The sequence below is a fragment of the Pan troglodytes genome, chromosome 18 (assembly GCF_028858775.2).
Source record: "Pan troglodytes isolate AG18354 chromosome 18, NHGRI_mPanTro3-v2.0_pri, whole genome shotgun sequence".
In the NCBI taxonomy this organism is placed as follows: Eukaryota; Metazoa; Chordata; class Mammalia; order Primates; family Hominidae; genus Pan; species Pan troglodytes.
In genome coordinates this window covers 73808064-73880152 of record NC_072416.2, presented here as the reverse complement: position 1 = coordinate 73880152, position 72089 = coordinate 73808064, and the positions used below count along the sequence as shown (strand labels likewise).

Here is a 72089-nt window from a genome sequence, read left to right as displayed (position 1 = left end):
TCATACACTGCTGGTGGGAATGTAAATTAATTCAGCCATTGTGCAAAGCAATGTGGTGATTCCCCAAGGAATTTAAAACAGAATTATCAATTGACCCAACAACCCCATTATTGAGTACATACCCAAAGAAATAGAAATCATTCTACCATAAAGACACATGCACACGTATGTTTATTGCAACACTATTCGCAATAGCAAAGACATGGAATGAAACTAAATGCCAATCAACAGTACACTGGATAAAGAAAATGTGGTACATATACACCATGGGATACTACACAGCCATAAAAAAGAACAAGATCACATCCTTTGCAGCAACAAGGATGGAGCTGGAGGCCATTATCCTAAACAAACTAATACAGGAACAGAAAACCAAATGCCACATGTTCTCACTTACAAGTGAGAATTAACCAAGGAGAACACGTGGGCACAAAGTGGGGAACAACAGTCACACGGGCCTACTTGAAGGTGGAGGGTGGAAGGAAGGAGAGGATCAAAACACTACCCATCGGATATTATGCTTATTACTTGGGTGATGAAATAATCTGTACCCCAAACCCCCATGACACGCAGTTTACCTATATAACAAGCCTGCACATGTGCCCCGAGCCTAAAGTAAAAGTTTTTTTAAGTCAAAACCATCTTCATTCTTTGTCTTCTTTACAAAAAATATATCTGAAAAAATACATCCTGTGAAGTAGTGCTCTAAAGTTGTCGGAGATATTGATTTATTACTTCCATTACTAAAATAATACCTTATATTTACTTAATTAAAATATACAAAACCTCCATAACTGGCATTTATGTTCAGAGAAATCGCTCTAAATAAAACATCTGCCAGGAACTAAAAGCATTTTAAAGTGGCTTGGCACTAAGACTGTCATTATCATCACTATTACAAGGGATAGTGTCAGATTACATATATGGCCACGAGGAGGTGCTAATACCCTGTGGCTTCATCACCAAAAAGAAAGTCATCAGAGCTGCAAAACCTGGGCCTGTTATTGCAGAGTCTGGTAAAAACAAAAACCCCACAGAGAGCAGAGTAACCTGCTGGCCTCTCACAGGGGACCGAGTGAAGGATGCTCTACAATCCAGGGAAAGGGGTGATAAGCCAGGGGAAAGTTGGCCTGCCTACCTGTTCTTCTCACAGAGGTGCCTCTTTAAAAATACATCTGATGAAATACTGTAATTTCTAAATGTTTGGACATTGTTATAATTATCAAATTAATCATTGATACAGTAGTCATTCCAATTTAGCTTGTTGTCCATCACTACAATTCTGAAGAATAAAATGTGTGCCCAGAAATAAGAATGTGGAGTCAGAAGAGGCTTTATTACTAGAAATATGAAATCAAAATGAAATTGCAGAGCTGTTCCAAAACAAAAATGTAAAGGCACTTTCACTTACTGGCCCTTTCTATTGAAAACAAGAAGGAATTTAAGAGTAGTGTTATTGTTGTTAACGTTTTCACTGTGAGACAATTTGAGGGATTTACTTTGTTATCATACATTTGACATCGTCTCAACTCCTGTTCCAATCACAGAAATGCCTCCAAATAAAATACCTGCCAGTAATTAAAAACACATTATTATATAACTATCATTATTCCTTCAAAGGGGGTGGGAGGAGTTATTAGTGCAGTCCTTGTGATTTTTCTCTAAGTTTGAAACTATTTCAAAATAAACTTTTTTTAAATTGCATATCCCTTTCTTGAAATACAGTTAAATGAAAAGCCTACCAATAGTTAAACCTTTAATGTTATAAGGGATAATATTATCATTACTAGTAAATAGGGTTAACCCCAACCAATGGAAACTGGCTTGTTTCTAGGCAGAATGCTGGATCCCAGCAACCAGGGAGGAAACAGGTCATTTGTCTGCAGTCGCCATTCTGTAAAATCCACTCAGAAGCAACAGTCAATGGATCTCCCAGTGGAATTGCTTATCACCTAGCAATGTATTGGTTGTAAATAATCCAGTCACAAATTTATTCGCTTCAATTTACATATACTTGTGGCTCTAACAAAGAGAAGTCATCATTCTCTAGTGTGCAAATGAACACAGCAAGAAGCACGATTGGATGAGTTTGTTTTACTTTCTAAGCTGGGGCATGTGAATCCACACATTATCACATGAAACAGTGATATGCATTAAACAGAAATTTAAAAACACATTTATATGTTTATTCTTCCCGGGTTCTCCATGAAATAAGCAGTAATTGAATCCTGATATCTGCTTTTCATATATGTTTTTAAAGTGATAATTCAGATTTAATAGCACCAATAACAAAACAGTGCTATGTTCCAGTTTTATGCTAGAGGGATCATCTACCAGCATTTATTAATTACTAATGTCTTTTCTTGACATTCTTCTCTTTAAGTAAAATTACAGAACTAGAGAAGAAAACCTGAGAATTGGAGCAAGTGTTCTCCTGGAGAACAAAGCCCTCACATCCTACAAAATTAGTTTTATGAAGATATACAGTAACTGTCTTGGTCTTTTTTTTTTCTGTTGTTTATAAGAGAATTCCTGAAACTGGGTAATTTATGAAGAGAAGAAACTTATTTCTTACAGTTGTGGAGCTGAGGAATCCAAGGTCAAGGGGCCACATCTGGTGAGATCCTTCCTGCAGGTGAGGACTGTCTGAAAAGTCCTGAGGCAAGGCAGGGCCTCACCTGGCGAGGCAGTCGTCTGTGCTAGCGCAGGTGTCTCTTGCCCTTTTTTTAATTTTTATTTTTATTTTTGTTTTTTTTTTTTTTTGAGACGGAGTCTCGCTCTGTCGCCCAGGCTGGAGTGCAGTGGCGCGATCCCGGCTCTCTGCAAGCTCCGCCTCCCGGGTTCACGCCATTCTCCTGCCTCAGCCTCCCGAGTAGCTGGGACTACAGGTGCCCGCCACCACACCCGGCTAATTTTTTGTATTTTTAGTTCAGGCAGGGTTTCGCCATGTTAGCCAGGATGGTCTCGATCTCCTGACGTCGTGATCCGCCCGCCTCGGCCTCCCAAAGTGCTGGGATTACAGGCGTGAGCCACCGCGCCCAGCCGTCTCTTGCCCTTCTTATAAGCCACCTGTCCCACTTCCATGATAGCCTATTCATCTGTTAATCCATGAATGGATAATTCATTCAAGAGGGCAGACCCCTCATGATCCAATCACTTCTTAAAGGGCCCACTTCTCAATACTGCCACATTGGGGATTTAGTTTCAACATCAGTTTTGGAAGGCACATCCAAAACACAGCAGTAACCAATGAGAAAATTTGCTGCTAGGAGAGGCAGCCCCCGTGTACTGGGGAGAGTGACTCACTTATTCAACCTGCATGTCAAATGTATGTGATCGCAAACATTCACACACACACACACACACACACACACACACACGCACGAACATACAGTCCCATTGGATCCAATAGTACACTGTCATCTTACCGTTTCATCATGAATGGTTTAAACATTTATTTTCAGGGTAAAAGTTAAAATTGTCTCAAATCATCTACTTTTTTAGTACTGTGAACGTTTCATGCAAATTGTTTTTATGACAGAAATCTCTGTTTTACATCAGTTTCATTTCCTGTTTGGTATGTTCTCAAATGTGCCATAGCACATGAATGTGGGGTCACTGCTCAGCCTTTCCTACCTACTCACCCTCGCCAAGGTGGCATCTGGTAGTGAGGGAGGCTCAGCACTTTCCAGTCTCAAACCCTGAGACTCAAGCAGTTTCTGGGAATGATACGATGTATTCCTTTCTTAAGGCGGCTGCAACAAAGCACCCTAAACTGGGTGGCTTAAAACAACAGGAATTTATTCTCTCAGAGTGGTAGAGGCTGGAAGTCTGAATCAAGATGCCAGCAGGGCCAGGCTCCCTCTTCGCTTGCTGTCAGCAGCAGCCCTTGGTGTTCTTGGCTTGCAGCTGCATAACTCCTGTCTTTACCTCCATCATCACATGGTGTTTTCCCCTCCTGTGTCTCCGCCACATCATTTACCTGCTTCTTGTAAGAACACCAGTTCCATCGGATGAGGACCCATCTTAATGACCTAACAATGTTGTCACAAATTTTAAAAGTTGAAAAGTCCCAGGCAGTGACTAATGGGCAAACAGCCAAAGCTGAAGAATTTAGAGAGGAGAAAACAGTAGGAGGAATAATATATGATAGAGTGTTAACTGGATTGCTTCTGGCCAAAAGTAGAGATAAAGGGTCAGGCATGGTGATTTGCACCTCTAGTCCAAGCACTTTAGGAGGCTGAGGTGAGAGGATTGCTTGAGCCCAAGAATTCGAGACCAGCCTGGGCAACATGGCTAAACCCTGTCTCTACTAAAAATACAAAACATTAGCCCGATGCGGTGGCACATTCCTGTAGTTCCAGCTTCTCGGGAGGCTGAGGTGGGAGAATTGCTTGAGCCTGGGAAATTGAGGCTGCAGAGAGCTGTGATCGTGCCACAGCACTGCATTCTGGGTGACGGGAGGGAGATCCTGCCAAAAAAAAAAAGATAAGGCATTATTTTCTGAGATCAGCAAAGATAGTTTCTTCTACATTTATGCCCGTCCTAGGAAGGACATAGGATGAGTACAGAGTTCACAGGATTTCACAGATAATAAGGAAAAAGATATGACCTTGGAGTGGCAGTAACAAACAATGAGTTTTATTCGGACAGTGCTTTAGCAGGATCATAGGTGAGGAGAAGTCCCTCACAGCATGAGACCTTCCAGAGTTGAGGGCACAGAGCCAGAAAAGAAAGAGGACAAGAGTACTCTGGCAGAGAGCAGGCAGACAGGAAGGGAGGAAAGAGGGAGGGAGGGAGGGTAGGAACGAAAGAAGGAAGGAAGGAACAAAGGAGGGAAGGAAGGAATGAAGGAAGGAAGGAAGGGAGGGAGGGAGGGAGGGAGGGAGGGAGGAGGTAGGGGAGAGAGGGAATGAGAGGAAAAATGGAAGGAAAGGAAGAGAGGAAGGAGGGAGGGAGGGAAGAAAAGAAGGAAGGAAGGAGGGAGGGAGGGATGGAAGGAGGAAGGGAAAAGAAAGGAAGAATGGAAGGAAAGAGGGAAAGAAAGAAGAGAGGGAAGGGAAAGAAAGGGAAGGGAAGGGAAGGCAAGGGAGGGGAAGGGAAGGCAATGCAACAGCTCCAGTGGAAAATTCAAGTCCTCCTTCAACTGCATCCAAAAATAATAATTTTTACTAGATACCTGATGTAGAGAAAGCATACCCTACCCAGATACAGGAGAATCTCCCAAAAGTGGATGACAAGATCAGCCATGACTGTGAAGAGATGGACACCTACAAAATACAAACCAAAATGCTTTCAGAAAAATTTGAAAGAATCACAGGTTATTATCAAAGCAGCTTATTTCCCATGACAGAAAATCCCATGACAATGAGTTGAGAGCTCTGTTGGCTAAGACACATCTTTGTATCTTAAGAAAAGGAAATGCAGGCCAGACACTGTGGCTCACGCCTGTAATCCCAGCACTTTGGGAGGCCGAGGTGGGTGGATCACAAGGTCAGGAGTTCAAGACCAGCCTGGCCTGCATGGTGAAACCCCATCTCTACTAAAAATACAAAAATAAAAATAAAAAACTAGCCAGGCATGGTGGCACACGCCTGTAGTTCCAGCTTCTTGGGAGGCTGAGGCAGGAGAATTGTTTGAACCTGGCAGGCAGAGGTTGTAGTGAGCCGAGATTGTGCCACTGCACTCCAGCCTGGGTGACAGAGCGAGACTCCATCTCAAAAAAAAAAAAGAAAAGAAAAAGAAAAGGAAAGGAAATGCAACTTGTTGACTAGGTAGTGTGAAGATAAAATAAAAAAGAAAACGCATATCTGACACCAAAAAAAATGAAGAAAATGTAAGGTTTTCAAAAATATACTTATGTCCCTGGTGTTGCAAATGGGGTATTTGGTAGAAGGACCACCAGGGCATCCTCTGGATGTCCACATCCCCAAAGAAAGAGGAGCACTTTCTACCATAAAAAAGAATAAGATCCCATCACTTGCAACAATATGGATGGAACCGGAGGTCATCATGTTAAGTGAAATAAGCCAGGCACAGAAAGACAAACATTGCATGTTCTAACTTAATGTGGAATCTAAAAATCAAAATAATTGGACTCATGGACATAGAAAGTAGAAAGATGGTTTCCAGAAGCTGGGAAGCTAGTGGGGAGTTGAGGGGAGGTGGCGAAGGTTAATGGTTACAAAAAAAATAGAATTAATAAGGCTTACTTTTGATTGGGTGACTATACTCAATAACAACTTAATTGTACATTTTAAAGTAAAGAGTGCAATTATATTGTTTATAACTCAAAAGATAACTGCTTGAGGGGATGGATACCCCATTCTCCGTGATGTGCTTATTTCACATTGCATGTTTGTATCAAAACATCTCATGTATCCCATAAATTTATACAACTACTATGTATTCACAAAAAAAGTATAAAATAAATTAAAAATTAAAAAATATTTTAAAAAGGAACACCAAGCTGTGACTGATGGGAGACCCAGCATTCCTACCAAGGTCAGGATCCCAGGAGAAAGAGGCCTCCCTCAGGTCAACTCCACCCTGACTCAACAGATCCTTCACAAGGTCCACAAAGAGCATGACCTGATGCTCCTGGTGCTGGCTGCCACAGCTCAGGACCTTCCTTCTATTCAACATGACCACTAGACCACAGTTCCACTGGTCCAGGCCCTGGTCCTCCACCTCATCCCCTTGTCAGACCTCAGATGTTTAGAGAGTCTTAAAGGGACAGGTCCTAAGAAAAGAAACCTCTGCTCTTCCCCTGTTCCAGAAATCCAGGACACAATTGCCTAGGAATCCTTTTCACCAGGGAGCTTCCCTGGCTGGACACATCCTCCCCATTCTCCTCTGGCCACAAGAAATGTTGGACACCAAGCACTGTCCACTCAGCCTGAAAACGAAAGTGAGTCACCCCTGGATAGATCCCACCTCCCACTGAGCATGCTACTACACAACCACAGCCACAAGAGCCCTTTTCCTCTGTTCTACAATAATTTTCATTTTTTCTATTTTAGTTTTATTGCCAGTGAGTGATTATATCATGTATAAGATGAAAAAAGACAGGATTCTGCTTCATAATGTGCTCTGCCTGTAGATTATTTCAATAACAACACTAATAAATTAATTACTTCCATTTTATTCTATTTGTAAGCAGCATAATTACAGTTTTATGTTGTTTTTAGCAAAGCCTCTAAAATAATCCAGGAAAACAGCAACTATTTTATTCCAACTTACTTTTTAAATAATTTTATTTGTTTCTCTATTGGTTTTATTGCCATAATTTAATGTATTAATAATTACACATCTCGAAAGAAGACCTGATAAGATTACAATGTTTAGGATTGCAGTTTTAAAATGTGCATGATGTAAATGCAAATTGTATTTAACCCTGAGAGCACAAGCTTCCTTCTCACCCCAAACTCCCTCGGGGTGTCCACTGGGAAGCCACCTTAACCTTGACTCTGAAGGGTGTCTCAAGTGGGTTTACAGGTCAAAGCCAACACTCTTCAGTGAGGACCAGCCCCAGACAAAATTATGTGAACACTTTTCGAGGACCCCTGATTCTCTTCCCTGTTCTGTGTCCTCTCTGCCCCATCACAAGCCTGGACTGAGAGTTGGAAGGACCACAAAGGCTAAGCAATCAACCCTTTCCCTATCTCCTCCCTGAACTGTCTCACCTTTACGACTGTGAGGCCAATGTCAGCATTTAAAAACCATAAATAAGACCATGGGCCATGCTGCTCAAAGCCCTCCAGTGCCTACAACTTACACTGAGACTCAAATCTATGCTCTCCTGGCCCATGAGGTTGTCCATGCCCTGGTCCTTGCAGGTGTATACCTACCCAAGCACCTCCTGTGACTCCACTGACCACGATTTTGTCCAGTTAGCATGGCAGGCTCACTAAGTCTCAGAGTTTTGCACTGGGCATTTCCTCTGCCTAGAATACCTTTACCCCACATATGTGGTGGCTGCCTCCTTCATTTAGATACCAACTCTAATCACGTCTTCTTAAAGTGCCCTTTCCTGACCACTGTAGCTTAGTGATGGTGCTTCCTCATCCCTCTCTGATATGGTTAGGCTCTGTGATCCCACCCAAATCTCATCTTGAATCCCCCTTGTAATCCCCATAACCCCATGTGTTAAGAGAGAGACCAGGTGGAGGTCATTAAATCATGGGTGCAGTTTCCCCCATACTGTTCTCATGATAGTAAGTGAATTCTCACGAGATCCGATGGTTTTATAAGTGGTAGTTCTTCCTGTATTCACTATCCCTCCTGCCACCTTGTGAAGAAGGTGCCTTGCTTCCCGTTCACCTTCCACCGTGATTGTAAGCTTCCTGAGGCCTCCCCAGCCATGCAGAACTCAGAGTCAATTAAACCTCTTTCTTTTATAAATTACTCAGTCTTGAGCAGTTCTTTATAGCAGTGTGAGAACGAACTAACACATTCTCTATTCCTTTGGTCCGATTTATTACCTCATAGCACTCATCCTTTCTGAATCATCTTATTTCTGTGTTTATTCCTTGTGTATTTTCTGCATCATCCTCTGCACCATATGGGCTGGTGTGGCAGAGAGATTATCTTACTCCCTCTGGGTAGCACAAGACAGCCACTCATTAATGCAGTTTATATAGAAGGCAGGGGAAGCTCAAGTTTGTGGGAAAAGAGGAAAGAGGTGTTAAGGAAAAAGACATGGTAGGATAGCCACTGGCCTCCTGCACCACAGTGTTGAGCAGGGAAGAGCTTTGGTGCTTTTGTGTTAATGGAAAAGCTACTGGTCCTCAGAGGCTGAGATTATTTCACTGACTTGGATTGTCCTTAACAATACAAAGGACCTGCAAGTGCTTAACAATCAGCTCTTCCCTGGGTGTCATCGATAATATTCCTTAGGCCCACAACTCACAAAACACAGGATTCCTCTCCCCATCCCATTTATAAAACTGGACTAGGGGTTGGAAAGGACCTCAGACACCAAGCTGCCAGCCTTCCTGCGTTGCCCCCTCTGATATGGTTTGGCTCTGTGTCCCCACCCAGATCTCATCTCAAATTGTAATCCCCATGTGTTGAGGGAGGTAAGTGATTGGATTATAGGGGCAGTTTTCCCCATGCTGTTCTTGTGATAGTGAATGGATTCTCACTAGAGCTAATGGTTTTATAAATGGTAGTTTTTCCTACACTCATACATAATCTCTCTCGCCTGCTACCATGTAAGACGTGCCTGCTTCCCCTTCCACCATGATTGTAAGTTTCCTGAGACCTTCCCAGACCCAGACATGCAGAACTGTAAGTCAATTAAACCTCTTTCCTTTATGAATTACCCAGTCTCAGGTATGTCTTTATAGCAGCATAAGAACAGACTAATATACCCTTCTTCCTTCTGGATGACACCACCCAGTCAATCCACTAACAGATGGGTCTGATGACCATGGACTGACTAGAACTCTGGCTTCCTTCAGGGCAGGACCAAGATAGTTGGCCCAGAGGCACAGACCAGAGTTTAGGCCCAATTTCCCATGACTGACCCTATGAAACTGAGTTATGTTACCACTGCTGCATAGCAGGGCTGCCGTGAGACTTAAACACAGTATTGGGTTTTCCATGTGCCTTCAATTCAGATTCTGCAGCTGTAAGCGAGGCAGATTTCAAGAATCTGAGAGTTTTCAAGCAGAGACTCTCGCTCCTTCCTGTTCCCTCTCCTCATCAAGTGACACACTTGTCCCACTAGTATCAGTCAGGGTTTATTTTTCCCCATCCCGAACTGTCTCCCCGCCCCATCTCACCTACATAACCATGCATCCAGCATAATTTTTCAATACAATACATGAGATCATGAGACCATGGTTCTCAAAGCCCTCCCGTGCCTCCAACTTGACTGAAACTCAAATCTGTGCTCCTAACTCTCCTCAACAATACCTTACATGCCCTAGTTCTTGAGTGTGTCTACCCAAGCCCATCCTATCTGACCACTGACCTTACCTCTGTTTCCCTAACATACCAAACTCCCTTTCATCTAAGGACCCTGCACTCACTATTTCCTCTGCCAATAACACCTTTCCCAGATAGGCGAGTGGCTGCCTCTTTCATTTAGACACGAGCTCTGCTCCTATTTTCTGAAGTGCCCTTTCCTGGCCACCACAGACTAGTGATGTGCTTACTGTATCCCTCTTTACCTTCACCCTATTTATGGCCTCATAGTGCTCATCCTCTCTAAAATCATTTTGTTTCCATGGTTTTCCCTCATGTATCGTCTGCATTGCCCGCTCAACTGTAAAGGTTGTTAAGGCAGAAGGTTTATCTCAGTCACCACTGAGTCCTCTCTCCTGCCTTGCACATGGGAGGCACTCATTAAGGCTTTGGGAAAGTGAGCAAGAAATAGACAAGTGAATCCACTGAGAAGACCTCTGAGATCTCAGACCTGCCCACACATCAGAGTAAGGCTGTTCTGGGCCTCCCAGGGCAGGACCCATACACCTGGGGGTACCTCCTTGGCACCTACCTAGGCTCCCAATTGCCTGAACATTCCCTGAGACACCCTGGCTTTTCCCTAGAGTCTGTACCACCCTCGTATGTGGGTTTCTCACTGGCTGCTTTGTGTCCAGCCCCTGCCAGTGAGTCTTAAGATTCTATGTCAGTGGGGATCATGGGGATGAATGGTAAGGCCAGTTGCAGGTAAAAGAGGAAGAAGATGCTTAAAAAAAGATAGATGGTTGGGTAGCAAATTGCTTGCTGAACCACAGTTGAGCAGCAAAGAGCTTAAGGGTTTTTGTGTTTAAGAAAAGGCCTCTGAACCCCAGGGATCCAGGCCATTTGACTGGCTTGGGTAATTCCTAGTGACGAGGCCGCCATGCAGAGGCATTTATCAGCTCTTGCCTGATTGTGTTTGCAAATATTTGTGAGGCACCGAATGCCTGAAGCACAGAGTGTCATATAAACTTACGCAATGTTCTGTTTATCCCAGTTAACTTCCCATATGGTTAATCTCTACTACAGGAATTATATTCAAACATGAGGAAGCTGGCTTTCAAACAAGCTCCGAATCACACAACTTGGAGAAGTGGTTGACAGCTCAGGTGCGGAGCCAGATGCCTGGGAACTAGTCTCATTCTGCACCTTGCCTGCTGTGTACCTTGGGCCTGTTACCTAATTAACATTTGGGTTCCTTGACTTTCTCATCTCTAAAATAAATGAAAGTCGTACAGGCTAAATGAAATGAATTCATTTTAAACTCTTAGCACATGTTAAACCCTGTGTGATTTGCTGTTTTTAGCATCATATTCTTTTTTATTGATTGATTGACATGGAGTTTCGCTCTTGTTGCCCAGGTGAGAGTGCAATGCCGCAATCTCAGCTCACTGCAACCTTTGGCTCACTGCAACCTCCGCCTCCTGGGTTCAAGTGATTCTCCTGCCTCAGCCTCCCAAGTAGCTGGAATTACAGGCATGCACCACCACACCTGGCTAATTTTGTATTTTTTAGTGGAGACGGGGTTTCTCCAGGTTGGTCAGGCTGGTCTTGAACTCCCGACCTCAGGTGATCCTTCCACCTCGGCCTCCCAAAGTGCTGGGATTACAGGCATGAGCCACCGCGCCCAGCCAGCATCATATTCTAAGGTGATGATAAACTTGGCATTGAATCCAGGACCTCTGCTCCCACATCTTTTTCACTTTCCATGATCTGAAAAATTGCTGTTCTTTAAGCTATGTTCACCTGGTACACTGTTTGGAAACATGGAGCGTATGAGGGCCTTTCATGGTGAGAAATTGTAAATATCATTCGCTTGAAGAAGGGTCCCTAGTGATTGTGAGTATGCATCTGCTTTGACCAGTTGTGTGCAGGTTGGAAGCATGGACCATGCCTTTCAAGGGGCAGATCCAAGCCCCAGTGGGCACAGGGGAAGGGAAGGGCTCAGCAGGAAGTCTTGAATACCAGATGGCAAAAACACCCCCAGGGCTCTGGAAAATTAAGGGTAAAATTAAGGGTAAAGGGGCATTTCAGGCTCACTGTGAGTGATAAAGAAATGCAGGCAAAGTCACTAATTCATGCAACCCCAATTAGAACGCCAAGGGCATACTTTCTGGGTATTGGCAAAACGTGGAGCTCACTGTCAGAATAAATGGGAGGGTATAATTAAGGGAATATTGGAAATAAAGAAACATTCAGGGCTTCTCTGGAATAACAGCTGAAACCCAGTGAGTGCTCAAATCCAGTAACTCATGTCACCACCGTCTGAGTATCATATAATGCCATCATTTGACTCTGAGCCTCTTTTAGTGTTCAGAATGCAGTGATTTTTTCTGCCTCACAACTGGCCATTGGAATGCTGCAGAACTTTACAGAGATGACTCACTGCTCAGTGTGGGAACTTGATAGGATTATAATTTTCAGATGATGCTCTGTAACTGTAGATTTTTTCGATGTGACTTATTTGTGCTTCCATATTATTACATTCGTAGAGAGTAGCAGAGTGACAGTATTTTGTGGTTGCTAAGAAGTCCATGAAAAGAGTCCAGAAACAGAATTTTATTTTGTCTTTCTTCAAAAATGATTTAGACTTTCTTCCCTCTTCTGCTATGTATCATGGCTAGTATTTCAGTAGGGACAGGATTTTGGTTGACTCCCTTTAACAAGGCCCTATAACAAGAACCTTAGAAAGAATTTTACATGAGTAGTTTCACAACTAGAAAGATTTGGAATGCATGGCTCTGTTCATTCATTGCGATTCACCTTAGGATTGAGGTGAAATTAGCACCTAGATTACAGTGGGATTGGAAGTCAAGAAAGGAAGCTTGTTCAGTGAAAACTACATACTATTGTAGCCATTCCTGGTGCATTTGGCTCCAATTCGAGGCTACGAAGCTGCAGCCTAGAGGTCACCTTGAACTTGCGCATAGCAGTGCTGAATCTGCAACTGCCCCAGTGTGTCCCGCATGCATACACACGGTGCTCCTATGGACCTTACTCAGCAGTGGCTCTTGATCAGCACATTATGGATCCATGCCCCACACACCATGAACACACCCCACAGTGCCAAGTTTCCCATCTGGTTGGGCCTGAGGAGGGCTGCAGCCCCTGTTGTAGTTTGGAGAGGATCTTCCTTCTTGATGGCCCGCTAGTCGGTGTTTAAGTCCTCCAAGCTGCAGCTCCTAAGGGACAACAGTGTAGATGAGCCATGTAGACACCTCTGAATGTTGAAACTTGGTGTATTAGTCAGGGTTCTTCAGAGAGACTGAACCAGTAGGGTGGATGGATGGATGGATGGATGGATTGAGGAGAGAGAGGATATTTGTTAGGGCAATTGGGTAATATGATTATGGAGGCTGAGAAATCCCATGACAGGTCGTCTGTAAGCTAGGGACCCTGGAATACTCCAGGAAGCTCAGTCCAAGCCCAAAGGCCTCAGAACCAGGGAAGCCAATGGTGTAGCTCTCAGTCCAAAGCCAAAGACCTGAGAACCCATGGCGTCACTGGCATAAGGCCTGGAGTTCAAAGGCTGGGGAGCCTGGAGTTCAGATATCTGAGGCAGGAAAGGAAATAAAATAAGTGGAGAGAGAGATCAACTCTTCTTTTCTCTGTTTTTGGTCTACTGGGGTCCCCATCCTATTAGATGGTGCCTGCCTACACTGAGGGCAAGTCTTCCCCTACTTAATTCACTCAGACACATATGCTAATCTCTTCTGGAAACACCCTCACTTTAGGTATTCCTTCATCCAGTCAAGTTGACACCTAAAATTAACCATCACACACTAGGGATGGAGGACATGGCTTTGCAGCCTCACAACCTTTTTTCTAAGGACGCCTGGTCCCTTATATTGGGAAATGAACTTTAGAAACCAAGAAGCAAGTACCAGCTGTGCTCATTACTACTGAGGTGTCATTGTTTCCAGAACTTTTTAATAGACAAAGCTATTAAATAAACACACACACACACACATATACACACATTATGAATTCGTACTAATAACCCTAATTCCAGTCAATACCCTGGGACTGGTCCTCTCTTCCCTCTTTCATATCTGTATCTTCTTTTTCCAATAAAGGGGCCCTATGTCCCAACAACTGGAATATATTTAATCATGCACTAACTTATATAATACATATAAAAGACATTTCAGTGGCTCACATCTGTAATACCAGCACTTTGGGAGGCCAAGGTGGGCAGATCACAACGTCAGGAGTTTGAGACCAGCCTGGCCAACATTGTGAAACCCCGTCTCTACTAAAAATACAAAAATTAGCCAGGCATGGTGGCGGGCACCTGTAATCCCACCTATTTGGGAGGCTGATGCAGGAGAATCGCTTGAACCCACGAGGTAGAGGTTGCAGTGAGCCGAGATCATGCCATTGTACTCCAGCCTGAGCGACAAAAGTAAGACTTCAACTCAAAAAACAAAAACAAAACAAAAAAAAACACTTCAGAATTGCTACACTCATACCCCTTCAAAAAACACACCTATCAAGTGTCCTTAAGAATTCTTGAGGTTTTTTTTTTTTTTCATTCAAGAAACATTAACGATTTACCAAGAACCAGGCACTGTAAGAGGTGTCTGCACCTGTTTTATCTCATGACACTCAGGTAAACACTGAAGTCATTATTTTTATTGCACAGATAGGAAAGCAGGCTGGGAGAGGTGAAATTAAGTCCTGTGGCCCTCAGTAGGCAGTAACAGCATTCATAGTGTCAGACTCAGATCTCATAACTGTAAATAGCATCCTCACCACTCTTCCCCGGCTGCCCTCTCTGTTAGCTTCCCAGCAGGGGCTTCAGAAAGCTGAAGGAAAGCAGCCTCAAATTGGACTTCATAAAAGGCTGCATTGTGATGGTTTTCTAAGAAGCCAGGGATTGGCTTTACAGTGTTAGAAATTCAATATCTGACCATTCCACTTGTCCAGGGTGACCAAATGCTAGAAACAGTCATTCTTCCTCTGTTGTAGCCAGGTGCACGCCTATCAAAGATTAGGCACCAGAAAATGAACATTAATTACCAAAGTGTGGCTTGCAGGGCACAAGACCCAAACAAAAAAAGGTTGGTTGCTCTTGAGGAATGTGGGATCTGGACTATTCTGGAGCCTGTTGGTTGATTCCTGTTGCCCAAGAAAAACCCTCTCCAATAACTTTTCAATAACTAGACACTTAAAATGGTCAGGTTTCATCTCTGCCTGCCTGAGACAGCTCCAAAGGACACACCACACCAAATTCTGTTCTTTCTCTACTCCTCCTTTTATTACCAGGGCAGCCCTGGAGATATAGCTGAGAAAGCTTATTATTTTCTTAAACAATAGATGGCTAAGAAAGCTCATTATTTTTTCTTAAACATGTTTTTTTTTCTATTCTCTTTATTTATAGGTGTGTTTGCTTAAAAGAACTCCAGATGCCCCAGGGGGCTGCAGGAGCTTCAGGACCCTTCCCCAGTTACCAAAGGACAATAAATCAGCTCAAGGCTGGGGCAAACTGGAACCAGCAACTGCTTGTTACCTTTAGATCATTAACATGTCCTCATAATACTAAACTCCCCACCCATAGGAGAAAATCACCACCATTTTCTGAATGTACCTGGTATGAAAAGGCATGTTTATGAGATGCACCTTCATGTCTGGGGTTCCTCTCTTCACATGATTACATACCTCCCCACCCCACATCTAACTCCTCACAATTCCCCAGCTTCCCATCTCTAGTGGAGAAGCTGTTTTTACTTTATTGATTGATTGATTGATTGATTGAGACAGAGTCCCACTCTGTCACCCAGACTGGAGTATAGTGGCACACCTCAGCTCACTGCAACCTCCACCTCCCGGGTTCAAGTGACTCTCATGCCTCAGCCTCCTGAGTAGCTGGGATTACAGGCACCCACCACCACACATGGCTTGTTTTTTTTTTTTTTTTTTGGCAGAGACGGGGTTTCCCCATGTCGGCCAGGCTGGTCTCGAACTCCTGACCTCAGGTGATCCGCTCGCCTCGGCCTCCCAAAGTGCTTGGATTACAAGTGTGAGCCACTGCACCCAGCCGGAGAAGCTGTCTTTAGAGCAAAAGCTCTCTCCTTCTCCATTCTCCAATAGGAATAAAATCTACTTGCCTTTACCCAACCTCTCCCGCAATTGAATGTTCTTTCTTTGCAACAGATACTGAGTAGGGAAAGAACTCAGTTTATCAATGACATTTTCCCTTCCTCTTTCTCCTTTTTGGCCATCCTTCCTCCTTCCCTTTCCTTTTTTTCCTCTTCCTCATTCTTTTTAGATTCCATGGTGGCTATGTCACTTCTGTTTGTATTTGTCCCTTCCGGATTTTTTAAAACATATTTTTTCCTAATCTTAAATTCTGGAGAGGCTCATTAATACACACTGACTTGTGACACCTGAGAAACATTCTAATTTATGTTAGCTGTGAGCAGGGATTTCAAGGGAAGAAAGCATAACTGCCCAATGGGTTCACCTTGCCTGCTGCCTAGACAGAGCTAATTTATCAAGACGGGGGAATTGCAACAGAGAAAGAGTAATTCACGCACAGCCGGCTGTATGGGAGACCATAGTTTTATTATTACTCAAATCTGTCTCCCTGAGCTTTGGAGATCAAAATTTTTAAGGATAATTTGGTAGCGGGGCAGGGCGCCAGTGAGCTAGGAGTGCTGATTGGTCAGGTCAGAGATGGAATCATAGGGAGTCAAAGCTGTCTTACACTGAGTCAGTTCCTGGGTGGTGGCCACAAAATCATAAGAGCCTGTTTATCGATCTGGGTGATGCCACCTGATCCATCAAGTACAGGGTCTGCAAAATATCTCAAGTGCTTTTCTTGACTGTACAATACTGATGTTATTCCCAAAAGCAACTTGGGAAGGGTCAGAATCTTATAGCCTCCAGCTGCATGACTCCTAAACGATAATTTCTAATATTGTGGCTAATTCATTAGTCCTACAAAGGCAATCTAGTCCTCAGGCAAGACAGAGGTTTGTTTTGAGAAAGAGCTGTTATCTTCTTTGTTTTAAACTGAGTTTCTCCCAATGTTAGTTTGGCCTATGCCCAGGAATGAACAAGCACAGCGTGGAGGTTACAAGCAAGATGGAGTTGGTTAGGTCACATCTCTCTTGCTGTCTTAGTTATAATTTTGCAATGGCTGTGTCAAGAGTAGTGTCTCTTGATTGGGTGTCCTCTACTTTTTCTGATCCATATTTCTTATCTTCAGTTAAATGATATCTTTTGTTATTCTTGAAGGATATATAATAATTTCTCAGGGAATTCAGGTAGGAAGGGTGAAATTGGTCACTTGTAATTAGAAGTAGTAGTGGGAGAAAGAAGATTGACAGTGGAAGAGGCATGGTACAAATATCTCCTAAATTAGCTCTTGTGAATGGAGAAGGGAATATTTATAATTTCTAGTAAGAGTGTAGCTGAACCCAGATTTGGCTACCCACTGCTGGAAAATTCAGATAACAAGCACCAGGGTGGTAAAAAGAATGTGACTTTTATTTCAAAACCTAGCTGAACGGAAGCAGTACAGACTCCTGCCTTAAAGGAACTGCTTCAGCTTTCTGGACAGAAAGCAGGGGCTTTAAAGGGGGATTTGGTGTGAATGGCATGCAGGGTAGGGGACAAGGAGATGCGGGGTCTACATGACTTGCTTTAATGTCTTATCTATCAGATGGTCTGGCTGATACCATCGTGGGCAGAGCTAGGTTGTAAATTGACCATTGTCTCGAGGCAATCTGCTGGGGGCAGGGGAGAGTCACAGAGAGTGTCTGGTTTGGTTCAACATTTGGTCCTCAGAATTTCTAAGCAAACATATAATTAGATAAACATGCCATGCAGGGAGTGCCTGGTAGAGAGAAGGTTAAGGTTATAATTGCATCCCTAAAGAACTAACAAGTGAACACACAGGGAAAAAGAGAAAACATAAAAATAATTTTTGGGAAAATGGAGGCTGGTCACAGTGGCTCACGCCTGTAATCCCAGGACTTTGGGAGGCTGAGGTGAGGAAATCACCTGAGGTCAGGAGTTCGAAACCAGCCTAGCTAACATGACAAAACCCTGTCTCTACTAAAATACAAAAATTAGCTGGGCATGGTGGTGGGTGCCTGTAATCCCAGCTACTTGAGAGGCTGAGGCAGGAGAATCCCTTGAACCTGGGAGGCAGAGGTTGCAGTGAGCCGAGATCACAGCATTCCACTCCAGCCTGGGTAACAGAGTGAGACTCTGTCTTAAAAAAAAAAAAAGAAAAGAAAGAAAAGAAAAAAAAAACAGAAAAAGAAAAAGAAAAATGGGGTACTCAGTTACAACTCCTTACTGTCAAATTCCATTCAATTCCTATGGGATTTGGGTGTCATATTCATTTTGGCTACTTTCTGCTGAAAGGGGGTATAGCTATAGGGCATCGAAATGGAATCTGCTTACCTGGAGTTGGAAATATTCTCAAGTTTACAGCAGAATCTTGCTGAAGCATTATGGTGAGGGGACCCAAGGGTTTCTATGGACATTTGTCTTGCATCCCCATACAGAGTGTATAACAGCAATAAAAGCCACAGAAGCTGGACAGGTCACTGTGCAGAATATAAATTATATAATAGATATAAGTCTTCCTTGCACTAGGAAGCCGACTACATCATAGGGTCCTGATAGGGGGCATCTGTAACAGAAATATAGAAATCTATTGCATGCATAGCTTGAGTTATAATGTGAGAATAATATGGTATTATATATACTACTCAGCCTTAATTAATGCACAAGTACTGCCCTGGGCGGCAGTCAGGCTATCTAAAGCCCTATGACTTAACAACATTATGGGATTAGACATGGCATTAGTTTGCTTGTGCATGTCTTGTAGGACTGAGGATATGTTTCTGGAGTCATCTGGGAAGTACACACAGCATTTAGTCTTAATTATAGTGCACGGTCCCAACTGTAAATTGTACCCTGAGTTCCTGGGAGGATATGACAACAGGTTGATTAAATATACATATTTAACAAGTTATAGGAGAAGTTATAAATATTCATGAAGGTGGTCCTGACACATGTGTATTGAACAAATATAATATATGACTCACGTTTATTTTGGGATTGAGACTTACCATTTAAACGTATTTCTATTAGGCCTTTTATGTCAAAAAGGCTTTTCAGGACATAAAGGCATGCAGGTGTGACTTTTCTGTAAACTAGACAGAACTGGTCCGTGGTCGGTGGTCTTTTATCAGGAGAAAGTTACTGACATTAGTTCCTTGTCTAATTAAAGCCGTACTTATGGCTGGAGGAACAGGGGCTGAGAATTAGTTAGTCATCTTATTTTGAAGCCAGTACTTATTTGACTGCTAGAGAAGAGAAAGTTTGTGGCAACTGTAAACATAGTTTACTTTTTTAAGGGTAGGAGTGTGTGACTTCCCCTTGCCTAGCATGGTCTTAGGTCTTGTTTATAATGTCGTATTTTATTGTTCTAAAGAGTCTGTTTTGCAGCCTTGTAGTTTTTATTTCAATATTAATGCTAATCAGCTGTGCCTGAATTCAAAAAAGTGAGGGAAGGTTTAGCAAGGAATGTCTGACCATCCCCCACACCACCATCACTTCTCATCATGGCCTGAACTAGTTTTTCAAGTTTTTTAGGTGGGGAGGGTCCCCTTTGGCCAAGAAGGAGTTAAGGCAAACTAAAAATGGCCTGAGAAGAACTCCATACTTCTATATTTGAGTCCTTGTGAAGGAACTGTAACCTAACTTAATAGTTAGACAAGATTGAAAACCTAACTTAGGAGTATGCATCTGTAACAGTAGATGAGTCTTGGCCAATCCCAGCAGCCATACTTCAACCACTCATACGCTGCTGAGTGTTCAAACTGTGTTCAAATAGTTCAAATGCCAACCTGTAACCAATCCAGCTGTTTCTGTATCTCACTTCCAATTTCTGTGTGTCACTTCCCTTTTTTTGTCTGTAAATTTCTTCTGACCATAAGGCATCCCTGGAGTCTCTCAGAATTTGCTATAATTGTAGGGCTGCCTGATTCACAAATCATTCATTGCTCAATTAAACTCCTTTAAATTTAAATCACCTGAAGTTTTTCTTTCAACAAGGGAAAGCCCATTCAGTCAGGGGGGTTTCAGATTTTCGTTTTGTTTTGTTTTGTTTTGTTTTGTTTTGTTTTGTTTCGAGAGAGGGTACCACTCTGTCATCCAAGCTGGAGTGTAGTGACATGATCATGGCTCACTGCAGTCTTGACCTCCTCAGCTCAAGCAATCCTCACATCTCGGTCTCCTGAGTAGCTGGGACCACAGGTGCATACCACTATGGCCAGCTCTTTTTTTTGGGGGGGTGGGGGGGCAGAGATAGAATCTCACTATGTTGCCCAGGCCGGTCTTGAACTCCTGGTTCAAGTGATCCTCCTGCCTCAGCCTCCCAAAGTGCTGTGATTACAAGCATGAGCCACCAAACCCAGCCCAGCCTGAATTTTTTTTTCAGTTTCTATTCCCCTCTTTTGTCAAGATATGCCAGAGGCAGTACCAATGGCCAAGCTTTTATTTTGTCTTCTATTGATGCTGCAGTGGTGTGCTACCTTCCCTGTGTAGCATATCATGTCCCTCAGCGGGACCCCTGTGGCCAAGAGACTTAAGAGTCAAGAGACTTATCACCAATTAAATGTTCTAGGCCAGTTGGAAATGGAGGTGGGAAGGCACTCATTACCCTTAAAACCCCTTTTATGCAATGTAAGAGCCAAAAACTAAAAGCAAAAAGGCCAGGTTATAAAATTGACTTATCTATAAATTTTATGCATTGAACTATTGTAATGTTGGCTTGTAACAAGTAGCTGTACAAAACATAAGCATTTTTGCTTAGCTATTTAGGTACCTGTGTGCCCATTCTTGATTTGGAGGGTCTGAATTAATTTTTTCCCTCAAGATCAGCCCTTAAAATCTCACACATCCACCTTTTCCACAATCCTCCCTGGGCTTGGAAGGATTGAATAGTTTCACATTTTGGAGGTAAGATAAAACCTTTTAAAAATTACCAACATTTTAAACAAAAAGGTCATAAATCTTGCCTAGTTCCAAGAATGACAGGAAAGGAAGCCCACAGGTAGCTAAATATTTAAATTATATTATTTCACATACAGGCAAAATTATTAAGCAAATCTTAATTTTTTGGATACAGATCTTTCCCTATGTCCCATGAAAGCAGTTTACTTTGTCACCTTTGCCCAGGTTTAAAGATGAGGCTTCAGTTGACTTGAGTTTGGTGTCAGATACTGGCAGGAGTTGGTGCCTTCTTTAGAAATGATACGTGTATCCAGAAGTCAAAGCTCTTTAAATTAACAGCACAAGGATTAGCTGATAGCACCTTGATGAGGACTTTTTCAAGGGGTTGGAGGTGGTGATACTGGAGTTCACGACCTGACTGGAAGCTGTAAAAATATTTTATAACCTTGCAGTGATTCATTGGTAAAACTTTGCTAAACCCCAGCAATAAGTCAGTAATTTAATTTAGGATTCAATTTTGAAGACGTCTACCAAAGACGTTAAAAAGATTAAAACATATGCTCAAAACAGAACCACAGGTTCTTGTAAAACAACAGTTATTCATTTATCCAAAGTGATAATTAAAAGACTTTAAAGGCAATACAGAAGGTTACATGGGTATAAAAACTAATTCTTTCAAATCTCAGGGGATTTTTAAGCAATTAAAAACTTAAAGACAACATATGAGGCCAGGTGCAGTGGCTCATGCCTGTAATCCCAGCACTTTGGGAGGCCAAGGTGGGTGGATTATGAGATCAGAAGATCAAGACCATCCTGGCCAACATGGTGAAACCCCATCTCTACTAAAACTACAAAAAATTAGCCAGGCGTGGTGGCACACACCTGTAGTCCCAGCTACTCAGGAGGCTGAGGAGAATCGCTTGAACTCGGGAGACGGAGGTTGCAGTGAGCCGAGATCACACCACTGCACTCCAGCCTGGGTGACAGAGTGAGACTCTGTCTCAAAAAAAAAAAAAAAGACACCATGTGAACTATCTTGATAAAATGTAAAATCTTGTCTTTAACCCAGTTACCAAAAAGGCAAAGAAAAAGCTTCTTTAGTGTGACTGCTTCTCCTCATGGGAAGCCAGTTTAGATAATCTGGAAGACAAACTTGATTTAAAAACTACTTGGAGTTAACTGGACACAGAAAGAATGTGTTCAAGTTTATGAATATAGCAGGGAAATACATGACTCTTAGTAATTGCATGAGAAGTTTCCTGATTATATTGAAAATTGAGACACATCAAGAAAAGCCAAGCATATAGAATCAAGTTATGCTAGAGGAAAACATTGATTTTATGGATCTCTAAGATAAAAATATTTCAGCATCAGGCCACAACATCAGTTGGAACCAGAGGAGAAAATTTACAGGAGCTAATGAAAAAGTTGAAGGAGGAAGTTATCATCTCAGACCATTTTAAGGGGCAAAAAAAGCTGAAAGCAGTGAAACAACAGTTGAACTTTTAAGATACTAATCTGAGAAGTTTTTTTTAAAAAAAATAGTGTAGAATTGAAACACAAAATTTCTTGTAATCTTATAAAGGTCAAATCAATATCTTAAGAAAATGTTGCTTTAACGTAGGGGAATGTTCTTTAGCAAGGGTATTATAAATAATTCCCTGTTAATTAGAGCTAAATTAATCACATACAAAATTCCTTTTTTAAACTCCCCTTCATGAACTTTATCACAACTTACACAGACCATCTGTGACATGCTTGGACTTTCTGACTTGCCCTATGCTACCTCTTTCTTAAATAACCAGTCATTTTACTTTAGGACAAGAATTTACCATACAAGATTGTTTCTCAGATAAAAGTACTCATTTTCTTTACAATCTTCCTTACCAAAAACACATCTTCATATCCATATCTTTCTTCACATCTCTCTCCCCTACTTACTGGTAACTATCTACCTTGTTTCATAAATAACCTTTTCAAATCCATAATTCAAATCAACTCTTAGATAAGTTTTAAATTAGACAAAATTATTCTTTTTCTCAATAAGAACACATCTTCTTTGACATATTTTACATAAATCTGGGAAGCAAGAAACCCTGAACTCCCTATTGGATATTAACATTTTATAAATGAGAACTATTTCACATATAATAACGTTTCTTAATTGGAAATGACCCAGATATCTGATAAGCATCCTAAATGCTTTTAAGATTTTAAACTATATAAAAAGTTCATTTACAAGCATTTATCTAATTTACATGTACTCAATTCTTCCATTTTTAATAGCATATCTAGACTACTTCTGAAAACTGAACTGTTACACAAAGGTAATTATATTCATTTGTTCTCTTATTGTTTTAAAGAAATACCTGAGACTGGGTGATTTCTAAAGAAAAGAGATTTAATTGGCTCATCGTTCTGCAGGCTGTACAGGAAGCATGATGCTGGCATCCGCTTGGCTTCTAGGGAGGCCTCAGGAAACTTATAATCATGGCAGAAGGCAAAGGGGGAGCAGGCATATTACATGGCCAGAGCACAGGAAAGAGAGAGAGCGAGGAGAAGCCACACACTTTTAAATGCCCAGATCTCATGAGAACTAACTGTCATAAGGACAGAACCAAGCAGTTGGTGCTAAACCATTTGTGAGAAACCTACCCCCATGATCAAATCACCTCTTACCCAGCTCTACCTCCAATACTGGGCATTACATTTCAACATGAGATCTGGGTGGGGACACATATCCAAACTATATCATTAGTCATTATTTAAATTTGTTCCTCTGTTCACCATTTTTAAAGCCTGTGAACATAAGATGTTTATTTAAGGACAACAAGTTAAACATCCAGGCATTTTGTCAATAACTAAGAAGATTTAACTGTTTTCATTGAACAAATAATACTAAATTAGTCTTATTCATCAAAAAAAATCACATAAAGATTATTCTGGTTTTGGCTGGGTTTATAGTCTTATAACATTTATATATCAAACCCTGACATCTTAATATATGACAATACAAAACAATTTGGTCAATAAACTCAGACAAAAATATGTGTTGACAATTATGAAGACATATCTATTTTTATCTCACCAATATTCTTAAAACTAAGTTTTATTTATCAAGGATTACTAAATTCACATGAACTTGAAAAGCATTTGGACTTAATTTATGAGTACTTACTTATAAGCCAACTTAGTAGCATGCTGAACACGAAATATAATATATGTACATACACATAAATGTATCTAAACACATATATACACACACAAAGGTCCAATAGCTTTTACTTTGGAATTCTAGCTAAAAATACAAACTCGCCATTTTATAAAAGATAGCTAGATCCACATTATTCTTTGATGAAATTGAAACTTGTTTAAATGACTGAACTTTGTTTGCCACAATATATAATCCAATGAAAACTGTGAACCAGGGGGTGGAGCCAAGACGGCCAAATAGGAACAGCTCCAGTCTACAGCTCCCAGCATGAGCGAGGCAGAAGATGAATGATTTCTGCATTTCCAACTGAGGCACCGGGTGCATCTCACTGGGGATTGTTGGACAGTGGGTGCAGGCAAGTGAGTGCAGTGCACCGAGCCTGAGCCAAAGCAGGGCGAGGCATTGCCTCACCCAGGAAGCACAAGGGGTCGGGGAATTCTCTTTCCTAGGGGTGACGGATGGCACCTGGAAAATCGGATCACTCCTACCCTAATACTGCGCTTTTCCAATGGTCTCAGCAAATGGCACACCAGGAGATTATATCCCACGCATGGCCAATGGAGCCTTGCTCATTGCTAGCACAGCAGTCTGAGATCAAACTGCAAGGTGGCAGCAAGGCTGGGGGAGGGGCACACGCCATTGCTGAGATTTCAGTAGGTAAACAAAACATCTGGGAAGCTCCAACTAGGTGGAGCCCACTGGAGCTCAAGGAGGCCTGCCTGTCTCTGTAGACTCCACCTCTGGGGGCAGGGCATAGCCAAACAAAAGGCAGCAGAAACCTCTGCAGACTTAAATGTCCCTGTCTGAAAGCTTTGAAGAGAGTAGTGGTTCTCCCAGCATGCAGCTGGAGATCTGAGAATGGACAGACTGCCTCCTCAAGTGGGTCCCTGACCCCTGAGTAGCCTAACTGGGAGATACCCCCCAGTAGGGGCAGACTGACACCTCACACGGCCAGGTATGCCTCAGAGACAAAACTTCCAGAGGAACGATCAGGCAGCAACATTTGCTGCTCACCAATATCCGCTGTTCTGCAGCGTCCGCTGCTGATACCCAGGCAAACAGGGACTGCAGTGGACCTCTGGGAAACTCCAACAGACCTGTAGCTGAGGGTCCTGACTGGTAGAAGGAAAACTAACAAACAGAAAGGACATCCACACCAAAACCCCATCTGTACGTCACCATCATCAAAGACAAAGGTAGACAAAACCACAAAGATGGGGAAAAAACAGCAGAAAAACCGGAAACTCTAAAAATCAGAGCCCCTCTCCTCCTCCAAAGGAACGCAGTTCCTCACCAGCAATGGAACAAAGTTGGATGGAGAATGACTTTGACGAGTTGAGAGAAGAAGGCTTCAGAGGATCAAACTACTCCGAGCTAAAGGAGGAAGTTCGAACCCATGGCAATGAAGTTAGAAACCTTGAAAAAAAAGATTAGATGAACGGCTAACTAGAATAACCAATGCAGAGGAGTCCTTAAAGGACCTGATGGAGCTGAAAACCATGGCAGGAGAACTACGTGATGAATGCACAAGCCTCAGTAGCCGATTCGATCAACTGGAAGAAAGGGCATCAGTGATGGAAGATCAAATGAATGAAATAAAGCGAGAAGAGAAGTTTAGAGAAAAAAGAATAAAAAGAAATGAACAAAGCCTCCAAGAAATATGGGACTATGGGAAAAGACCAAATCTACATCTGATTGGTGTACCTGAAGGTCACAGGGAGAATGGAACCAAGTTGGAAAACACTCTGCAGGATATTATCCAGGAGAACTTCCCCAATCTAGCAAGGCAGGCCAACATTCACATTCAGGAAATACAGAGAACGCCACAAAGATACTCCTCAAGAAGACCTACTCCAAGACACATAATTGTCAGATTCCCCAAAGTTGAAATGAAGGAAAAAATGTGAAGGGCAGCCAGAAAGAAAGGTCGGGTTACCCACAAAGGGAAGCCCATCAGACTAACAGCTGATCTCTCGGCAGAAACTCTACAAGCCAGAAGAGAGTGGGGGCCAATATTCAATACTCTTAAAGAAAAGAATTTTCAACCAGAATTTCATATCCAGCCAAACTAAGCTTCAAAAGTGAAGGAGAAATAAAATCCTTTACAGACAAGCAAATGCTGAGAGATTTTGTCACCACCAGGCCTGTCCTAAAAGAGCTCCTGAAGGAAGCACTAAACATGGTAAGGAAAAACTGGTACCAGCCACTGCAAAAACATGCTCAATTGTTAAGACCATCGAGGCTAGGAAGAAACTGCATCAACTAACGAGCAAAATAAGCAGCTAACATCATAATGACAGGATCAAATTCACACATAACAATATTAACCTTAAATGTAAATGGGCTAAATGCTCCAATTAAAAGACACACACTGGCAAATTGGATAAACAGTCAAGACCCATCAGTGTGCTGTATTCAGGAAACACATCTCATGTGCAGAGACACACATAGGCTCAAAATAAAGGGATGGAGGAAGATCTACCAAGCAAATGGAAAACAAAAAAAGGCAGGGGTTGCAATCCTAGTCTCTGATAAAACAGACTTTAAACCAACAAAGACCAAAAGAGACAAAGAAGGCCATTACATAATGGTAAAGGGATCAATTCAACAAGAAGAGCTAACTATCCTAAATATATATGCACCCAATACAGGAGCACGCAGATTCATAAAGCAAGTACTTAGTGACCTACAAAGAGACTTAGACTCCCACACAATAATAATGGGAGATTTTAACACCCCACTGTCAACATTAGACAGATGAATGAGACAGAAAGTTAACAAGGATATCCAAGAATTGAACTCAGCTCTGCACCAGGTGGATCTAATAGACATCTATAGAACTCTCCACCCCAAATCAACAGAATATACATTCTTTTCAGCACCACACCTATTCCAAAATTGACCACATTAGTTGGAAGTAAAGCACTCGTCAGCAAATGTAAAAGAACAGAAATTATAACAAACTGTCTCTCAGACCACAGTGCAATCAAACTAGAACTCAGGATTAAGAAACTCACTCAAAACCACTCAACTACATGGAAACTGAACAACCTGCTGCTGAATGACTATTGGGTACGTAACAAAATAAAGGCAGAAATAAAGATGTTCTTTGAAACCAACGAGAACAAAGACACAACATACCAGAATCTCTGGGACACATTCAAAGCAGTGTGTAGAGGGAAATTTATAGCACTGAAAGCCCACAAGAGAAAGCAGGAAAGATCTAAATTGACACCCTAACATCACAATGAAAAGAACTAGAGAAGCAAGAGCAAACACATTCAAAAGCTAGCAGAAGGCAAGAAATAACTAAGATCAGAGCAGAACTGAAGGAAATAGAGACACAAAAAAACCTTCAAAAAATCAATGAATCCAGGACCTGGTTTTTTGAAAAGATCAACAAAATTGATAGACTGCTAGCAAGACTAATAAAGAAGAAAAGAGAGAAGAATCAAATAGACGCAATAAAAAATGATAAAGGGGATATCACCACTGATCGCACAGAAATAAAAACTACCATCAGAGAATACTATAAACACCTCTATGCAAGTGAACTAGAAAATCTGGAAGAAATGGATAAATTCCTGGACACATACACCCTCCCAAGACTAAACCAGGAAGAAGCTGAATCTCTGAATAGACCAATAACAGGCTCGGAAATTGAGGCAATAATTAATAGCTTACCAACCAAAAAAACTCCAGGACCAGACAGATTCACAGCCAAATTCTACCAGAGGTACAAGGAGGAGCTGGTACCATTCTTTCTGAAACTATTCCAATCAATAGAAAAAGAGGGAATCCTCCCTAACTCATTTTATGAGGCCAGCATCATCCTGATACCAAAGCCTGGCAGAGACACAACAAAAAAAAGAGAATTTTAGACCAATATCCCTAATGAACATCGATGCAAAAATCCTCAATAAAATACTGGCAAACCAAATCCAGCAGCACATCAAAAAGCTCATCCACCATGATCAAGTGGACTTCATGCCTGGGATGCAAGGCTGCTTCAACATACACAAATCAATAAACGTAATCCAGCATACAAACAGAATCAATGACAAAAACCATATGATTATCTCAATAGATGCAGAAAAGGCCTTTGACAAAATTCAAAAGTCCTTCATGCTAAAAACTCTCAATAAATTAGGTATTGATGGGACGTATCTCAAAATAATAAGAGCTATTTATGACAAACCCACAGCCAATATCATACTGAATGGACAAAAGCTGGAAGCATTCCCTTTGAAAACTGGCACAAGACAGGGATGCCCTCTCTCACCACTCCTATTCAACATAGTGTTGGAAGTTCTGGCCAGGGCAATCAGGCAGGAGAAAGAAATAAAGGGTATTCAATTAGGAAAAGAGGAAGTCAAGTTGTCCCTGTTTGCAGATGACATGATTGTATATCTAGAAAACCCCATCATCTCAGCCCAAAATCTCCTTAAGCTGATAAGCAACTTCAGCAAAGTCTCAGGATACAAAATCAATGTGCAAAAATCACAAGCATTCTTATACACCAATAACAGACAAACAGAGAGCCAAATCATGAGTAAACTCCCATTCACAATTGCTTCAAAGAGAATAAAATACCTAGGAATCCAACTTACAAGGGATGTGAAGGACCTCTTCAAGGAGAACTACAAACCACTGCTCAATGAAATAAAAGAGGATACAAACAAATGGAAGAACATTCCATGCTCATGGATAGGAAGAATCAATATGGTGAAAATGGCCATACTACCCAAGGTAATTTATAGATTCAATGCCATCCCCATCAAGCTACCAATGAATTTCTTCACAGAATTAGAAAAAACTACTTTAAAGTTCATATGGAACCAAAAAAGAGCCCGTATTGCCAAGTCAATCCTAAGCCTAAAGAACAAAGCTGGAGGCATCACGCTACCTGACTTCAAACTATACTACAAGGCTACAGTAACCAAAACAGCATGGTACCAGTACCAAAACAGAGATATAGACCAATGGAACAGAACAGAGCCCTCAGAAATAATGCTGCATATCTACAACTATCTGATCTTTGACAAACCTGACAAAAAACAAGAAATGGGGAAAGGATTCCCTATTTAATAAATGGTGCTGGGAAAACTGGCTAGCCATATGTAGAAAGCTGAAACTGGATCCCTTCCTTACACCTTATACTAAAATTAATTCAAGATGGATTAAAGATTTAAATGTTAGACCTAAAACCATGAAAACCCTAGAAGAAAACGTAGGCAATACCATTTGGGACATAGGCATGGGCAAGGACTTCATGTCTAAAATACCAAAAGCAATGGCAACAAAAGCCAAAATTGACAAATGGTATCTAATTAAACTAAAGAGCTTCTGCACAGCAAAAGAAACTACCATCAGAGTGAACAGGCAACCTACAGAATGGGAGAAAATTTTCGCAACCTACTCATCTGACAAAGGGCTAATATCCAGAATCTACAATGAACTCAAACAAATTTACAAGAAAAAAACAAACAACCCCATCAACAAGTGGGTGAAGGATATGAACAGACACTTCCCAAAAGAAGACATTTATGCAGCCAAAAGACACATGAAAAAATGCTCATCATCACTGGCCATCAGAGAAATGCAAATCAAAACCGCAATGAGATACCATCTCACACCAGTTAGAATGGCGATCATTCCAAAGTCAGGAAACAACAGGTGCTGGAGAGGATGTGGAGAAATAGGAACACTTTTACACTGTTGGTGGGACTATAAACTAGTTCAACCATTGTGGAAGTCAGTGTGGCGATTCCTCAGGGATCTAGAACCAGAAATACCATTTGACCCAGCCATCCCATTACTGGGTATATACCCAAAGGATTATAAATCATGCTGCTATAAAGACACACGCACACGTATGTTTATTGCGGCACTATTCACAATAGCAAAGACTTCGAACCAAGGCAGATGGCCAACAATGATAGACTGGATTAAGAAAATGTGGCACATATACACCATGGAATACTGTGCAGCCATAAAAAATGATGGGTTCATGTCCTTTGTAGGGACATGGATGAAGCTGGAAACCATCATTCTCAGCAAACTATCACAAGGACAAAAAACCAAACATCGCATGTTCTCACTCATAGGTGGGAATTAAACAATGAGAACACATGGACACAGGAAAGGGAACATCACACACTAGGGCCTGTTGTGGGGTGGGGGAGGGGGGAGGGATAGCATTAGGAGATATACCTAATGTTAAATGACGAGTTAATGGGTGCAGCACACCAACTTGGCACATGTACATATATGTAAGAAACCTGCACGTTGTGCACATGTACCCTAAAACTTAAAGTATAATTAAAAAGAAAAAAGAAAACTGTGAACCAAAATTTGGGTAAGGCCAAGGCAGGAGGATTACTTGAGATAGGAGTTCAAGACTGGCCTGAGCAACATAGCAAGAACCCCATCTCTACGAACAATTTTTTAAAACTATCTGAGCATGGTGGCACGCATCTGTAGTCCTAGCTACTTGGAAGGTTGAGGCAGAAGGACTGCTTGAGCCCAGGAGATGGAGGCTGGAGTGAGCTATGGCCATGCCACTGCACTCTAGCCCGGGCAATGAAGTGATACTTTGTCTCAATAAATAAATGAAACAAAATTTGAGTAAAGCAGTCTCTATGGCAGTTTGTTTTTTTTTTAAGTCTCTTTTATTCTTTTATTTTTCCTTCCGTTTCAAACAAATTTCCAATGTTTACATTCCATTTAGAGCACAAATAATGAGTCTTATCTCAGCACCAGCAACTCAGTAACAGCAGATTCAAAGCAGACCGTAAAGAAAAGAGAGGAAGATAGAGAGCTTTAGAAGACTCTGTTTAACTCTACAGTTAGTTGCGGGCTAACCATTTGAGCTCTGAATTTTTCTTGCTATAATTTGCCCATCCGTTTAAAACATGCATTAAAAATGGGTCATAATATGTAACTAGCTGGAATCCCAAAGAGGATGAGAGTATGAAGTTCCTGGCAGGCCTCAGCAAAGGAGCCAGGCTTTAAAGGAAGGGAAAAGAAGAGAAAGAAAGAAAAGGAGATTTATGAGCCTTAAAGCCACTACGTGGTGTGGGGGCGGTACCTTCACCACTCCCATTTATCTCCCATCAGGAAGAGCCACAGTATCCTAGACCTGCACGGTGTGGGATGAATCCCTCCCGCCTCCGTAAATCACTGGTCAAGGTAAACAGAGCTAAGGGTGCCTTTGGCCAAGAAGATTAAGGCTGTAGGTGGCTCTCTGAGATAATCAGGAAGATAAAGTGAAAAGGAAAGGAAGCAATTAGGGCCTATACGCAAAGGTGATACAAATGGAGTATACACAAAGGCACGAACAAATGGAGTGCTTCCAAACAGATCCCCAGTTAAGAGGCTGGGTTTAGTCCTAAATCTCCTGCCTCAGTTCCAAATAGCTCTTCCAGATGACCGAGTCCAAACCAAGCCATGCCTCAAGGGTGATTCACATACAAACACAAATGCAGAAAAAGCTCAAATGTTGTTTCTGGCAGCCAAATCTAAATAGAAAAGAGCCGCAGCAACACTCCAAAAGAGGCAGGGGGTGGTCAGGTACACTCCAACTTGCTCACCCAGTTCCAAAGGTTGCCTTCTTCAGAGTTCATTTTCTTTGTACCAACGAAGCTTTGAAAGCCGCAGGCATCATGCCAGGAAGTGAAAGACAGTTTCCCAAAAACAAAAGCATCTTGGCATCTTCAGAGAAATTCCTTATGTTCCAGCCATGGGGTCAGCTAGCCATAAGCAGCTGGTGTTCACAGGCAGCCATATGCCCTCTCCAGTAGAAACCAGACCAGCAAGCTCAGGCCCCTGGAACACACAACAGTCCCTGTATGGGCCACCAAAATTGTAACTGAATGCAGGTTCAGCTTCTTGTAAATTTAGATAACAAGCATGAGGTGGTAAAAGAAAGTGACTTCTATTCCAGAGCTTAGCTGAGGGGAAACAGTACAGGCTCCTCCCTTAAGGAAACCACTTCATCTTTTGGGGCAAAAAGCAGGGGCTTTAAAGGGGGGCATGTCATGAATGGCATGCAGGGGAGGGGCACGAGGAGGTGCAGGGTCTATGTGACTTGCTTCTATTCTTAGCTAGGGGATGGTCTGCCTGGCACCATCTGGCCAGAACTAGGTTGTAAACTGACCATTGTCTCTAGGCATTCTCCTGGTCGGGAGGAGTTCCAGAGGGTGCCTGGTTTGGTTCAACATTTGGTCATTAGAATTTCTAAGCAAACATTTAGTAAGATAAACTTGCCATGCAGGAAGTGCCTGGTGGAGAGAAGGTAAAGGTTATCATTGCATCCCTAAGGAGCTTAAGTAAGAGGTGAACACACAGGAAAAAAAGAAATGGTAAAGGTATTTTTTTAAGAAAGTAGGGTACTTGGTTACAAGAGTAAAACATATATATGAGTAAATAGTTGAACTCAATGAAAATATCTTCCTACATCTAAAAATCTTATATCCATGGAGGCCCTTTAAGAACAAAGATTCCACGTTGTCATGGTACCTTTTATTTATTGGAATCCTGTGCTGCCTTGGTTTTGTATTCTTTGAATTCTACCTCCAAAGTGATGGTCTCTGGTCACTATAAGTTTTTTATTTCTTTAACTACTGCATTTTTTTTCATAGAAATTTCTCTAAAATGGGAACTTCTTGCTCGAAGTTACAGCCAGGTATTTCCTGAGTAATTTTCTTGATCCTAGTCTTTTAACTGTCAAGCCATTGTAATCTTGGTTTTGTTTGCAGGGTTACTTTTGTAATTGTTAACTCATTTGCTACTTTACATCGCAATTGCATTTGGGTTTCTGATTAAAAAGTATATATTGTCACATAAATATTTCATTTATTAGAAGACAAAACTGCCCTGACAGCCAATAAATAGTAATCACTTTAATGGTACTTTTAAGATAAAATGAGAAATGTTCAACTATATCTTCTTAGGTCTCCTTAACGATATTTTAAAAATAAAATAATAATAATAATAACAACCATCCAACTATGAATTGCATTAATTTCTTTTTTTTTTTTTTTTTTTTTTTTTTTTTTTTTTTTTTTTTTTTTTTGAGACAGAGTCTTACTCTGTCGCCCAGGCTGGAATACAATGGCATGGTCTCGACTCACTGCAACCTCTGCCTCCCAGGTTCAAGTGATTCTCCTGCCTCAGCCTCCCAAGTAGCTGGGATTACAGGCACCCGCCACTACACTAGGCTAATTTTTTGTGTTTTTAGTAGAGACAGGGTTTCGCCATGTTGGCCAGGCTGGTCTCGAACTCCTGACCTCAGGTGATCCACCCGCCTCAGCCTCCCAAAGTGCTGGGATTACAGGCGTGAGCCACCATGCCTGGCCTAAAAAATTTTTATGATAGACAGAAAAATAAATTCTTGGTAAGTCAGTGAAGTTTGTAAATGGGGACTTTGAGTTTTGACAAATTTATTTTGAACAAATAGATTTAAGACAATATATTGATTCAGCAATTATGATAGAAGTGGTTTTCTAGTGCAGATGACTAGGCTGATACAATACACTTCTCTGTAAGATTCAGTTATTTTATTTATTTTTATTTTTTATTTTTATTTTTTGAGATGAAGTCTTGCTCTTGTACTCCAGGCTGGAGTGCAATGGCGTGATCTCGGCTCACTGCAACCTCCGGCTCCCGGGTTCAAGCGATTCTCCTGCCTCAGCCTCCTGAGTAGCAGGGATTATTACAGGTGCCTGCCACCACGCCCGGCAGGCACCTGTATTTTTAGTAGAGAGGGGGTTTCATCATGTTGGCCAGGATGGTGTTGAATTCCTGACCTCAGGTTATCCTCCCATCTCGGCCTTCCAAAGTGATGGGATTACAGGAGTGAGCCACCACGCCCGGCCATGATTCAATTATAAGGACCATGACATTTTATCTTATTATCACAATCATCATCTGCAAAATCAAAACCAAATTCATATAGATCTACTTCAATCTGAGAAAGCTGATTGAAAAATTAAATGCAATTGAAAATAATATCGAGCTAGTAATATGCGATTTGATTTATCTGCTTTTGCTGACTTTAAGTTGTCTTAAGACGTTAGATTCTGTGACCACTTTTTAAATTAAAAAAATTGTATTGTTGTAATAAATTCCATATAGCAGAATTTTAAGTGATATTGATCCGCATATCATTTTCCTCCCCTGGATAGTGTCAACCACACAAAAAATAATAATGTATGTAATAATATATGTATATGATCTTGTAAGTATACCAATGCAGGATGACCTAGCTCTAGGCGCGGTTCTGCTGCATACTTAGAACTGGGATCTGGGAGTAAACCATGAGCTTCTCTGTGGGTTTGATTATTCGCCTGACACAGAAAGAAAGGAGAGGAATCACTGGCTTTAAACTTCCTATAATAAAAGAAAATTGTGGGGGGATGCAGTGGCTCACACCTGTAATCCCAACACTTTGGGAGGCCAAGGCGGGCAGATCACCTGAGGTCAGGAGTTCAAGACCAGCCTGGCCAACGTGGCAAAATCCCGTCTCTACTAAAAATACAAAAATTAGCAGGGCATGGTGGTACATGCCTGTAATCCCAGCTACTCGGGAGGCTGAGGCAGGAGAATCGCTTGAACCCAGTAGGCGGAGATTGCAGTGAGCTGAGATCACGCCCTGCATTCCAGCCTAGGTGCAGAGTGAGACTCCCTCTCAAAAATAAAATAAAATACAAATGTGCCCTTTAAACAACAATCGAAATTCCATATTTTAAAAGGATGGCCAGGTGTGGTGGTGCACACCTGTAGTCCCAGCTACTGAAGCAGGGGGATCACTATGTTTGTGCTTGTGAATAGCCACTGTACTCCAGCCCAGGCAATATAGCAAGACCCCCATCTCAAAAAAACAAAGAAAAAACTAAAAAGAATAAAGGAGCAGGGAGTAGAATAGTGGTTGCCAGGGGCTGGGGTGTGGGAGGAATGGGGAGATGTTAGTCAGAAGGTATAAAGTTTCAGTTAGATGAATAAATTCTGGAGACCTATTGTACCACATGGTTAATGATAATATATTGTATACTTAAAAATTGCTCCTGCAGGCCAGGCGCGGTGGCTCACGCCTGTAATCCCAGGACTTTGGGAGGCCGAGGCGGGTGGATCACGAGGTCAGGAGATCGAGATCATCCTGGCTAACACAGTGAAACCACGTCTCTACTAAAAATACAAAAAAGTAGCTGGGCGTCGTGGTGGGTGCCTGTAGTCCCAGCTGCTCGGGAGGCTAAGGCAGGAGAATGGCATGAACCCGGGTGGCGGAGGTTGCAGTGAGCTGAGATCGCGTCACTGCACTCCAGCCTGGGTTACAGAGCAAGACTCCATCTCAAAAAAAAAAAAAAAAAAAAAAATTGCTCCTGTAATCCCAGCACTTTGGGAGGCTGAGGCAGGCGGATCACAAGGTCAGGAGATCAAGACCATCCTGGCCAACATGGTGAGGCTCCATCTCTACTAAAAATACAAAAATTAGCAGGGTTTAGTGGCATACAACTGTTGTCCCAGCTACTCAGGAGGCTGAGGCAGGAGAATCACTTGAACCCGGAGGCGGAAGTTGCAGTGAGAAGAGATCAAGCCACTGCACTCCAGCATGGTGACAGAGCGAGATTCCATCTCAAAAAAAAAAAAATTGCTAAGAGACCAGATCTTAAATGTTCTCACCACAAAAAAAAGAAAAAATGACAAGTATGTGAGATGACAATATGTTAATTGGCTGGATTGAAATCATTTCACAATACACACATATATCAAAACATCATGTATGCCATATACATATACAATTTTATTTGTCAATTATGCCTTAATCTGTGAGTAAAAATGATAAAGGCATGGCCAGGCGTGATGGCTCACATCTGTAATCGTGGCACTTGGAGAGGCTGAGGCGGGCAGATTATTTGAGGCCAGGAGTCCAAGACCAGACTGGCCAACATAGAGAAACCCTGTCTCTAACACAAATACAAAAAAAAATTAGCTGGGTATGGTGGCACATGCCTGTAGTCCCACCTACTCGGGAGGCTGATCTATCCTTGTCATTTTTGACAGTAAAATATGTGTCATTGTCAAAAAATAGAATGGCATATAGTGTCCCCAAGTTCTACACTTCACTTATAAAGCAATGCATTTCCAAGCCATGATTGTACTTTAAAGATTCCCTGTTGTGCAAAAAGTAACACAAATGATGATTTTTCTTTTTTAGGCTGTCATGATTTGGGGAAGAAAAAAAGAAATTTCCTAGAGAAGGTTAAAAACTAGTAGATAAATTTGATTATAATTTCAATTATTTTATTCCCATAGCATATATAAAACAGTATAAATTGAAGTATACTATTAATATTTGATTAATTGTGATCATGGGCTGTCACTTATTTAAATGCAGGGATATACAGATAAAATTAGTTGAATAGGTAGCTTCATTGTCTAGGTGATTTAGCCCTTGAAAATGTTTTCTCCTAATTATAGCTGTTGCTTTAGATATTTAACAGTTGAACTGCTGAGTAAAGATTATGAGTCTTTACCACTTTTTTTTTTTTTTTTTTTTTGAGACAGTGTCTCGCTCTGTCACCCAGGCTGGAGTGCAATGGTGCTGTCTTGGCTCACTGCAACCTCTGCCTCCCAGGTTCAAGTGATTCTCCTGCCTCAGCCTCCTGAGTAGCTAGGATTACAGGCATCTGCTACCATGCCTGGCTAATTTTTGTAGTTTTGGTAGAGACGGGGTTTCACCAGGTTGGCCAGGCTGGTCTCAAACTCCTGGCCATAGGTGATGCACCCGCCTTGGCCTCCCAAAGTGCTGGGATTACAGGCGTGAGCCACCGCTCCTAACCATTACCACACTTTATTCGCTGTGGAGTGAGTTCCTTGATCAAAGTCAAGGCTATGAGGATAAATAAGACATTCCTAAGTCCACAATAGTAATTCTGATGAAGTGTTACATTCAGGAAAGGTAAATCTGTCTCCAGATTATCTATTCCAATAAGAACAATGCAGTGACTCTTCCACAAAGGAAGTGGTCCAGCGTAATTCATCTGTCCCTATGTTAGCACTCTAAGTGGGTCACTCAGTGTCCGTCGCTGCTGCGGGTTAAGTTTGGCACTCAGCTGGGGCTGTCCAATGGCAATGTTTGCCACATCGTGCCATGGACTACCAGTGCCCTCTTTACCACTGGAACTGGAGTCCTTATATAAATAGAAGATGTATATAACTTTAAATATACCTATTTTTAGTTGTATATTTATAAACATACATATCTCTGTAAGGTTCTGTTCTTCCAGAACCACCTCCAATACCAAGGTCTTTATCATTCAGGGTTCAATCAGAGAAACAATCAGTAGTGTTCTGAAGTCAAATCCCATAGTGAACTAGTGAGCTATATAAAACGTATGTGCGTGTGTTTATACTATAAATATATAAATACATATACATACATACATATACTTACTCGTACATATATAGAGGGACATATATGTGCCTTAGTCCATTTAGGCTGCTATAACAAAATATTATAGACCAGCTACTTTATAAACAACAGAAATTTATTTCTCACAGTTCTGGAGATTGGGAAGTACAATCAGGTTTGGTGTCTGGTGAGGGCCCATTTCCTCCTAGACAGCCGTCTTCTCACTTTAACCTCACATGGCAGAAGGATCACAGAGGTCTCTCCCCTCCCTCCCCCTCTCTGCTCTCTTTGATAAAGGCACTAATCCCTTTCAAGAGGACTCTGCCCCCGTGACTCAATCACTTCCTAAAGGCCCCACCTCCTAATACCATTACCTTGGTGGGGAGGATATTGACCTATGAATTTTGAGGCTACATAAACATTCAGATCATAGCAATATAGAACTCACCTCTGTAATTGTAGGGGCTGGATAGCCAAGAATAAAGCCTGTAGGGCAAGCCCTTTGGAAAACCAGTCAGAAACGCCTGAGGCAGCAGCTGAGCATGGGTGGGAAATTTTTTAATTTTCATATAAATAAGATAGGGTCTCCCTGTGTTGCCCAGGCTGGTCTTGAACTCCAAGGCTCAAGTGATTCTCCTGCCTCAGCTTCCCAAAGTGCGGGGATTACAGGCACGAGACACCACGCCCATCCAGATGTGCTTTCCCGCTTTCCTCCAGAAAAACCTCAGCTTTGCCCTTAAGCCCTTTCACTGATTGAATTGAACCCACTCAGTTTATCCAAAATATTCTCATTTACTGAAAGTCAACTGATTATATAACCTAATCACATCTACAAAATACCTTCACAGCAACATGAATAAAACAGCCTAGATTCATGTTTTATTGAAAAAATAGGGAGTGTAAAGCAGCCAAGTTGACACATAGATAGCACCATCGCAATGATGAAAAGACGTGGGTTTCAGAAGAGCCGAGGAAAACAAAAAATACAAAGTAAGGTAAGGACATTCTTATAATGTAGAAACTAATGTAGCCAAATCAAAATAATTAGACAAGAGTCATATTTGAAAAGGTATTATTAAAGAGACAAAATCACCTATTACGATCTGTACTTCCACTTAATCTAATTAGTTCAAGTTTCTTTCTGCAGGTGTTAAATATTTAATGAGGGGATTAAATTGAAAGCTATTTAAGAAAGGGGCGGGTCATCTCGACCCTATATAAAGTCTGTGTCTTTGGGAGCTGCTCAGTTTCTTGCTGATCTCAGTTGCTTGCTGGCCTCACTTGCCTGCTGATCTCGGTGAAGTCCAGGTCTTCTGCCCCAAGATGAATTTGGATGGCACTTCAGGTGGTAAGTTCCCGTCAGCTTTTTCTCTTATAATGCTACTTCCCTTGCTTTTTCTCAAGAGTGTGTCAAAGTTTAAAGCACAAACACAGAGGTACAGATTGTTGGAGCAGCAGCTGTTTTTCACCGGTAAATTGTGTTAGGGCATTCATGGGTACTTTGAAGTTGGACTCTTGAATTTCAAATGTAAAATGGCAGCATGAGTCCCATACAAGGGTCATCTACTTAAAGTCAACACTTTAAGTGGAGAAAAGAATGTATGAACTACCTAATGCATCCTATAGAATTTTATTAAGATGTATTACTTTCCATTACAAAGTACCAGTTCTTGTGTATCTTTCTTAACCTTCTCAATTGTTCCATAAGTTTTACCTCTTTCATTAATTTTCATTAATTTTCCTCCTCCCTACTGCTTCCTCTTTTGGTAATTTTGTACATTTTCAGTAAATTCTTTCTTTGGAAACTTAGGTCATTGATTATAATTTTCTAATATGTACATTTAAGTGTTTATCCAATTTAGTATGACTGGCTGTATGCCTAAAGTAAAAATACAGAGTAATAATAAAACAAGGAGCCCAAAGCAGGGGGATCAATTGAACCCAGGAGTTTGAAACCAGCCTAGGCAACATAGCAAGGTATTATCTCTACAAAAAAAAAGACGCCGGGCACGGTGGCTCACTCCTGTAATCCCAGCACTTTGTGAGGCCGAGGCGGGTGGATCACGAGGTCAGGATATTGAGACCATCCTGGCTAACACGGTGAAACCCGGTCTCTACTAAAAATACAAAAAATTATCAGGGCGTGGTGGCGGGTGCCTGTAGTCCCAGCTACTTGGGAGGCTGAGGCAGGAGAATGGCGTGAACCCGGGAGGCGGAGCTTGCAGTGAGCCAAGATGGTGCCACTGCACTCCAGCCTGGGCGACAGAGTGAGAGTCCGTCTAAAAAAAAAAAAAAAAAAAAAGGAAGGTACAGTGGTGCCTATGTGTAGTCCCAGCTACTCCAAAGGTTGAGGTGCAAGAATAGCTTGAACCCAGTAGGCAGAGATTGCAGTGATCTGAGACCACGCCACTGCATTCTTATTATTATACTTTAAGTTTTAGGGTACATGTGCACAATGTGCAGGTTAGTTACATATATATACATGTGCCATGTTGGTGTGCTGCACCCACTAACTCGTCATTTAACATTAGGCATATCTTCTAATGCTATCCCTCCCCCCTCCCCCCAACCCACAACAGGCCCGGGTGTGTGATGTTCCCCTTCCTGTGTCCATGTATTCTCATTGTTCAATTTCCACCTATGAGTGAGAACATGCGGTGTTTGGTTTTTTGTCCTTGTGATAGTTTGCTGAGAATGATGGTTTCCAGCTTCATCCGTGTCTCTACAAAGGACATGAACTCACCATTTTTTATGGCTGCATAGTATTCTGTGGTGTATATGTGCCACATTTTCTTAATCCAGTCTATCGTTGTTGGACATTTGGCTTGGTTCGAAGTCTTTGCTATTCTGAATAGCGCTGCTATAAACATACGTGTGCATGTGTCTTTATAGCAGCATGATTTATAATCCTTTGGGTATATACCCAGTAATGGGATGGCTGGGTCAAATGGCATTTCTAGTTCTAGATCCCTGAGGAATCGCCACACTGACTTCCACAATGGTTGAACTAGTTTACAGTCCCACCAACAGTGTAAAAGTGTTCCTATTTCTCCACATCCTCTCCAGCACCTGTTGTTTCCTGACTTTGGAATGATCGCCATTCTAACTGGTGTGAGATGGTATCTCATTGTGGTTTTGATTTGCATTTCTCTGATGGCCAGTGATGATGAGCATTTTTTCATGTGTCTTTTGGCTGCATAAATGTCTTCTTTTGAGAAGTGTCTGTTCATATCCTTCACCCACTTGTTGATGGGGTTGTTTGTTTTTTTCTTGTAAATTTGTTTGAGTTCATTGTAGATTCTGGATATTAGCCCTTTGTCAGATGAGTAGGTTGCGAAAATTTTCTCCCATTCTGTAGGTTGCCTGTTCACTCTGATGGTAGTTTCTTTTGCTGTGCAGAAGCTCTATAGTTTAATTAGATCCCATTTGTCAATTTTGGCTTTTGTTGCCATTGCTTTTGGTATTTTAGACATGAAGTCCTTGCCCATGCCTATGTCCTGAATGGTATTGCCTAGGTTTTCTTCTAGGGTTTTTATGGTTTTAGGTCTAACGTTTAAGTGTTTAATCCATCTTGAATTAATTTTTGTATAAAGTGTAAGGAAGGGATCCAGTTTCAGCTTTCTACACATGGCTAGCCAGCTTTCCCAGCACCATTTATTAAATAGGGAATCCTTTCCCCATTTCTTGTTTGTGTCAAGTTTGTCAAAGATCAGATGGTTGTAGATATGTGGCATTATTTCTGAGGGCTCTGTTCTGTTGCATTGGTCTATACCTCTGTTTTGGTACCAGTACCATGCTGTTTTGGTACCAGTACCATGCTGTTTTGGTTACTGTAACCTTGTAGTATAGTTTGAAGTCAGGTAGTGTGATGCCTCCAGCTTTGTTCTTTCGGCTTAGGATTGACTTGGCAATGTGGGCTCTTTTTTGGTTCCATATGAACTTTAAGGTAGTTTTTTCCAATTCTGTGAAGAAAGTCATTGGTAGCTTGATGGGGATGGCATTGAATCTATAAATTACCTTGGGCAGTATGGCCATTTTTATGATATTGATTCTTCCTACCCATGAGCATAGAATGTTCTTCCATTTGTTTGTATCCTCTTTTATTTCATTGAACAGTGGTTTATAGTTCTCCTTGAAGAGGTCCTTCACATCCCTTGTAAGTTGGATTCCTAAGTATTTTATTCTCTTTGAAGCAACTGCGAATGGGAGTTCACTCATGATTTGGCTCTCTGTTTGTCTGTTATTGGTGTATAAGAATGCTTGTGATTTTTGCTAACTGATTTTGTATCCTGAGACTGCTGAAGTTGCTTATCAGCTTAAGGAGATTTTGGGCTGAGACAATGGAGTTTTCTAGATATACAATCATGTCATCTGCAAACAGGGACAATTTGACTTCCTCTTTTCCTAATTGAATACCCTTTATTTCTTTATCCTGCCTCATTGCCCTGGCCAGAACTTCCAACACTACATTGAATAGGAGTGGTGAGAGAAGGCATCCCTGTCTTGTGCCAGTTTTCAAAGGGAATGCTTCCAGTTTTTGCCCATTCAGTATGATATTGGCTGTGGGTTTGTCATAAATAGCTCTTATTATTTTGAGATACGTCCCATCAATACCTAATTCATTGAGAGTTTTTAGCATGAAGGGCTGTTGAATTTTGTCAAAGGCCTTTTCTGCATCTATTGAGATAATCATGTGGTTTTTGTCATTAGTTCTGTTTATATGCTGGATTACGTTTATTGATTTGCGTATGTTGAACCAGCCTTGCATCCCAGGGATGAAGCCCACTTGATCATGGTGGATGAGCTTTTTGATGTGCTGCTGGATTCAGTTTGCTAGTATTTTATTGAGGATTTTTGCATCGATGTTCATTAGGGATATTGGTCTAAAATTCTCTTTTTGTTGTGTCTCTGCCAGGCTTTGGTATCAGGATGATGCTGGCCTCATAAAATGAGTTAGGGAGGATTCCCTCTTTTTCTATTGATTGGAATAGTTTCGGAGAATGGTACCAGCTCTTCTTGCACCTCTGGTAGAATTCCGCTGTGAATCCATCTGGTCCTGGAGTTTTTTTGGTTGGTAAGCTATTACTGCCTCAATTTCAGAGCCTGTTATTGGTCTATTCAGAGATTCAACTTCTTCCTGGTTTAGTCTTGGGAGGGTGTATGTGTCTAGGAATTTATCCATTTCTTCTAGATTTTCTAGTTTACTTGCGTAGAGATGTTTATAGTATTCTCTGACAGTAGTTTGTATTTCTGTGGCATCAGTGATGATATCCCCTTTATCACTTTTTATTGTGTCTATTTGATTCTTCTCTCTTTTCTTCTTTATTAGTCTTGCTAGCAGTCTATCAATTTTGTTGATCTTTTCAAAAAACCAGGTCCTGGATTCATTGATTTTTTTGAAGGTTTTTTTGTGTCTCTATTTCCTTCAGTTCTGCTCTGATCTTAGTTATTTCTTGCCTTCTGCTAGCTTTTGAATGTGTTTGCTCTTGCTTCTCTAGTTCTTTTCATTGTGATGTTAGGGTGTCAATTTTAGATCTTTCCTGCTTTCTCTTGTGGGCATTTAGTGCTGTAAATTTCCCTCCACACACTGCTTTGAATGTGTCCCAGAGATTCTGGTATGTTGGGTCTTTGTTCTCATTGGTTTCAAAGAACATCTTTATTTCTGCCTTCATTTCGTTTTTACCCAGTAGTCACTCAGGAGCAGGTTGTTCAGTTTCCATGTAATTGAGCAGTTTTTAGTGAGTTTCTTAATCCTGAGTTCTAGTTTGATTGCACTGTGGTCTGAGAGACAGTTTGTTATAATTTCTGTTCTTTTACATTTGCTGACGAGTGCTTTACTTCCAACTAATGTGGTCAATTTTGGAATAGGTGTGGTGTGGTGCTGAGAAGAATGTATATTCTGTTGATTTGGAGTGGAGAGTTCTGTAGATGTCTATTAGGTCCGCTTGGTGCAGAGCTGAGTTCAATTCCTGGATATCTTTCTGTCTCTTGGATCTGTCTAATGTTGGCAGTGCGATGTTAAAGTCTCCCATTATTATTCTGTGGGAGTCTAAGTCTCTTTGTAGGTCTCTAAGGACTTGCTTTATGAATCCGGGTGCTCCTGTATTGGGTGCATATATATTTAGGATAGTTAGCTCTTGTTGAATTGATCCCTTTACCATTATGTAATGGCCTTCTTTGTCTCTTTTGATCTTTGTTGGTTTAAAGTCTGTTTTATCAGAGACTAGGATTGCAACCCCTGCCTTTTTTTGTTTTCCATTTGCTTGGTAGATCTTCCTCCATCCCTTTATTTTGAGCCTATGTGTGTCTCTGCACGTGAGATGGGTTTCCTGAATACAGCATACTGATGGGTCTTGACTCTTTATCCAATTTGCCAGTGTGTGTCTTTTAATTGGAGCATTTAGCCCATTTACATTTAAGGTTAATATTGTTATGTGTGAATTTGATCCTGTCATTATGATGTTAGCTGGTTATTTTGCTCATTAGTTGATGCAGTTTCTTCCTAGCCTCGATGGTTTTAACAATTGAGCATGTTTTTGCAGTGGCTGGTACCAGTTGTTTCTTTCCATGTTAAGTGCTTCCTTCAGGAGCTCTTTTAGGGCAGGCCTGGTGGTGACAAAATCAGCATTTGCTTGTCTGTAAAGGATTTTATTTCTCCTTCACTTATGAAGCTTAGTTTGGCTGGATATGAAATTCTGGGTTGAAAATTCTTTTCTTTAAGAATATTGAATATTGGCCCCCACTCTCTTCTGGCTTGTAGAGTTTCTGCCGAGAGATCCACTGTTAGTCTGATGGGCTTCCCTTTGTGGGTAACCCAACCTTTCTCTCTGGCTGCCCTTCACATTTTTTCCTTCATTTCAACTTTGGGGAATCTGACAATTATGTGTCTTGGAGTAGCTCTTCTTGAGGAGTATCTTTGTGGTGTTCTCTGTATTTCCTGAATGTGAATGTTGGCCTGCCTTGCTAGATTGGGGAAGTTCTCCTGGATAATATCCTGCAGAGTGTTTTCCAACTTGGTTCCATTCTCCCTGTGACTTTCAGGTACACCAATCAGACGTAGATTTGGTCTTTTCACATAGTCCCACATTTCTTGGAGGCTTTGTTCATTTCTTTTTATTCTTTTTTCTCTAAACTTCTCTTCTCGCTTTATTTCATTCATTTGATCTTCCATCACTGATGCGCTTTCTTCCAGTTGATCGACTCGGCTACTGAGGCTTGTGCATTCATCATGTAGTTCTCATGCCGTGGTTTTCAGCTCCATCAGGTCCTTTAAGGACTTCCCTGCTTTGGTTATTCTACTTAGCCATTCATCTAATTTTTTTTCAAGGTTTTTAACTTCTTTGCCATGGGTTCGAACTTCCTCCTTTAGCTCGGAGTAGTTTGATCCTCTGAAGCCTTCTTCTCTCAACTCGTCAAAGTCATTCTCCATCCAGCTTTGTTCCATTGCTGGTGAGGAGCTGCGTTCCTTTGGAGGAGGAGAGGGGCTCTGATTTTTAGAGTTTCCGGTTTTTCTGTTCTGTTTTTTCCCCATCTTTGTTGTTTTGTCTACCTTTGGTCTTTGATGATGGTGACGTACAGATGGGGTTTTGGTGTGGATGTCCTTTCTGATTGTTAGTTTTCCTTCTAACAGTCAGGACCCTCAGCTACAGGTCTGTTGGAGTTTGCCGGAGGTCCACTCCAGACCCTGTTTGCCTGGGTATCAGCAGCAGAGGCTGCAGAACAGCGGATATTGGTGAGCAGCAAATGTTGCTGCCTGATCATTCCTCTGGAAGTTTTATCTCGGAGGAGTACCTGGCCGTGTGAGGTGTCAGTCTGCCCCTACTGGGGGGTGTCTCCCAGTTAGGCTACTCAGGGGTCAGGGACCCACTTGAGGAGGCAGTCTGTCCGTTCTCAGACTTCCAGCTGCGTGCTGGGAGAACCGCTACTCTCTTCAAAGCTATCAGACAGGGACATTTAAGTCTGCAGATGATTCTGCTGCCTTTTATTTGGCTGTTCCCTGCCCCCAGAGGTGGAGTCTAGAGAGGCAGGCAGGCCTCCTTGAGCTGCAGTGGGCTCCACCCAGTTTGATCTTCCTGGCAGCTTTTTTTACCTAAGCGAGCCTGGGTAATGGCAGGCGCCCCTCCCCCAGGCTCGCTGCCGCCTTGCAGTTTGATCTCACACTGCTGTGCTAGCAGTGAGCGAGGCTCCATGGGCGTAGGACCCTCGAGCCATGTGCGGCATATAATCTCCTGGTGTGCCGTTTGCTAAGACCGTTGGAAAAGCGCAGTATTAGGGTGGGAGTGACCCGATTTTCCTGGTGCCGTCTGTCACCCCTTTCTTTCACTAGGAAAGGGAATTCCCTGACCCCTTGCACTTCCCGAGTGAGGTGATGCCTCGCCCTGCTTCGGCTCACACTCGGTGCACTGCACCCACTGTCCTGTACCCACTTTCCAACACTCCCCAGTGAGATGAACCCAGTACCTCAGTTGGAAATGGAGAAATCACCTGTCTTCTGTGTTGCTCACGCTGGGAGCTGTAGACTGTAGCTGTTCCTATTTGGCCATCTTGGCTCAAAAGAAGGATTTAATTGAAATATAGCATGCATGCCAAAAATAGCAAATATTTATACATGTTTAATTTAACGAATGTTCACAAATCAACTACACTCATGGAACTCAGCACTCAGATAAAGAGAACTTAGTGGCACCCAGAGGCCTCTGTTTGCTCCCTTTCAGGCTCCGATTCCGTTCCCTCAGTAGCCCATGTCCTGCCTTCCAATCAGTATAGATCAGTTTTTCCTGTTGTACCTTACGGTGATGAAATAATAAAATATTCTTCTGCAATTAGTTCTAATTTTAAATATAAATTCTCGAATCCAGATAGTAAATATGTTAGGCTGTGTGGACCCTAGACACCTCTGAGCCTCAACTACTAAGCCTGCTGTTGTGGCTTGAAAACAGCCATAGGCAATGCATAAGTGAATGAATGTGATGGTGTTTTGATAAAACTCTATTTACAAAAACAGGCAACTGGATGGATCTGGCCCATAGGCCTAGAGTTAGCCAATTCCTGCTTTCATTTGTAATTTTATTATTGTAAGTAGCTATGAAGTCACACCTGGATTTCATCTTGGGAAGGGGAGGGAATCTATGGTGCTAACACTGTTGGGAACTCTTCTTTGGTCTGGTTATTACCAATATTCTCTAATGCTCTTCTCGCTACTTATATTTTTGTCAGGTTTCCCAGCTGAAGAGGATCATCATAATGAAAAAAGACAAACAAAGAATAAAAGAAAAACAAAACAGCGACATAAATTTTCTGAAGAATTATTGCAGGAACTTAAGGAAATATTTGGAGAGAACTGTTATCCTGATTACACAACTAGGAAAACACTGGCCATCAAATTTGATTGTCCGGTAAATGTGATAGATGTAAGTTCAAGACCTCATATGTATATTTCCTAGATTTTTTTTTTTTTAGACAAGGTCTCACTCCTATCACACAGGCAGCTTCACAGTGGCACGATCACGGCTCACTGCAGCCTTCACTTTCCAGGCTCAGGTGATTCCCCCACCTCAGTCCCCTGAGTAGCTGGGACTACAGGCAAACACCACCCCACCAGGCTTTGTATGTTTTGTAAAAAATGGGGTCTTGCCATGTTGCCCAGGCTGGTCTTGAACTCCTGGGGTCAAGAGATCCACCCGCCTCAGCATCCCAAAGTACTGGGGTTACAAGCGTGAGTCACCACATCCAGCTGTTCCATATAAAATTAAAGGGCAATAAGTACAGATGGAGGTAGAATGCAGGGGATTGGATAGGAAGGTACAGAATTCAAAGAAATGGGAAAGCACAATCAAAATACATATGTATATACAGTTAATCCTCCATATCCACTGGGTCCACATGCACAGATTTAACTAACCACAAATGAAAAATATTTGGAAAGTTAAAAAATGAAAATAGGATGGGTGCTGTGGCTCACGCTTCCAGCCCTGATCATACCACTGCATTCCAGCCTGCGTGACAGAATGAGACCCTGTTTCAAAAAAAAAAGTGAGGGGAGGTCACGGGGGTGGGTGTGGGGAGCAAATAACAATACAAAAATTTTAAAATGACACAAATGTTAAAACAATACAGAATAAGAAATATTTATGTAGCATTTGTGTTATATTAGGTATCAGGTATTGTAAGTCATCTAGAGATGGTTTAAAGCATATGAGAGAACGTGCATAGTATATATGCAAATACTACACCGTTTTATATATATGAGGGCCTGAGACAGTCTCAAACGTTGGTATCCATAACCAGTTTGAGAGAAAATTGTACACATGCACATAACAATATGAAAAATGTAAAGAATTAAGCAGTATATAGCATTTCATCGCATAAGAAAATAGTATTATGTACTTGTGAAAATACAGTGAGTATGTATTGTAAAAACTAGACTGCCGTGAGGCAAATTTGGAAGCAGTGGATGAGTTGATGCTGCTGTAGTTAGTGGTGGTGACGGTGGTTTGGGCCAGCTTGCTAGCTGTGCAGGTGGATGGGACTAATGAGACTGTAGATGTTTGAGATGGAGCTGACAAAGTTTACTATGTGTGGGTTATGCTGTGAAAGGTAAGGTGGACTCAAAGGTTACTTGGACATTTGACTTAAGTCTATGGAAGATGAAAGTTGCCTTTTACTAAGGAAGGGACCTAGGGAGGGACAGGTGTGTCAGAGAAATCAAAGTTTACATTTTGGACACAAGAAGTTTCATATGTCAGATAAACATCCAAGTGGAAACACTAAGTGAACAGTTGAATATGCAATTCTGAAGGGTTGGGAGAGCACTTAGCTAAGATATAAATCTGAGAGTTGTCTACTAATGAACTGACTGATGGGTGGGTAGCCCCTAGTAGCTTCAGGATGAAAGCTGGAAAGCTCCAGGCAGGATTAGAAAATTGAGACTTTCAGCCCCACCCTCCAACTTCTGGAGAGGAGGTGGAGCTGAAGGTTAAGTTGATCACCAATAGCCAATGGCTGAATCAATCATGACCATACAATAAAGCCTCCAGAAGAAAACAAAGACACTGAGTTTGAAGAGGGTCCAGATACTTGAACGTGTGGAAGTTCCTGGAGGTGGCTTATCCAGGGAGGGCAGGAAAGCTCTGCATCCCTTCCCCCATATCTCACCCTATGCATCTCTTCATCTGTATCTTTTGTAATATCCTTTCTAATCAACTGGTAAACCTAAGTGTTTCACTTAGTTCTGTGAGCCACTCTGGCAAGTTAATCAAACCCAGAGAGGAGGTCAACAGGAGCCCTGACCTGAAGCCAGTCAGCCAAAAGTTTCAGAAGCCCAGACTTGCAACTGGCATCTGAAGGAGGGGCAGTCTTGCAGGACTGAGCCCTCGACCTGTGGGATTTGACAGTATTTCCAGGTACATAGTGTCAGAATTGAATTGAAGGACACCCACCTGGTGTGCACTGCAGAACTGACTGTTTGCCTGGTGTGTGGAAAAACACATTTGCTCACACAGGCCTTTCTCTGTTGATTGTTGTGGTGTGAGAGCAGAGGAAAAATGTTTTTTTTTCCCTCAGAGAGTCATACAACAAATAGATGGTCAAGAAGTTATTCAAACAATTGCACTCTTTAGTTGTAACCCGTGAACCAATGCATGTAAGAATTATGTACATATAAGAAACAGAAATGTGGGCCAGATGTGGTGGCTCATGCCTGTAATCCCAGCACTTTGGGAGGCTGAGGCGGGCAGATCACCTGAGGTCAGGAGTTCGAGACCAGCCTGGCCAACATAGCGAAACCCCGTCTATACTAAAAACACAAAAAAAATTAGCCGGGCATGGTGGTGCACCTGTAATTCCAGCTACTCGGGAGGCTGAGGTAGGAGAATCACTTGAATCCAGGAGGCGGAGGTTGCAGTGAGCTGAGATCCCACCATTGCACTCCAGCCAGGGCAACAAGAGCAAAACTCTGTCCAAAAAAAAAAAAAAGTGAAGAAAAGGAACAGAAATGTGTATGTCAGAAAATACACCACTAATTCTCCTTGGTGGGAGAGTATGAGTAAAGTAGCAGGGTTGTGTGAGCTATGCATGACTAGGTGGGACAGCTGGGAGCCTCTTCTGTAGCACATAGTGGGTCTCTTAGTGAACAAGCAGGAGAACATTGCAAATGGGTCACAAACAGGTTGGGGAGAGATTCTGGGAAGCCAAGGTTCACATGTAAACCATGGTGTCACTGTCTCCAGTGAAGGAGGTTATGGTTCTAGAAATGCGCAATGCATGACCTGTGTTATCACATGTACCTCTAGGACAGATTGCCTTTATTTTTTATATGCTTTAATGTCAGCAGGCAAGTCAGGGACTCTGCTTGGAAGAGGCTTAAATAGAAAAATCCTCCTACATTAAGGAATGCATATAAGAATATATTCAGATAAGTAGAGTTGATAAAACAATATTATCTTTTCTCTCTAGAATTGGTTCCAGAATAAAAGAGCCAGACTTCCACCTGCAGAAAGACGCAGAATATTTGTTCTTCAGAAAAAGCATGATTTTCCAGTCCAAGCCCATTCATTTTTAAGCTGCCAGGAGACCCAGGCTGCAGCTCACAACTATGCCACCAAGCAGAGCCTCTCTGGTGCCCAGAGGGCTCTGATGAGAAGAGCTGGTTGCTCCCTTCTGGAGAAACAGTGGATTCCCAGTCAAGAGATGGGCTACAATTGCTTCTCTTTGGAGAACCAAGAGACTCCCAGTCAACAGGTGGGCCCCCAATGCTCTTATCTGGAGAAACCAGGGATTCCCAGTCAACAGGTGGGTTCCCAGTGCTCCTATCCGGAGAAACAAAGGATTCCCAGTCAACAGGTGGCCTCCCAGAGCTCCTATCTGGTCACAGGCACTGAAAAGCATCCAGGCTGTGCTATGGGGTATGCAGGTGACACAGGAAGTGGGCATTCTGGAAGTGGGGATTCTACTGCCTATCATTTTCTCAGCTACACCTCTGCAGAATGCCTTCATCCTCCCCCATCTTCTGTGCCATATTTTCATGGAGAAAGGACTGAAACCAGGGAAAGCCAGCATGCAAGTCCCTTCCTTTTGGATTACGCTCAAGGTGCATATGGGGTGAAGAAAGACCATTGTCTTTGCTCATTCTGTCTCTCAGTGCTGGGAGAACAGCAGCAGAATGATTGGCAGTATCACCTGCAGCAGCACCAACAGCCTCAGAATTACTTAGAGGGGATGATGTTGCAGGAACAGCTCCCAATGGACTCGGGTCCTTGGGATCTAGGGAAGCAGTGGTCCTCGGCTCAGTCACAGCTGCAGAGTCAACTGCCTCAGAATAATGGAAAGCCATTGTGCTCTCAGCTGCAGCACGTGTCTCTCCAAATAGCTGCCGACTCACCCCTGCTGCCTCTGGGGCAAGATATGCAGGAAAGGGCTTCAGAGCAACCCAGGACCCAAATGCAGCAACTTTAAGTTGAGGAGTGGACAAGGGTCTGCAGCAGGGAACCAAGGATGCAGCTCTGCAAAGTAGTGCTAAGTGTTAGAGAAACACAGTCGCAGGTCAGGCCCACAGTCACCCACACAGTAGCACAAGGCAGAGCCCTTACCAGAAGCCTCCACATTAAGAAAAGAAAGAAAGAAAGAAAGAAAAAAAGCCAGGTGACATTTTTTGAGCCCAGGAGTTCAAGAAAAGCCTGGGCAACATGGTGAGTCCCTGTCTCTGTAAAAAAACTTTTTAAAAAAATTAGCTGGGCATGATGGTGTGCTCCTGTGGTCCCAGCTACTCAGGAGGCTGAGGTAGGAGGATCACTTGAGCCCAGCAGTTTGAGACCAGCCAGGGCAATACTGGAAGATCCCATCTCTACAGAAAAAAAAAAAAAAAATTTAGCCAGGCATAGTGGCTTGTGCCTATGGTCCCAGCTACTTCAGAGGCTGAAGTGAAAGGATCACTTGAACCTCAGAGGTGGAGGCTGCAGTGAGCCGTGATCATTCCACTACACTCCAGCCTGGGTGACAGAGTAAGACCCTGTCTATGAAAAATTAAAAAGAAGAAGAAAAATAAGACTGTCTACAGGAAGGCTCCATGAGCTCTTGGTCCCTTCTCATACAGAAGCAGTGTCCACATGTGTTACAGCTCCTGAGCTCCTGACCATATAGTTTACGGTGGCCTTGAAAAGACTGACTCCATAGAATATGGATTGAAAAACCAACAAGCATAAAGATTGCAGGAGCACTGCTCAAATCACATCATGCAAAGTGTAATGACATTTTGCCTTCAGAAGAAGGAGGCTCTTGCCCAGCCCTTCAGGCATTGTTCCCCTGAGAGTCAATATAGCCAACAAGAACAGAGTAACCACAAAGCCCCACAGCAGTGACAATTTGGATGGGGGGTTCTAAAGGCTACTCTTGCAAAACTCTCTCCTCCATGGACCAGAGCAGTATCTGCAGGTTGTGAAGCATGGCCTACCAGGACCCAGCTGTAACTCCTCAGCAGCCAGCCCCACCGAAGAAGCTCTGCCTGTGAAGGGTGGTGCAGCAACATCAGCCTGGCCTTTGTACATCTCAAAAGCAGCCCAGTATAAAGGCAGGAGCTTTTAATTGAAAGGCATTTAACGACACAGTACATAAAGCCAGGCACAATGGCTCACACCTGTAATCTTAGCACTTTGGGAAGCCAGGGCAGGAAGATCTCTCTGAGCCCAGGGATTCAAGACCAGCCTGGGTACCATGGCAAGATCTTGTCTCTAGAAAAAGGAAGAAAAAGAAACCGTGCAAGAGGACCCTGAAAATCCTCAGGAAGATGCTGTGCTGAAGCAGCCCCCACCAGCCCTCTTAGCTGACAGCTGCTGCCCAGGAATCCAGAGTGTTGTGACCAAGTCATCTAGGGATGTGACGCCAAGGCCAACAAACATCTGAAATACCCAGGTGAGTCTCTGAATGCCAGGTGCTGACCTGATTTTTTTTTTTTTTTAGAAAAGATCAAGTGTCTTTGAATCTCTAGGTCTTTTTAATAGTTTTGAGCTTTGACATGTAGAATTATTTCTCAAAGATTCCAGAGTTTTGTCAAATAAAGCATATATTGTAATATTAATTAGGCAACTTGCTTTAAAAGCTGAAATTTCCCACCAATTCTCTATTAGATGTGTCCTACATAGAAATTCTTCCAAGTGTTCCAAAGAATATACAGCTATAGAAACACAGTATATCAAGTTGACTGATGAAGAATCAAAATAAAGTATAAAGTAATAAGCTAGCACAGTTAATAAGAATGAACTAGATCTATAGATACATGTGAGATTTATGAGGCACAATGTTTCATTCTTTTTTCCAGAGCAGGAGTGGATATTTATTTAAAAGGGCTTTAGAACAGGAAAGAAAGGAAAGTAAGTTTGGAAGAAACCTAAGTTGGGACATGAAGGTCAAGTGTGGTCTTTAACCTTGATCTTAGGACTTTATAGGCTGACCCCTTTTCCATGATTCTTCTCTTAGGGCAGTCTGTCCACATGTGCAGTGCCTTCCTTCTGCTTGAAAAATAAGCACACAAAGTGTGTTTAGGAAGTTGTATATGTACCAATCTGAGGTTTTTCTTCCCCTTTCTGGTGGAGTGTCCCCAGGACATATTCCACTGTTTTGTCTCTTGATGCACATGCCCTGGAAGTTGCTCCTCCCTGACATCTGCATTCAATTAACACTTTAGTGTAACAGGTATGGACCATCAGAAAATGGCCTCTCCCTGGCCCTGGCAGCCAGTTTATCACCTTTACAGAGGCAATGTGATACTTGCTGAACCATCACCTGACTTTCCTAGGGGGTGGGGGAGAGCCCTCTCCTGCCTGGCTCATGCCTGTCTAACTACCTGTAAAATTTTCCCCCTCAAGAGCCCAAGACCTCAGATCTTTGAAGGAAATTAGACAAAGGTCAGTCTTCTGTAACTGCTTCCCACTGACAAAGGGGCTGTGGTGGTTCGCAGGTCTTGGCCTCTTGCTAGCTGTCAGGGCAGCAGGGTGACTCCGTGGGTTGGTGAAAGTGGTATCTAGCAAGGTCTAAGGGAGACAGGGGCAGGAGTTTGCCTTCCTGTCCCACTGATGGGCAGTCTAGGGGTCCCATGTAGAGGGGTGCCTCTTGAATATTGAGAGGACAGTATCCCACACTGATCTGAAGCTTGATGGCCTGAAGGCAACAGGAGACAAATCGTGTTACTAGATTTAGAAGACATGGACCAAAGTAAAATAAGGGAATGAGGACAGCTCCAAAAAATTGAGGCTGCCAACACACCCAGGTAACTGGTGGCCATGGTCATGCCTGCTAAGACTTGGGCTGCCAACTTATTTCAGTGTGCCCAGAACTCAAATATTGGTCCAGATTTCTAAATAACCCATCTGCTTTGTTTCTTCTGAGCTGCAGCGAGAGATCACTGGTTGGTTCACAGAAATAAGCAGGGTTAGGCTAAAATGCGGACAAAAACTTAAAAACAACTAATGACATTAGAATGTAATAGTAGATGTACCATAAATTGTGAAACATAGGTTTTCTCTTTACAATCCTCCTTTTTATTAAAATCAGGATAGGAATGATTTGTTTGCAAAATAAACCTCAGTCTTATTATATTTGGCCTGATTGTTTGCATAAAGTGCAGCAAGGATAATTATTTTTACATAGGCTTTTAAAATTGGCTTTGATGGAACTCCGTTCCATAAGAAATCTCAGATAAGACATTTTAAAAGCCAAGCACAGCCATGGGTTTGTACCCTCAAATACCTATGAGGAGGGTAGATTTCTCTCCTCTGAGGTCTCTAGAAAACTTGGGGCACCTGGGCCTGTTAGACAGTGACATTCTTTACTCACCACAGGTTAGGTCCCTGTACAGGGACTGTGTAGACAAGGTATGAGGCCAGACTCCCCAAGGGACTTGTATTGGCACTATAAGTCAAGCTTGATTCCTTAAAGGAAAGCATGCCATTCCAGTCAAAGCCCTGGTAAAACAGCCAGTTTCTACCATGGTGTACTGTCGCAAAAGAAAACATTCTAATTGTACTTATGCCAATAACTATATTGCCACGCATTAAGAATACTCACAAATAGTTTCCAAATTCTGGAGAAATCAGGTAGAGAGAAACAAATATGCTCCAAATTTTGTTCACAGGAGTATACTGAATTGTGAAAAGCTGTAGTAAATAGCTCAAAAGAAAAGTTTTCTTGGCTCTGAAAAACAAAGATTTTGCAAAAAGTCAAAAAGATTACTTCACTCTTCTATTAGTTCAGTCCATTCAGTTAACTCTCATTCTGCTTGATATTCATGAACATTTACACTGTAATATATGTATCTGCTTGGCTATCTGCTTTTAATTAAGCTGACTTTTAACCATAGCGCTCTTAAAAAAAAATGCTCTTACATCTCTTATTACCCTACTTTATCCAGCCCAAACGAACAATATTTCTGGCCTTTGAACATTATCAAAAGTAACCTCACAGGTGAAACCAATAAGTCTTAACTAAGGTTATGACTTAACCGTGAGCATATGAGGTATTTTTAAAGAGGTGGTAAGGAGTTTTTAAAACACTTAAAGTCTCCAGAGGTAGCTCAGAGAAAGGAAAATTCAAGAAGGGAAATCAGAAGTCATTCATGGAGGGGCAGAGAATACAGTGATTTTTACCATTCCTACAACTGGTTTGCATAGAGAGAGAGAGGCCTGAAGTCTGACTGGTAAAAAATTTTTATGCTTTTGCCGGCATGCCAGGCTTCTGGGTTCCCTTTCCCTGATGAGCCCTAGTGACCCTGGAGTCCTGTGAAGGGGGTGCAGATAAAGAGGTTATCTTCATACTGTAGAAGTTATCTCCCCTCTCACAGGGATGCTAAGATTGCTGCCTGGACCTTCACTGACCATGCTGTCCTGGGTGGTACTTTTTGCTGCCACCACAGTGGCCCTCTCTCTGAAGAATGCAGCCTTCCTAGGTCCAGGGGTATTGCAGGCAACAAGGACCTTTCACACAGTGCAGCCACACCTTGCCCTTCTACCACCTCTTCCTGAATATGGAGGAAAAGTTCATCTTGGACTGATCCCTGAGGAATTCTTCCTGTTTCTTTATCCTAAAGCTGGTGTAACAGGACCCTATGTGCTCAGAATTGGACTTATTTTGTATGCTTTATCCAAAGAAATATATGTGATTACTACAGAGACCTTCTCTACCATATCAGTAGTAGGGTTACTTGTCTATGCAATTAAAAAATATGGTGCCTCTCTTGCAGAATTTGCTGATAAACTCAATGAGCAAAAACTTGTCCAACTAGAAGAGGCAAAGCAGGCTTCCATCAAACAAATCCAGGATGCAACTGATTTGAGAAGTCACAGCATGTACTGCCATTACTTTTTGATGTGCAGAGGAAAAACATTCCTATGGCTTCAGAGTTTACTTACCAGGAACAACTGTATAGACTACATAAGGAAGTAAAGAATTGCCTGGACTATCATATATCCACGAACATGATGCATCAAAAGGAACAAGAGCACATTATAAATTGGGTGGAGAAGCATGTGGTGCAGAGCATCTCTGCACAGTAGGAAAAGGAGACAATTGCCAAGTGCATTACAGACCTAAAGCTGCTGGCAAAGAAGGCTCAAGCACAGCCAGTTATGTAAATGTATCTGTCCCAATTGAGACAGCTAGAAACAGTTGACTGACTAAATGGAAGGTAGTCTATGTGACAAAATATTTCTGTATTTGTGTCTACTGAAGTTATAGTTTACCTCTCCTAAAAATGAAAAGTTTATTTCATATAGTGAGAGAATGAAATATATCAGCCAGTTAGATGTTTCTCATCCTTCTTACTCTGCATTTGAGTTGTTCCCTGATCACTTCTGAATAAGCAGTTTGCCTTTATTAAAACTTGCTGCCTGACTAAAGATTACCAGGTTATAGTTTAAATTTGTAATTCAACCATCTTGCAATAAAGCGACAATTGAATGAAATAAAAAGAAGTTATCCCCCCTGAAGAGACTGCTCAGTTAGATTTTTTTTGCTAGGGCTTTTCTGAATAAGTGTGGGATATTTCTAAACCTCTGAGGTAAGACTGTCTAGGTTGAAGCTATTAGTTAATGATTTAGGTAGCTTTCCTGGGAGAAATAGGGCTATTAGAAAGATGTATTCAGAGGACAGGTAAATATTAAGTGAGCACTGATCTTGGAGATTATATGTTTGCCCCAAAGAGGTGTGAGGTATTTAGACATTATCAAGGACCAGTGGGAGAATGGTAATTGGTCCCTTAAGTAATAAAAATGGGTGTTAATCTTTTATTTGAGGGGAAGGGATGCCATTTGCCCTACCCAACAGGCTTAGCCCTGTTCTTCCTCTTCTGCTCTCAGTTATGAAACACTGAAGAGGCTAATCTGAGGACTTCCTGCACAGGGGCACTGGGTTCCAAGGCTGACTTTTGTAATTTTCTCCTAGTTCATTTATAAGCCAAACAGTTTAAGGTTTGGGGAAATTAAACTTTTCCCACTTTTAGGGGATGCATCCAAGGGGCGTGTCCTGTGGTATGAAGACATAACTACCCATCTGGGAAGAGAGAACAGAGGAGGAATAAAGGAAAAAGAAAACAGAAGGCATCCCCCCTTTCTTCTATTATTCTGAAGGGGGTGTTTCCCATCAACCTGGGTTCCGGACTTAACCAGTCATTACCGTCTACCCTTAGTAACCATCTCATCACAATTACCCACTTGAGAACAGTGGGCCCCTGTCCATCCCTGGGGTTCTGGAATTAACTAGTCCTTACTAGAGACACAATGTTTAATTTTAAAGCAAGTTGCCTAATTAATGTATGGTACAATAATTATCAAAATGAAACAAAGTAAAGCTTGCTATTAATTATTCTTGAATACACATAAATATATGCATACACACATAGTAAAAAATATTTCTAAAAATATAGTTAGATATTGTGTTGATATTCTTTAAATTACTGAAAGTTGAATTTGGACAAGATAAGAAAGAATAGCTTTTCTCCTCTGTTATGAAACTGAGAAATAAAAATAAAATTTTAAGGGCCCAACCTACCGAACAGACCACGTCTTAACCAAGGGGACCTAAGAGTTAACCTAGAAAACTGAGTTCTCGGCCATGACAGGATGGGAAGTCAGACACAGCTCGTTAATACCTGCTCTTTCACTGACCATCATTAAGCTTTCTTCTGTAAGAGCTAAACAGAAACCAGCCCTTTCAAAAGATTCCGCCATTGTGTCAGCTGCTTGACTGCTCTCCCTTCTTTTAGCAGTTTCAACATAACAACTGATGAGCTTTTCTTCCTGATGAGAGACCACCAACCATGGAATCATTCTGGCCAGTCTATGACAAATGCCCAGTGAGGGTTTTTGTGTCTCTACTTCACCTTTGGATGTCAAAGAGCACAACACTCCACCCTGGGATCACGCTGATGCCGCCGTTTCTTGAACGTGGGTCCTACAGAGAGGCATGAAGCTCAATTGCATATATATTTGTTTCTTTTCATAAATATGCATTATTTTTTCTATAGCTCATTGAATATGTATATCTGGCCATCCCATTCAGCATAAATTCCTGTCTTATTCTTTGGACCCTTGAAGTGTCTATTCCTAGTTTCTGGCTGGGGAGCTATGCTTCCCAGTTTGTCAGAACGGCCACCCTACAGGCTATAATCCTTTATGAAAAACAAAGCTCTCCTTTCCATATTTATGAACCTTATTCTTCAGTTGACAACACATAGCATATATCAACAGAAATTTGAAAACAACAGTCAATCTGTGGATTCACTGGATTTTGTATGCACACAATCACATCATCTGCCAATAAAAGTATTCTTATTTATTTCCAATACTTCTACTTTTATTTTCTTCCTAACTGTTTGGCTGAGAACTGCAGTAAAATACTAAATTGGGGTAGAAACAACATCATTGCCACATCTCCAAGCTTCACATTAGGTATATCTCCAAATATGTATTACCAAATAGGGGCTTAAGGGGTTCCCTTTTATTTCTATTGTTCTCAGTTTCTTCCCTCAAAAATCCAAAGTCTCTCTGAATTTTTAAGTTTTTAAATGTTTTCATCTGTTGTGATGATGGTATTTTTTTCTTCCATAATCTGTTCATGTGATTATTTTAAAACATTGTGATTTTAGAAAAATTCAACTAGCTTATGACATACCCTTTTTATGTATTTCTAGATTAGAGGTGCCAGTAGTTTAAGATTTTGGTATCTATGTTCATGACTGATATTGGCTTCATTTATTCCTTTATTAAATGCTTGAAATTTAAAGTGACTCTGCCTGGCTCTGACATTATTTTCATGGAAACATTGTTGACTACTGATTCTATACTTTAAACAATTAGAAGACAACCATTTATCTTTAGATCAGTTTTGGGAAGTTGAAATTTTCTAAGAATATATCCATTTCATCTAAATCTTCAAATGTATTATAAAATCACTCCAACATCCTCTTAACTTTTTCATTCCTAGGGCATATGTAGCAGCGTACTCTTTGTAATGTTTCATATTTGGACTTTCTATGTCTGTTCTTGACTGTTTGCCAGATATTTGTTCTCTCAAACAACCAATGTCTGCAGGAAAGACCACAGTGACCTCAAGGATCCTTGTGGGCATGACTTTCTGGGGCAGTCGGGGCTGCTGAGGGCCAGGGGGCCTGTCTGTTTAGGGTCCTGGGCCTCTCCCAGGTGGCTCAGGTGTCCCAGCTCCTGTCAGGCCTCTGAGCCCGAGCTAAGCCATCATATCCCCTGTGACCTGCAAGTATACCTCCAGATGGCCTGGAGCAACTGAAGATCCACAAAAGAAGTGAAAATAACCTTAACTGATGATATTCCACCCTTGTGATTTGTTTCTGCCCCACCCTAACTGATCAATGTACTTTGTAATCTCTCCCACCCTTAAGAAGGTTCTTTGTAATCTCCCCCATCCTTAAGAAGGTTCTTTGTAATTCTCCCCACCCTTGAGAATGTACTTGGTGAGATCCACCCCCTGCCCACAAAACATTGCTCCTAACTCCACCGCCTATCCCAAAACCTATAAGAACTAATGATAATCCCACCACCCTTTGCTGACTCTCTTTTTGGACTCAGCCTGCCTGCACCCAGGTGAAATAAATAGCCTTGTTGCTCACACAAAGCCTGTTTGGTGGTCCCTTCACACGGATGTGCGTGACAGCTCCCGCCAGCGGGTGCCCACATCCCCTAGCCACTGAGGGCCTCTGTGAAAAGGCGTCTGCACGTTTCAGGGAGGCCCTGACACTGCACAAAGGATTCCTGGGGCCCTGGGACTCAGGCTAAGCAAGGACTTAGTTAAGAGCGGGTCATGTCGCAGGCTTGCGTGCAGCAAGATCCCAGTTTCCTCCACAAAGACAATCGCTCACGGGAAGGCCCAGAGGCCCCAACAAGCCCCTTTCACTTGTGTCCTCCTCAGACTTCTAGTGCCTAAAAACCCAGGGAGGGGAAGCCTCAAGGTTGAGGTCCCAGATCTGACAAGGCATGTTCCAGTCCTGGTCACGTGGACACTAAAGCCTTAGGAGACAGAAATAGGGACTCAAGCTCAGGTGTCAAAATCAGGATTTAACCCTTGGAGGGCTGTCATGGCCTGAATTCTGCCCAATCCCCCATTCATATGATTCATATGTTGAAGTCCAAACCCCTAGTACCTTCAAATGTGAGGGTGTTTGGAGATAGGGCCTTCAAAGAGGTAATTAAGGTAAAATTGTAATAACCAGTTGGGTTTATCTTGTCTACTGCCCAGAAAGCCAGATGCCCTGAGAACAACAGGTATTACAGCAAAGAAAGAGGTTAATCATCACAGGGCCAGCCAGGTGAGAACAAGGAGAAACTTCTCAAACCCATCTCCCTGATAATTCCGAGGCCAGGGCTTTTTTAGGATATTTTGGCGGGCAGGGTGCTGAGAAACAATTGATGAAATCACAGAGGTGTGTAAAACTGCCTTTATGCAGCTGAGTTAGTTTCTGGGAGGGGGGTCTCACAGACCAGGAGGGGCTTTTGATCTGCTAAAGTGCCAAATCTGAAAAATATCTCACACACTCTTTCTTTGAGTTTTACATTTGCAATGTTATTTATAGGGGTAGCTGGGGAAGTTATAAATTTTGTAACCCCTGGCTACGTGACTCCAGAGTGCTCAACACTTATAGAAAAACAAGCTGATTGATGGCAGGTTATTGGTTAACTATGCCTATTTTTCAGAAAAGTAGGCCGGGCGTGGTAGCTCACGCCTGTAATCCCAGCACTTTGGGAGGCTAAGGCAAGCGGATCATGAGGTCAGGAGATTGAGACCATCCTGGCAAACATGGTGAAACCCCGTCTCTAATAAAAATACAAAAAAATTAGCCAGGCATGGTGGCGGGCACCTGTAGTCCCAGCTACTCAGGAGGCTGAGCCAGGAGAATGGCGTGAACCCAGGAGGCAGCGGAGCTTGCAGTGAGCGGAGATCATGCCACTGCACTCCAGCCTGGGCGACAGAGCAAGACTCCGTCTCAAAAAAAAAAAAAAAAGAAAAGAAAAGAAAAGTTTAAGTCCCTGCCATAATTTTAACCTTGTCTTATGAATGTTGCTTTAACCTCCGAATTGGCGGGGGCAAGGAGTGGAAGGGCTCAGTTTTTCTTGCCTCATGTTTAATAATAAACTAAATATTTTTCATAGTTATCTATGAGAACTCTGTGTTAGAAAAAGAAATAAAAAAGGGTGGGGGGTGCCTGTCAGGTTAGAAGCAAGTTGAAGTCTGTCATATTAGATTATTCTTATTATAGTTCTGCAAAAGGCTGGGCACAGTGGCTCAGGCCTTTAATCCCTGTACCTTGGCCTGGCCAAAACCACTTTTAAACACTCAAACTATACAGCAAAAAATCATTAATAAAAATGTTGACCAGGCTGGGCATGGTGGTTCACACCTGTAATCCCAACACTTTGGGAGGCCGAAGCAGATGTATCATCTGAGGCCAGGAGTTCGAGACCAGCCTGGCCATCATGGTGAAACCCCGTCTCTACTGAAAATACAAAAATTAGCCTGGTGTGGTGGCACAAGTCTGTAATCCCAACTACTCAGAAGGCTGAGGCTGGAAAGTCGCTTGAACCTGGCAGATGGAGATCGCAGTGGGCAGAGACTGAGCCACTGCACTCCAGCCTGAGTCACAGAGCCATACTTCATCTCAAAAAAAAAAAAAAGAAAATGTTGGCCAGAAATAGTGGCTAATGCCTATAATCCCAGCACTTTCAGAGGCCAAGGCAGGGGGATCACTTTAGCCCTGGAGTTTGAGGCTCCAGTGACAGAGCCAGTCCCTGTCTCTAAAAAAAGAAAAATAATGCTATATTAGAAACTATTCATTTAATGCAAAAGAAAGCAGTAAATGTCAGGCCTCTGAGCCCAAGCTAAGCCATCATATCCCCTGTGACCTGCACGTATACATCCAGATGGCCAGAAGCAACTGAAGATCCACAAAACAAGTGAAAATAGCCTTAACTGATGACATTCCACCATTGTGATTCCTTTCTGTCCCACCCTAACTGATCAATGTACTTTGTAATCTCCCCCATCCTTAAGAAGGTTCTTTGTAATTCTCCCCACCCTTGAGAATGTACTTTGTGAGATCCACCCCCTGCCCACAAAACATTTCTCCTAATCCACCGCCCATCCCAAAACCTATAAGAACTAACGATAATCCCGCCACCCTTTGCTGACTCTCTTTTCAGACTCAGCCCACCTGCACCCAGGTGAAATAAACAGCCTTGTTGCTCACACAAAGCCTGCTTGGTTGTCTCTTCACACGGATGCGCATGACAGTAATTATGATTTTGGGCACACCAACATCTGTATCATTCAGGGTTCCATCAGAGAAACAATCAGTAGTGTTCCGAGGTCAGCTATTAACTAGTGAACTATATATAATATATGTGTGTATGCCTGTGTGTGTTTATATTATAAATATATAGGTATCTATACACATACACACTTGTACATATATATATATAAAGACATATATATGCCTTAGTCCATTCAGGCTGCTATAACAAAATACCATAGACTGGCTAGCTTATCAACAACAGAAATTTATTTCTCATAGTTCTGGAGACTGGGAAGTACAATCAGGTTAGGTGTCTGGTGAGGACCCACTTCCTAGTAGACAGTCATTTTCTCACTCTAACCTCACGTGGCAGAAGGATCACAGGGATCTCCCTCTCTCCCTCCCCCTGTCTGCTCTCTTTGATAAAGACACTAATCCCCTTCATGAGGACTCCACCCTCATGACTTAGTCACTATCCAAAGGCCCCACCTCCTAATGCCATTACCTTGGTGGTGAAGATTTCGACATATGAATTTTGAGGCTACATAAACATTCAGGCCACAGCAATACAAAACTCACTTCTATAATTGTAGGGTCTGGGTAGGCAGGAATAAATTCTGTAGGGTAGGCCCTTCAGAAAAGCAGGTGGAAACTCCTAAAACAGCAGATGAAGCAGCTGAGCACTTACGGAATTTTTTTAAATTTTTACATAAATAAGATAAGGTCTTCCTGTGTTTCTCAGGCTGAAATTTAACTCCTGGGCTCAAGCGATCCTGCTGCCTCAGCCTCCCAAAGTGCTGGGATTCCAGGCTTGAGTCACCACACCCAGCCAGACGTGATTTCCACCACCCCCACCCTCCCAAGATGTGATTTCCACCACCCCCACCCTCCAGGGCAACCTCAGCTTTGCTCTTTAACTGATTGACCTTTAACTGATAGAAAATAACCCACCCAGATTATCCAGGATAATCTCATTTACTGAAAGCCAACTGATTATATAACCCAATCACGTCTGCAAAATACCTTCATCGCAATGCTTAGATTCGTGTTTTATTGAAAAAATAGGGAGCGTAGAGCAGCCAAGTTGACACACAGATAGCACCATCGCAATGGTGAAAAGACATGAGTTTCAGAAGAGCCGAGGAAAACAAAAAATGCAAAGTAAGGTAAGGACATTCTTATAATGTAGAAACTAATATGGCCAAACTGAAATAATTAAACAAGAGTCATATTTAGAAAGGTATTATGAAGAAGACAAAATCACCACGTATAATCTGTACTTCCACTTAATCTAATTACTTCACGTTTCTTTCTACAGGTGTTAAATATTTAATGAGGGGATTAAATTGAAAGCTATTTAAGAAAGGGGCGGGTCACCTTGACCCTATATAAAGCCTGTGTCTTTGGGAGCTGCTCAGTTACTCGCTGATCTCCGTGGAGTCCAGGTCTTCTGCCCAAGATGAATTTGGAGGGCACTTCAGGTGGTAAGTTCCCATCAGCCTTTTCTCTGTTCTTTGGGATTGCTGCATGCCTTGCTTATTTTTCAGAGTTTGTCAAAGTTTATAGCACAAACATGATTAGAGGTACAGACTGGTAGAGCAGCAGCTGTTTTTCGCTGATAAATTGTGTCAGAACAGCCATGGGTGCTTTGAAGTTGGACTCTTGAATTTGAAATGTAAGATGGCAGCCATGAGTCCCATACAAGGGTCATCTACCTAAAGTTTTAAAGTTGACAGTTTATGTGGAGGGGAGAATGTATGAACTGTCTAATGCAGCCTACTGAATTTTACTGAGATATATTCTTTTTCATTAGAAGTACCAGTTCCTGTGTGTCTTATTTCACCTGTTCAATTGTTCCATGAGTTTCACTTTTTTCATTGATTTTTATTAATTTTCCTCCTCCCTACTGCTTCCTCTTTTGGTAATTTTGTACATTTTCTGTAAGTTCTGTCTTTGGAAACTTATGTCATTGATTATCGTTTTCTAATATATATATTTAAATGTTTATATACCCAATTTAGCATGACTTTAGCTCTATGCCTAAAGTAAAAATACAGAGTAATAATTAACAATACGGGCGCGGTGGCTCACTCCTGTAATCCCAGCACTTTGGGAGGCCAAGGTGGGCAGATCACGAGGTCAGGAGATCGAGACCATCCTGGCTAACACGGTGAAACCCTGTCTCTACTAAAAAATACAAAAAATTAGCCGGTGTGGTGGCACCCCAGCTACTCAGGAGGCTGACCGGGGAGAATGGCGTGAACCTGGGAGGCGGAGCTTGCAGTGAGCTGACATGGTACCACTGCACTCCAGCCTAGGCGACAGATCGAGACTCCATCTCAAAAAATAGTAACAATAATAATAATAATAATAATAATTAACAAAATGGGGAGGCCAGGACAGGAGGATCAATTGAACCCAGGAGTTCGAGGCCAGCCTGGGCAAGATAATGAGACCTCATCTCTACAAAGAAAAAAAAATAGCCAGGCACAGTGGTGCATACCTGTAGTCACAGCTATTCCAGAGGCTGAGGCTTAAGAATCGCTTGAACCCAGGAGCGGAGGTCGCATTGACCCGAAACTGCACCACTGCACTCCAATCTGGGCGATAGAGTGAGACTCTGTCTCAAAATAAATTAATTTAATCAAACCACAGATTTAAACCCATAAATACATTATTCACGCTATTCTCCCCCTTTTCTGTTCATCAGGCATACTTCAAAAAGAATTCTGGAGAAACAGAATTCAGTATAACCAGAGTCAAAAGGATATCCTCCAATCATGGTTTCAACATGACCCTTTCCCTGATAAAGCTGCCAGAGAACAACTGGCCAAAGAAATTGGGGTTCCAGAATCTAATATTCAGGTAGGCATTAGATTACTACTTCATTATCTGTCAGAACCATGGTAAAGAGAAAGACTAGGCCCAGCGCTTTTGCCAATTCTCTTATATCAGGTTATATCACGTATTTTGCTAAGAAACGTTTTCCTGTTCTACAAAATTAGAAAACAAATAAAAAGGCTGGGCGCGGTGGCTCACGCCTGTAATCCCAGCACTTTGGGAGGCCAAGGCAGGCGGATCACGAGGTTAGGAGATGGAGACCATCCTGGCTAACATGGTGAAACCCCATCTCTACTAAAAATACAAAAAAAATTAGCCGGGCGTGGTGGCAGGTGCCTGTAGTCCCAGCTACTCTGGAGGCTGAGGCAGGAGAATGGTGTGAACCCGGGAGGGGAGCTTGCAGTGAGCAGAGATCACGCCACTGCATTCCAGCATGGAAGACAAAGCGAGACTCTGTCTCAAAAAAAAAAAGAAAACAAAACAAATAAAAACAAGGATGCGGTTTATGTATTTTACCAAAGGCGGAAATATCATTTGTATTCACTAATGGGGAAGGAGAATATACTGGCTCAGTCTCTCCCAATAGGTAATTAAGTCATATTTTGAGATTTAGAGAATATAGGAAATGAAATCACCATGATAATTATGTCCTATATTTTAGTATTAGAATATTCAGATAGATTATTAATATGTAATTACAAGGAAACTGGGGTAAGAATGCATGTGCATTCCGAAGTCTCAGGCTATTTCTTAATTTAATGTCTCAAATGTGATTCATACACATAGTGTTTGAAATAAAATTCCATACTGAATTATTTTAAATAGAATAACTGATATAAAATGAAACTTAAGTTAAATCTCTTCAGTTATCAGAAAGATACCTGGACTGGGTAGGGTGACCCACACCTGTAATCCCAACATTTTCAGAGGCTGAGAGTGGAAGATCACTTGAGGCCAGGAGTTCAAGACCAGCCTGGACAACACAGTAAAACCCCATCTCTCCAAAAAAATGTATTTTAATTTGCTGGGTGTGTTGGTCCACACCTGCAGTCCCAGCTACTCGGGGGCTTAGGTGGAGGGATCATTTGAGCCCAGGAGGTCAAGGCTGCAGTAAGCCGTGATTGCACCACTGCACTTCAGCCTGGCAGACAAAGCGAGACCATGTCTACCAAAAAAAAGAAGTTATCTGTGATTCCTTCTCATGGTGGTGTGCACCTGTACTCCCAGCTACTTAGGAGGTTGAGGCAGGAGAATCGTTTGAGCCCAGGCATTCTGTGCTATACTGTGCCTGTGTTGTGCGGATTGAGTGCCTGCAGTAAGTTTGGCATCAATACGGTGACATGCCAAGAGCTGCGGACCGCCAGGGTGCCTAAGGAGGAGTGAGCCAGCTCAGGTCAGAAACAAAGCAGATCAAAACTCTCATGCTGACCAGTAGTGGGATCATGCCTGTGAATAGCCACTGCACTCCAACCTGGACAATATAGCAAGACTTTGTCTCAAATAAAGAAAGAAAAAGAGATACCTGTAAAGAATATAATTCTATCAGAGAAAATAGTAATTAAACCAATGAAGACCAAGTGAAAATGTGTTTTTAGAGGAAAATAATGAGTTCTGGGTTTTGCATCATATGTATAGTCTCCAACAAGCCATTGGCTATAAGGATCTCAGTCTGAGAGGATATAGGAGAGGAGAAATTTTACTTGTCTCTTCATGTATCTATACTGGATGTGAGAGGCAAGGATTACTCAAGTCCCAGTAACAAAAGTACATTCTATGGGAATACTGGTAATTGGCTTTGAGAGAGGTACCGGTCCCACTTGGAATCATGGTGAAAATGACAAGTTCAGGAAATGACGTAGCTGGAGGTTACCTCTGCCATAGTGTTTATACTTTTTTCACTTGTTTCCAGTTTCCATCTGTACTTAAGATTTCTTAACTAAAACTATTCTGATTCATTAATTTAGAGAAGAGATATAACCTTTTAGCATAGCGGTCTCCAATTTTTTTGGTACCAGAGACCAGTTTTGTGGAAGACAATATTTCCACAGACAAGGGGGGGTGGGTAATGGTTTCGGGATGAAACTATCCCACCACCAGTCATCAGGCATTAGCTATTAGTTAGATTCTCATAAAGAGCTCACAACCTGGATCCCTCAACTGCACAGTTCACAGTAGGGTTTGTGCTCCTATGACAATCTAACACAGCAGCTGATCTGACAGGAGGCGAAGCTCAGGCAGGTAATGCTCACTGGCCCTCCACTCACCTCCTGCTGTGCAGCCCAGTTCCTAACAGGCCATGGACTGCCTGTGGCCCGGGGGTTGAGGATGCCAGCTTTAGCACAATGCCTATGATATAAGAGTGGTTTATTGGATATTCGTTGTCATTAAGATGCTAAATGTTCTTAAGAATGATCTAATTATCAAAATAATAACACTTAGAAATCATTAGAAAATATATTGCAATTCTGACTCTAGTAATGAGGAAACAAGCAAAGAGTTCAATTGGTTTTGTTAGGGACAACGGTGACAAAATGAGGTGTGTGGCTTGCTAGGAGTCTCCTCATCTATTGTTAACCCCGGGACAAAAATGACTAAGAGGAAATACTGATAAGTGTTAGTCCAACTCTTTACTGTGGCTAATTCTGCTCTCCTATTTAAAGAAATTTTTGTGCAATTAATTCCATATGTATTGCATGTTATGAAACCTCATATTTCCTATGAAGAAGTGTTGAGGATCAAGAAAAGATATTCAGAAACCGAAGTCCTGCTAGGAGGGAGGGAGAGAGAGAGAGCGCGCGATCCTTTGAGAGACCTCATAGGGTCTCCTAAATCAAACAAATTTACTCTGGATGCCACAAAAAATGACCATGAAAGAAAAGCTCCTTTGATTTGAAGGGAGATGCGTGTGTGGTCCTGAATCATATGCCAATAGCAGCATCATTCCTAGGATAATGGATTGCCTTTCTCTTGTGGGCATTATTCCAGCCACAGGCAGTCAAATCAGTTTTGTTCAATTGAATTGATATTTGGCAATATTGACATACACTGAGTTGTATGACTATCACATCTTCTTCTCCTACTTAGGTTTGGTTTAAAAATTACAGAGTAAAACAGAGAAAACTGGATTATAAGTGCTTCTCAGAAAAAGATCAAACCCAGGGGCATGACCAGTCCCAGCATCTGACTCAAGGTAAGAATGCTCAATGGGTCCCATTGAGAGTACGTTGTGCCCAAATTCTGCATCAACGTCTCTTAGCTCAGAAGCCAGGGATAGCTGGTTCTGGCATCCTGGTGACCAGAGATAGAAACATTATCCTACAATTTTTTTAGGTGAAAGTAAGTTTATTATAGAAGTAAATAAACAAAAGAATGGCTACTCCATAGGCAGAGCGGCCTCCCACAATTGAATGAGACAGTCAGGTTCTTAACAAGCAAGCTCGGGGCTTTTTATTTTTTTATTTTTTATTTTTGTATTTTGTTTTGAGATGGAGTCTCACTCTGTTGCCTGAAGTGCAGTGGTCTGATCTCAGCTCACTGCAACCTCTGCCTCCTGGATTCAAGTGATTCTTCTGCCTCAGCCTCCCAAGTAGCTGGAACTACAGAGGTGCACGACCACGCCCAGCTAATTTTTTGTATTTTTAGTAGAAACGGGGTTTTACCAGTTGGCCAGGCTGGCCTCGAACTCCCAACCTCAAGTGATCCACTCACCTTGGCCTCCCGAAGTGCTGGGACTACAGGCGTGAGCCACTGGGCCCAGCCTAGCTCTGGGCTTTTTGGTCCTGCTGCAGAGCAATGACCTCTTCTGCCGCCTCGGGGATTCAGAGAGAACAAATATGGCCAGCATTATCTTCATGGGTTTGTTTTTCTGGTTTGAATATGAAAATTCCCCTAACAGCTTCTGTGTTCTCCTTTAGAATACTTACCTAAAGAAGCCCGACAAAAACAGACATTCATCACATGGAGTCAAAAAAACAGACTAGTGCAAGCCTTTGAGAGGAACCCATTCCCTGATATTGCTACCAGAAAAAAACTGGCTGAACAAACAGGCCTGCAGGAATCAAGAATTCAAGTAAGTTCTATGTCTGTGACCCCAACTATGTCCTGCCTGTGATACTGCCCCCTGGAGGTGTTATTGAAAAACTTCCAGCTGACTTGGGTTATCAAAGTCATCAAGGGCGGAAACGGGGGATGGTAAACGCCTGGCATTGAAAGTCCCATTTTTGTCAAGGAAGAATTTTCAAATCAAATTGCTGTGCACGGATTTGGAATCACTAGCAGAAACTACCCATTTTGAGAACATTGTTAGATTTTCTACAACCTTGGGAGTGTTGTCATTTTGGCTCAGATAATTCTTTCTTGTGAGGGGACACCCTGTGCATGGTAGGATATTGGTCAGCATTCCTGGCCTCTACCATCTAGATACCAGTAAAGCAACTGCCCACATTCTCTCCCCCTATTTGTGACAACCAAATAAATCACAGACATAGTCAAATGTTCTCCCATTGAGGGACAAAATTGGCCCCCAAGGAGTATTTTCTTTTACCTAAGTTATGGGGATAGTGACTTAGCATATGTTAAGGGCTCATGACTGAGGAGGCACAGCCATGGGCTTATGACACAAACTCTCAAATACATTTATTTGTGTTTGTTAGTCATTAATCAGATGAATACACAAGTACACAAACTACGAATTCTTATGCACACATCCGTGAAGAGGAAAAAAATGTCAGCCTGGTCAAGAGATCTTTTTTGCTGATCCATTGTTGCAATTAGAGGGAGAATTGGAGAACACGTTCCTTTCCAGTCAGAGATTCAACTCACCTATACTTAATTGCTAACTGTGTTATAACCTCAATGTATGTATTTGTGTGTTTATATATATATACAAACATACACATTACACACACATATATACACAAATGAACACATGGACTGGAGTTAATTTCACATACAAAATGTATAAGATTTCTTTTTCTCAAACTCACATAAAAAAGAAAAATAAACAAAAGTAATAAAATAAATAATAACAAACATATGTACATACATGATTTCATATATAGTCATCCCTCAGTATCCATGAGGGATTGGTTCCAGGACCTTCTCTCGAATACCAAACTCCAAGGATGCTCAAGTTCCTGATATAAAATGATGTAGCATTTGAATATAACCTGTGCACATCTCATGTATTTTAAAACCTCTCTAAATTACTTGTACTACCTAATACAATGTAAATGCTATGTGAATAGTTGTTAAACTGTATTTTTCTTTGTATTATTTTTATTGTTGCATTTTTTTTTATTGGGTTTTCTTCTAAATATTTTCAATCCATGGTTGTTTGAATCAGGGTATACAGACGGAACCCATGGATTCAGAGAGCCAACTCTATAAAATCACCCTGTGATTTGTCCTTAGGTTAATAGCTCCTTTGTTTTATAGAGTATCTGATGCAGAGTTACAATTGCTTATGTCTTATGATGTCATGTCGCCCTTTTTCTCATTTAGATGTGGTTTCAGAAACAAAGATCTCTGTACCTCAAGAAGAGCAGAATGGAGCCCGTGAATTTATTGGTAGACGACCCAAATGAGAGACCAGATGCAACTGTTGGGTGGCATCCAATCAACCTGTTCCTCCCCACAGACAGCTCTCATTATTTTTTTTGCTCAAATTCTTCCAGCGGGCACAAAACTCTTCCACCTGTTCTTCCTTCAACCCAGGCTCCTTGGGATCCCTTCGGGTTCCATGTGAGCCAAGGACCAAATGTCATGATCATGCAGCCCACACAGGCTGTGCAGGAAGGAGAGAACTCTGATCAGCCTCTGATAATTCCGAATCACCTCCTGACACTGCCAATTCTGACAAAGGACTTAGATACTCTGACTCCCTTCTGGCTCCACTACCAAGAAGAACACCAAAATCACAAAGAACACACTGGCTCGGGAGTACCACAGGTCAAGAGCCATTCTCAGCCTGAACCTGAGCACAGCGAGCAACAACCTCTAAATCTGGGTCAGTTTGACAAATCGAACATTTTGCAAAGGTGGGACGAGATCTGCCAGGCTCTGCTTGCTGAATGGGACCCTCTCAAAGGGACACACTGAGACAGACTTGTGGCAGCAGTAGGCACACTCAGCTGAGAAACATGTCATCCACTTGGCTAATTGCCCCAGCAATATGTGGAAACCTCAAGCCTTTAGGTCAACTCCTGTAATGCAGAGTTCTCCAGTAAAAGGTACAACTTGGCCGGGCGCAGTGGCTCACACCTATAATCCCAGCACTTTGGGAGGCCAAGGCGGGCGGATCACGAGGTCAGGAGATTGAGACCAGCCTGGCCAACATGGTGAAACCCTGCCTCTACTAAAAATACAAAAATTGGCTGGGCGTGGTGGCGCGCGCCTGTAGTCCCAGCTACCCAGGAGGCTAAGGCACGAGAATCGCTTGAACCTGGGAGGCGGAGGTAGCAGTGAGCGGAGATCACGCCACTGCACTCCAGCCTGGTGACAGAGTGAGACTCCGTCTCAAAAAAATAAATAAATAAATAAGTACAACTTGGCAATTTCTGACATATAAAAATTGGAAGTGAGGTACGGATGGCTGGATTGGTTACAGCTTGGTGTATGCCTTATTTGAACAGAGTTTGAACACTTAGCAGTGTATGAGTGGTTGAAGTATGGCCACTGGAATTGTCCAAGACTTAGCTACTGTTACACATACATACTACTAAGTTAGGTTTTCAATTTTGTCTATTAAGCTATGTTACAGTTCATCCACAAGTACTCAAATATAGAAGTACAGAGTCCTTCTCAGGCCACATTTACTTTGCTTTCACATGGGTTAGCATCCGAGATAGAGTGATTTTAGCCTCCACAAGATG

At 42.1% G+C, this 72089-nt stretch overlaps 2 protein-coding genes and 1 pseudogene across 2 annotated transcripts; all 3 read left to right on the top strand.

The window, feature by feature from the left end:
* The first annotated feature begins 32673 nt into the window (after positions 1 to 32673).
* On the top strand, positions 32674 to 51168 carry CPHXL (cytoplasmic polyadenylated homeobox like). The gene is given in 5 exon segments (XM_024349959.3): positions 32674 to 32849; positions 38725 to 38925; positions 46794 to 46987; positions 50031 to 50996; positions 50998 to 51168. Coding segments are annotated over 4 exon segments (1275 nt in total). The 5' UTR covers positions 32674 to 32849; positions 38725 to 38900; the 3' UTR covers positions 51088 to 51168.
* A 4136-nt stretch (positions 51169 to 55304) lies between these two features.
* On the top strand, positions 55305 to 56284 carry LOC107968902 (ATP synthase F(0) complex subunit B1, mitochondrial-like; annotated as a pseudogene).
* Positions 56285 to 63694: 7410 nt separating this feature from the next.
* DUXB (double homeobox B) lies at positions 63695 to 71769 on the top strand. Its single transcript, XM_054668475.2, has 5 exons — positions 63695 to 63860; positions 65087 to 65241; positions 68302 to 68407; positions 69132 to 69286; positions 70720 to 71769. Exons 1-5 carry the CDS (start codon positions 63836 to 63838, stop codon positions 71314 to 71316), a joined length of 1038 nt encoding a protein of 345 aa, XP_054524450.1. The 5' UTR covers positions 63695 to 63835; the 3' UTR covers positions 71317 to 71769.
* Positions 71770 to 72089: the final 320 nt, after the last annotated feature.

Excerpts from the sequence above, each read along its gene's own strand:
- DUXB (XM_054668475.2), top strand. The coding sequence starts at position 63,836 with ATGAATTTGGAGGGCACTTCAGGTG. Across the intron at positions 63,861-65,086 it reads TTTGGAGGGCACTTCAGGTG|GCATACTTCAAAAAGAATTC; the intron begins GTAAGTTCCCAT and ends TCTGTTCATCAG. Across the intron at positions 65,242-68,301 it reads TTCCAGAATCTAATATTCAG|GTTTGGTTTAAAAATTACAG; the intron begins GTAGGCATTAGA and ends TCTCCTACTTAG.